Source organism: Pogona vitticeps, chromosome 1 (assembly GCF_051106095.1).
Source record: "Pogona vitticeps strain Pit_001003342236 chromosome 1, PviZW2.1, whole genome shotgun sequence".
In the NCBI taxonomy this organism is placed as follows: Eukaryota; Metazoa; Chordata; class Lepidosauria; order Squamata; family Agamidae; genus Pogona; species Pogona vitticeps.
The window spans coordinates 98,074,284-98,146,372 of NC_135783.1; the positions used below are offsets into that span (position 1 = coordinate 98,074,284).

The window sequence follows — 72,089 nt, forward strand, 5'->3', positions numbered from 1 at the left end:
TTGGGCTGAGAAGAGTTCCTGGCTCAAGGTCACCTGGTGCATTTTGTGGCTCAGTGGGGAATAGAACCCAACAATGGCAAAGTCTCAGTCCAGAACTCTTAGCTGCTATACCAGCTGGTTCGTGTGGAACATTTTCTAGGACTGATGAACATGGAGCAAACCTTCCTTATATGGAGCCCTCATATGTGCTTTGAGGACCACGATTCTGTTATGAATTGCAGTGCTCGTGGCGCAGTGGTTAAAACGCTGTACTGCATCTAAAACTGTGCTCACGACCTGGGGTTCAAATCCCAGGTAGCTGGCTCAAGGTTGACTCAGCCTTCCATCCTTCCGAGGTTGGTAAAATGAGTACCCAGCTTGCTGGGGGGGGGGCAATGTGTAGCCTGTATAATTAAATTGTAAACTGCCCGGAGAGTGCTTGTAGCGCTATGGGGCGGTATATAAGTCCAATAAATAAATAAATAAATAAACTTCCTCTCCAACTTCAGTTGCTTCACACTTACAACCTCCCCAAGGCAAAGGCAAAATCATTGGTAATATGGAAAAATTATCTGACCTAGCAGCCTGGATCTGTGGTGACTCCCAATGGTTGTTGATACAGCAAACATCAGTTGTGACAAAGTTTATGGCCAAAGTCTTGGTCATGTCAATAACATAGCTTTTACCTGTTTCACTGTAAGAAGGTAATCATTTTTGTAGCAACAACTACAACAGCAGAACAAGAGGTATAAACTTTTTTCTTAAAGAGATTCACTTATTTCTATTGATGCAACCACCAATAGCATAATATTTATGAGTTCTGCTTATTAGGGGTCTTTTTAAAAGAAAGGGCTCTGCAGATTATTACTGATCTAATTATACCCCAGACAGATTGTGGAGACAGGTGGAGAGGGGATCCCCTTTGTTGTAATTTACAGATATATAAATCCCAGGAAGCTTTGAAAATCTTGCAAGAGACGGACTCACTTAACATTAAACTGTCTGAGCAAGAGAGGATCAGACATAGCCTGGAAGAGCATGTACTGCAGACAAGGCGATACATAAGCAGTTGGGCTGCTCGGAGTAAAATCTTCCAATCTCTCAGAAGAGTTTCAAGACACTGCTCTTATGTAATTCTCTGTTACTGTAGGAATGGCCCTCTCACACTCTTGGGTAGTATGAGGCAACTGCCTCAGGTGAGAGATGCTAGGGGAAGGTAGCAGCAGTCCCTCAGCCATTCATCCTCAGCTTCCCACAGCCATTTGACTCTGTTGGAGGACATTTGTGTTGGCTACAGGCCTGAATGATCTATGTATGATGAAGCATGGACATGAGCACCTGCTCATTATGGAGAGTAGTGTAATCCCATAATATGTGCCTAAGAAATGTCCATAAACCCTTCCTTGTAAATCCGATAAAAAGCAGAAATCATTCCAGCCCCATGGATTTTGGGACGGACATCTGCTTGGCTGATTGCCTTCTGAGTGCACAGATTCACAAGACGTATGCCAGTTTCCTGTCAGATATAGCAGATGAATTCCACCAATGGTCTTCCATAGTTAAAGAGCAGCATTTAGAAGATGCATGTCTAGTTAGAAAAGTGGCTAGCATTGTAATGTCATCCTATTGTACCTGGCATAGCATAAAGATATGCATGTGGATATTTACAGGGAGGTACATCAAGGTGATCTGCATTGTGACCCTGACTGGGTTGTTGATCTTGAAACCAGTTGTGCAAATTAACATGTGGAACTGCTTGCTGGATATGATTTCTGCCTTGATGTGAATTTCCCAACCACTTGCACAACTTCAAGTTATGCAGGTGTAGCAGTGCAACAGAATTTGGGCTTATTATATTTTTCTCCTTAGATCTTTGGCCCTCCACACATTTCGGCCCACAATTTCCAGTAGCTTCATTCTACTGTACTGGTTCTTAACCTTGGGTTACTCAGGAGTTTTGGACTGCAACTCCCAGAAGCCTTCACCACCAACTGTGCTGGCTGGGGTTTCTGGGAGTTGCAGTTCAAAAACATCTGAGTAACAAAGGTTAAGAACCATTGCTCTACTGTATATGCCCATTATAAAAACTGTGGGAGGTGTTGTGCAAAACAACTGGAATATCAAAGGTTCCCCTCCCATCTGCAGTTTTTCCCCCTTTAATTTTGAAAAATAGGAGAAATATGACTGAATGTTTACTTTTTAACTGTGGCTTAAATAAAATGGCAATGCATTTTGCACTGTTATTCAAAGAACACACAGACATGCCTCAGTCCATAAAATCAAAGGAGGAACAGACTATGTGCATGCTTCAGCATCAACATTTCATGAACATATGGTATGAAATTTGTACTGTATTTTGTTTCCATGTCAGTGTCTCAATATTTAAATTTCTTACCCAGCAGCTGTGAAATCCTTTATCAGATATCAGGAGATTTATAAACTCCATACTGGATTATATCTTTATTGGGCCAACACAATGTATGTAAGTGCCTTCATGTAAGTGGCTGCGGTTGTATCCCCCATGACGCTCAGTCCAGGTTGCACTCAAAGCATTTATCTAAAACTTGAGTGAAACAGAGTTACATTACAGCACTACTAAACCAGGGAATTCCTAAACTAGTCTCCCTCTCTATGTTGGGGGAACAGGTATGGTCCTTGGTTTGCTGCCAGTGAAAGGGGGAATGAATCCCATATCCTCCAGAAAACGGAGAACACCACAGAGGTGGGCCAGGCAAGGCATGACACAGCACAGATGGTGTGTGGCTGCTGTCGGTTGCCCTTGGTCCTTGTGTTCCAAAACCTCTGTTTCACCATACTGGAGGGCCTCTGGTAACGTTGAGGACTGGGTGGTGAATGAAGCGGCTGACTTTTCCAGCTGGAAGTTGACTTGGCAGGGGACTGGCCTCGCTCGGGAGTTTGTGGTAGTCTGAGGAAATGCTTCGACCTGTTTCTGGGATTCACCTCTAGGATCCACTTTGGGCAAGACCCAAAGTGTCCTCCTGGTCCTCCTTTTTCGCATCACCTGCACTTCCAGTGTTGATGCTCCCACTTCCCCTAGTATGTATGTATGTATGTATGTATGTATGTATGTATGTATGTATGTATGTATGTATGTATGTATGTATGTATGTATGTATGTATGTATGCATGTATGCATGCATGCATGCATGTATGCATGTATGCATGTATGCACGTATGCACGTATGCACGTATGCACGTATGCATGTATGTATGTATGTATGTATGTATGTATGTATGTATGTATGTATGTATTTATTTATTTATTTATTTATTTATTTATTTATTTATTTATTTATTTATTTATTTATTTATTTATTTAACTTATATGCCGCCCACACTACCCGAAAGTCTCTGGGCGGCTTACAACATTTAAAATACAATAAAAAGGCAAAATAAAAGGGCAAAATAATTAAAATGCAATTAAAAATATATACTCTAAAAATTGCCATCAGACCCACAGCTGATATTATTTCAGTTAAAAGCCTTCAGGAACCGGAATGTTTTAACCTGGCGCTGAAATGTCATCAGCGTCGGCGGCAGACGAATTTCAGTCGGGAGGGCATTCCATAGTCTGGAATGTAGGAGGGCCATCATCACCATTGGGCCCAGCATACTTGTTCAGCCTCCTCCAGTGGCACAGTCAGCTCCATCCACTCCCCATCCAGGGATCGTATTATCACACCACTTCCCAGCACTCTCGTCTGCTCCTTCTGGTGCCTCTGCCTGGAAGGCCTCCTTGAAACATCCTCCCAGCAGTCTTTCCTCTCCTCCCTCCCTTGATCCCTTTTATCCTCTCTCCCTCCTGCCATCCCCACTCAGGGAAATGAGTGCTCCCTGTTGCAGACTCTGAGAATTCCCAGTCCACGGGAGAGCTGCAGGTGGGAAAGTCCATTGGTGTGGGTGCTGAGGTTGGTGGCCCACTCTAGGTTGGACCAGCCTTGGGAACAGGGTCAGAATTGGTCCCACACTTCACTACCAGCTGTACTTGCTGAGGTTTCTGGGAACTGCAGTTCAAGAACACCTGGGTCTCCCAAGGTTGGGAATCACTGCTCTACACCTGCCCTTGGTGTGGTTGTGTGCTCTGTACCTTAAATCTAATAATGCTGCTTGAATTAGATACCCAGATGCTGTCACAAACGCTGGCCAAAATCCTGTTGCTTAGCATAGTAAGTTGCACTAGAGCAGTCAATGGACTCAGCTGATTCAAAGGGGCCTGCTCTAATTGCATCCAAGGGCTTGTTTGCATTTACAATTCCCTTGCAATGAGCTCCATTCTAAATGGAATTGATTGAGAAATCACATGGTAGTCACATGGTATTTGAGTGGATCCTCTTGCAAAAACTTTTAATCCATTTATAGCTGTGTTATATCTCAGTTGAGGGGACTACACTGGCTTTTAAAAACATTGCATTTGAGACTTGCCTGCCCTGGCCTCACACTGGCCACTTGCCCCAGATGCTGTGTTGAGGTGAGGGAAGGAGGGAGGAAGAGAGAGGGCAAAACTGCTTGTCCCTTTAGAAAGCTTGGCTGCTGCTATTCACTTTAAGCATGCACCAGCTCTTCCCATTTGTACCCACAGAATATACCACATAAATAGAGGGTGCCTGGCTTTCCAATGGTGTAAAAACACTGATCCAAGCATGGATCCACGTGATTTTAACATGGGATCATCCCCAAGCCACTGTTCAGTCTGTGGGCAGAGATGGTGTCTATGACTGAGATTATTTTGGGAATGATCCTCCATAAAAATCATGTGGATCTATGAGGATCTGTGCCTCTGACCCATATTTTGCCCAAAGACAACTCTTCACTTCTCTGACCCTGCAGTGGACTGACCACGTTCCCCATTCCTCTCAAGTTCCTTGAACCTGCCCCTCCCGCCTTCATCCCTCCTCCCTACTGAGGCTCTTGTTACTGCTGCCACCTTTCCCACTGCCCCAAAGATGCAATTTGCAGCAACAGATATATTTGGATATCCAGAAATGATTGAAATAAACCAGGGTTTCATAGGCAATCTAAAATAAATGGCCCTCTGCTGGAACAGTTTCTTACATCTCTTTCCAACCAGAATGCATGCTTCCCTGGCAAAGTAATCCATGTTTCTGTTTATGTCATGGAGACACATTATTTCAAGCCATTTTTTAAAAAGCAGAACATGACACATCCGCTTTTCTTATTGTCAGTAGGTGCTGACAATAAAGTAACTGTGCCACTTTGCTAAGGTAAGTTGCAGTTAGAGTAGTCTCATTTGAATCAGTGGAACTCATGGAGGAGTTGACTCATCAAATCTCCACTGATTCAATGGGCTGACTTTAGTGTGACTTACTATGCTAGGCAACAGGATGTTGGCCACTGTAACTAGAAAATGAGGGAATACAGAAATTATGTAAATAGGCCAAAGTTCAGAATGGGAGGAGAGCAGCTGATCCGAATCTTCATGATCAACTGCAGGTCACGACAATCTACATTTATATTCATGCAAATCCCTTACACTTGTCTCAGGAAAACCCAGTCCTGAGTAAACGTTCCAGCTCTTGTTCACAGGTAGTCATGAGTATTTGTTCCATTCTGAAATCTAACAGATACAGGTATATGCTTTAATATGTAGCTCAACTGGAAACCAAAATCTCCAGAACAGGTATAACTCATCTCATAGCAGTTGTTTCCTTATTTCCAAATGAGTGATTGCAGAAATTTTCACTGCTGTAATTAGGCTGTAGATATTGCATTATAGCATTATTACACATTTGGACCCAGATCTTACTCATCATTAATAAGAGTAGCAGGATTGGACCACTGAGCTTATTTTGAATAGTACTGTAAAAAATTTAGGGTGTGGTGGTGATACTGTGAGGTAAAACCACACCCAAAGGATGCTGCCAAGGGATACGTGACAAGTATGTCTTTAGAACAAGAAGAATACAACAAAGAAGTAGAAGCACTACAATATCTTGAGCTAGTGTATTTTAAGAGTTTTAAAAGTTGGTCATGACAAACAGCCTGAAATTTAGACTAACTCATTGGTTTGAACTTGAAACTCATAAATGTTAATAGTAACAAATGCATGTTTTTAGTATTAATACAATTTTTAATGAGCAAAGGATACAGTGGGATGGGTTCATCTCCAGCCGTATAGATCAGCTAGCTTATTGGCTGCTCCAGTCATCCTCATTGTATCTTCCTACTAAAGTCCCTCCAGTTCACAAAAAATGCTACACCCAGGGTCCCAAGTTTGCTATGGCAGTTGTGCATTTATCCCTAAAGTGGGGCCCTTCTGCCTGCAGAAAACTGATCCTGGATCCAACCTAGTATATATAAATTTCAATGAAAAATAACCAGATGTAACTGGTTGGAAACTGGCAAAACTGTGCCTGTTCAGAAGCTAATCTCACGAGCAGAGGCAGCTCTTTGCCCTTATGAAGGAGAGAATAAGTCAGACTTAATGCCCCAGGAGACTGGATTTGGTTCATAAGCTGTCTTTTACCCATCCATGAGTCCCACAGTGACCATGTTTAAACTGAACTAATCAAACTTAAACTGATTTGTTAATAGACAACAAAAAATTTAAAGAGAACACCCTGAAGAGATCTGTTTTAAAGAAAAAGTAAAACTATTGTCCATATGTTGTCCATAACAAAACTTTTTTTAAAAAAGAGGAAATGGATTTTACCAGCACTTGGAAACATTACTTTTTACAGTAACTTACAGTCAGAATTTTCCAGCCAGCTTGTCCAGTGGCTCCTATGCTGAGGTAGACTTTCTGAGAGCTGTAATTCCAAAAAAAACCCAACCCCCCCCCCCCAAAAAAACTGCATTTCCTAACTATCCTGTTTTTCATGTACATACCTTGAATTCAGTTATATAAAACTGTCTACCATTTTGTACTGAATGAGATGAGAAATCTGGCACTGGACTAGCAAGCAAAGCAAGAGTAGGAAACAGAGTCTAGCGTGTCACACTTTCTCTTTTCCAAGATCTGATCTTAATTGACATTTGCATTGAGTTGCAGTCCGTGCCAAGTCTTACAGTCACTGGGAGCGGACAGGCTAAGCTCCTAAAGAAATCTGTGGGTGGATGGGAGTGGGCTAGAACAGAGCAGTCATCAAGGCATTATAGAATTACTTTTCAGAGATTATCATCAATCAGAACGATTTCTGTAAATTCCTAATGACTATAGTAAACAAACCCAATGTCTTAAGTTTCTTGTAAAGCAGTCTGCCAAGCAATGCACTGTCATCCCAATGATTCAGCTGTCCTGGGAATTCCCGGATGGTGTGGTTTCATCAGCTCTTGATTGCCATGCTTCCCTTTCCCAAGGCCATTGATTCCTTTGAAGGTTTTCTCTTTATTATCTGGTTAAAACCTTTTCCATTGTAACCGTTTTGTGTCCGTGAACATTCATTTCAGTCCCAGAATTTACAAGCTGTGTTCCTAGAATCATTGCACAGATAACTGACTCTTAGATAATGAATCCCCTGATGTATGTATTCACGGGATCCCTTAACATCCCAAAGGCATCAAATTAGGACTCTACTGACCTTCAAGAGAATGGAAGATCATTTCCAGGTTCAGAGGAAAACAAGAGTCTTTGGTTTAGGGCTAAAAGAGGCCATGGACCTTCCAAATAATTTTTAAATAATTAGTTGTGTCACCTGGAAGCTTCTGGGGGCATACCATGAGTAGGTGTGTGGTTCTATATGGCCCTCAAATGATCACACTTGGGACCCTGAGGACCACATAATGACCCACCCCTGCATTAAACCAAGTGAAACTGCATTTCTTAGCATTTAGTTCGCCTCTCTCTCTCTCCCATTTTTTTCCAAGAATTCAAGGATAGTCAATTTTAAAATTTTATTAAACTGTTTAAATCTTACAACTGTTTTAGAATTAACCTTTCAAATATAGTATTACCTTTTAAAATATTTTTTCCAGCTTTTTGGACAATCTTTCAATAGTCAACTGATAAAAGAACAGTTCTTTTTCCATGTAACATGTGAATGGCATAACAAAACCGTCAAACTGAGAGTCAAATTAGACATTCACAAAGAATCCATGCTTCCTGTGAGCAGCCTGTTTTTTCCCCCTCAGAGATAAGTGCCTCAACATCACACACCTGGAAAGCAAGCTCATGTTTACTTTCCTTTGACCAGTCTTAAAACAATGCTATGCGGGATATGGAGATAAAGTAAAGCAGGTGGTCATGGCATACTGCTATCCTGCACCACTAAAGGAAGCATCATGTCTGTGTTTTCAGTGTTGATAGATTATTTTTAGAACTTTGTTTGGGAATTGTCTATTATTTATTTCTTTATTTATTGGACTTCTAGACTGCCCATCTGACCAATGACCACTCTTGGCGGTGTGCAACAATATACAGTATACAGTATAAAAACAGCATTAAAACATAATAGCGCTAAAATTTAGTCAGACAGTGTTAACTTGAGCACAAAGTAGAGCACTAGCAATGGGATAATTTTAAAAACCTGCGTAAACAAAGTTTTTAAAGATAAAATCTCCAGAGAGGGGGCCAGGCAAATCTTGGGTGGCAGCTTGTTCCACAGCAGAGAAGAAACTGCTGAGAAAGCTCTGCTCTTATTTATTATTTATTTAAAATATTTCTATTCCAAGGTCCCAAGGTGGCTTACATAATTAAAAAGACAGCGTTTAATAGCTAAAGTTCCTCATTTCCTCCTTCCAGACCTGAAAGGCGGGGGTCGGATGGGCAGCTAGTCTTAGAGCAGACCTGGGCAAAGTGTGGCCCGAGGGCTGCATACGGCCCACGAGCCATTCCGGTCCGGTGTTCAAGCACTTGTTCAAGCCCGACACAAACTGGATTTCTCTCACTGAACAAGTTGAACATCACTTATAGCTTTTTGTCTAAAGTTGATCAGTTGCTTATCTTTAACATACTGCAAAAAAACCTCTTTAGCATTTGTGAAGATTAACAAGTTTTTTTTTAAAAAAAACAATCATAACATCACTGTCTCATTTTATTTTTAAGTAAAGTTGGTTCGGCCCCCGAACACAGTTCAGATTTTTCATGTGGCCCCCCTACAGAAATTAATTGCTCACCCCTGTCTTAGAGGGAGGTATCCTGCCATGTAGTGAGGTCCCAAACTGTTCAAGGATTTATAGATCAAAACTAGCACCTTGAACCTGATACGGAAATGGATGGGTTACCAGTATAAGGCAGAATAACAATTTGTACTTTTCTCAGCCAGACCACACAAAGCCATTGACAAAAAACGTAAAAGAAGACAGGTTGACACAGACCAAAGACCCACCTAGTCCACATTGATCAACAATGAGCCCACATGCAGTTTCCCACTCATGTCCTCTGGTAATGACATACAAAGTCACTGTCCCATTGGTTCTGGACCAAAACAATTAAACTTTAAGTAAATGACATTGTACATTCATCACATTGAAAATTCATCCTCAGAAGACTACCATTTGAGATCTCATTCTACCGTGATCCCACGACACATAAAGGGCTATGGGAAAATCTGAGACAAAATGACAACAGCTTCCTGTATCAGGAAATGCTGAATAAGCATTACAGATAATTGTGTGCCCATTCTTTGAATATTCATGTCTTAGAATTTTCTGTCTTTATGTCACAAACATCATGCTTTCTATTATCTTGCTGGCATGCTATGTATTTGTATATTGCATCTCTTCTTCATCTGAAATACAATAAAAAATATGGCACTCCAGATGTTGATGGGTTGCAATTCTCACCAGCCCTAGCCTAAATGGCCAGTGTGGAAGAATCATTGGAAGTGCAGTTGAATATCTGGAGGGCCACAAGTTGCTAACTTTGAGTTTGAAAGGGTGCTTCCTGTGACTGCTTTATACCTAGGACCACTTCAGTCATTACAATTTTCCTTCCCCCCAAAAATGCTTCATTGAAGAAAACAGTTTACCACAAGGCTTGCAGAGGTTTTATACAAGAAGCAACCCAGAAACCTAGATTAATGAATACCCTTTGGGTACTTCTTTCTTTTATTTACTTATTTAAAATATTTCTATCCCATCTTTCTCTCCAAAAGGATCCAAGGTGGTTCACATCATTAAAACAGTATTTAAAAGCTAAAAACAGTAAGTATACAAATATTTAAAAAAGAATTAAACAAGTATTATATTAAAATGGTAACTAAGATCAATACTGAAATACATTTAAAACAACAAAGCACAACAGTCCACTTAAAAACCCTCTCAGACCACCAGTCATTAAGGAAAAGGCTGCCTGAAGAAAAAGGTCTTTGCCTGCCTGCAGAAGGACAGCAAAGGTAGGGCCAGCCTAGCTTCCTATGCCTCTGAAACAACATGACAGGAATTCTCAGAAGGAGAACTTTAAACCCTATGGACCCTTGGTCTTGGATGGAGAGACCTCCCTTCCTCCCTCTTACACTGAACTTGCAAAAAATACTTTTTGGGTGGTGGCTCCTAAAATTCCTAGCCATCAGGTTCGCTGGCCACACTGGTTGAGGGGGTGGTGGTTCTGGTTGTTTTCATCCCAAGATGTAGTATTTCCAAACTCTGCCTTACCTGCCATCAAGCCCACAACCAAACAATCACTCTTACCTTGGCAAAAAGGGCAGCAACCAGAGTCCCTTGAACAGAGAATGAGATACAAAGAGGATTAATAAATTAAAACATTTTCAAAGAGTTTTCCCTCTCTCCACAGCCCAGCCTGTGGTCTTGACTACTACTTATTATTTTTCCTAGTTTTTTCATTATCCCTGCATTTCTGTATTAATATCTTCAAGTGCCAGTGTTACGTCTGAAAGAATCATTCACGGGGATAAGAACCCAACTGGTTTCTGCTACGGTCAATGTGCAAGATTCATCTCCTGTTCTCTACGTAGAGCAACTGATCTTGTGTGTTGTTTTGCTGCTGTTTGTTTGGCTTTCACTTTTAAAAGCACGATTTATGTATGTATGTATTTATTTTGCTTTTCTTTTATGCTGCTTTATCAAGCATAGAGTTGTTTTCTTGAAACCCTTTGAAGTTTCTCTGGTGAACAAAGTGTTTGCCTCCCCAGTTTAGACATTGTTTGCATTAAAAGTTCAAAACCCACTCACAGCAACAGCAGATGAAAATTGTTAACATCTGACAGCTGCAGGGAGAAGGTGGGGAGGGGCATCTTTTTCTTTTTTTTTAAAAAAAAGAGAGAGACCAAAAAACGAAGTCACTGTAGGTGGCAAAGATGAAGAGTTGCCTTTGAAATGTACTAGCCTGTTTTTTTTTTTTTAAAGTCAAGGTCTTCTAATACATTTATTGGTCTTCATATAAACTGGACATGGAGGAACTGGATTCAAAATCTCAGTGTGTGAATGGAAGGGCATATGTTTGGTCTTGGACTCTCAGAGAGAAGGGATTATAGTTCATGGGTGAGTTACATGCTTTCTACTCCCTGCTTGAGATTAGACCCTGGACTACATGGATGAGGTGGGTCCGAGAAACTTCATTGCTTGAAGCAGAGAACCAAAAATTGTCCCTCCCCAGTTCAGGTCAGGGTATAGAATAACCAGAGCCAAGCAGGTTATTTCAGCACATGAGAGAGGAAATCCTAAAAAACAAAACAAACCAAAAAACACACACACCTCTTTTCCCCTTCACCACCTGGAAAAATATAATAATAAATATCCTTCTTTGGTGACTTGAATCTGATTAAGGTGATTCCCACACATTGTCCAGTGGGAAAGCCAGCCCTGATATGGATCAGTGTCCATTGCTTTTAAAAAGTAATTGCACAGTTACAGCACTAAGGGCAAAAAGATTAGGTCACAACTTAAAAAGTAATCTTTATATACTAACAATCGCAAGTTATGAAATAAACTAAAACAGCTGCAGTTACACTGCAGAAGGATGTTAGTTATGCCTTAGACATTGAAAAAAGAAATTGACTAAGAGAAACTCATTGTTTGTCACTAGATATTTACAAGCAATGGGTCTGACTCAACATGAAGCAACTTCGTAAGTTTATCTTTCTTACTGAACATGCAATCTTCATGTGATAATGGACTATGTTTTATATGTAGACACTTCATTTGCATCAAATTTTATATGCACAACTCTGAAGATGTGTTGGTTCAAGATTTGCTTATACTTTCTCTTGCATATGCAATCTGCATGCCAGTTTTCCCCCTGTCTCATAAAAGTGTAGCCCTTTTGATGGCACAGCCACACTAAACTATTCATTATTTGCTGCTTGCATATACTGCCTATTCTCCAGTGAGCTCAGGTTGGTGGAGATGGTGCTGCTTCTCATTGCTTTATCCTAACAACAACCCTGAGAAGTAGGTCAGATTGAGAAATTGTGACTGGCTTTTGAACACCCAGTGAGTTTCGTAGCTAAGGAGGAAAAGGTTTGAATCCAAGTCTACCAAGACTTAGTCCACATGCTAACCAGTATACACCATGGTCTCTTTACACAATTTACATAAACATAACGTTATCCATGCCAAACGTTTTGGAAAAAAATATTGTCTCAGGCTTTGATCCTCACACATGCAGGGCTATCTATCTAGATAGAAAAGCTGTGTATTAGCTGTACCACTTTGAGTTCCAGGAAAAACAAATAGGTATCCAAGAATAAAACAAAACAAAATACTTCTCTTTTGTTGTTGTTCATTTTCAATGGGAATAGGAATTGGGTTGGGGGTACAGGAGGTGGGGTGGGAATAGTTAAGGGGTAAAATTCCAGAGAGCAAAAGAGTATTCTTACATCCACTTACACAATTATGCTACAAAGGAAGATCACAAAAAGAAACAATTTAGCCATTTTTACCAGGGTATCTACAGTTACTAATCTCCTTTCCCTTTGATCTTCACATTCTTCTTTTTTCTAAACTTTCCAATCCAAATTTTGAATCCAGTTATAAAATCGTTCCTAGTTTTTGAGTCCTTTTTGAGATGACCTTTCATTTAATGCTTCTGTTAGTACATCCACCTCCGCCACTTCCAGTATCTTTTCTATTAATTCCTCAAGAGATGGTACTTATTCTTTCTTCCAATGTCTCCCATATAGTTAGTATCCTTGCTGCAGTAATTACAGTGGTGCCTCAACTTATGAATGTCCCTACTTATGACCATTTTGACTTACAAACAGCTCTGGTCGCAAAATTTTTCTTCGACTTGGGACTGGAGCTTCAACTTTTGACCGGAAAAAAAAACGTGGGGAAGGTGGGGAAAGTGGGAAATTTGAATTTTCAGTTGACTGTTGGTCAGCAAAGAGGCTGCTTGTCTGTACCTTGTTCACCCCAGTGGTTAGAGAGTGTGGATACAGAGAGAGACCTCAGACTGCCTGTTACTGCCTGGTACTGTACTGTACGTACTGGGGTTTTGTGTGTGTGTGTGTGTGTGTGTGTGTGTTTGCTTTTTTTTTCTTTTTGGATTTTTGACTTTCTTTTTTAAAACAGAGAGACTCCCTGTTCTGGGTGAGTACACTGTATTTACCATACAGGGTTTTTGCAGCTTGGGTTTGGGCTAGGTGGGGGGGGGGTTATGTTCCTGTGCCCTGATGGGTCTTGCAGTGTGGATTTAAAATGTGAAAAGTAGACTGTAATATTAAATTAAAATTAAATGTGAAAATTAGACCGTAATTTTAAAATGTAAAATTTATTTATTTATTTTTGCATTCTGTGGCTTCTAGGATTTGTGTACTGTGACCTCTCTTTTATTTTAAAATGTGTGGGTTTAAAATGTGACTCCAAAGTCTTTGTTTTAAAATCAGAACATTTTCTGCAAAGGTCTGTGGTGGCTGACATGCTGTAAAATGTTTAGACTCCAAAGACTTTTTGTTTTAAAATCAGAAATTTTTCTGTGAGGGGCTGCTGTGGTGGCTGGCATGGTGTAAAATGGGGTTTAGACTCAAGTCTCCCCCCCCCCCATTGTCTTCTGTCTTCTCTCTTTTTGTGCTTAACAGCACAAGCCTTTGTCTGAGGGTTCTGTGTGCCCCAGTGATGACCTCCTTTCTTTCTTCTTTTCCCCATTGTTTCCTCCCTCCCTATTTTCCTGCCCTTTTTTTAACCTAAGTCATCTTAGGTTAAAAGAAGAAAAATTCTCCCCCTAGTGGTAGAGGATGGATTAACCGCTTTTGCATTAGTTCCTATGGGAATGAATGCTTCGACTTGCAACCGTCAGCTCTAGATACAACCAAAAAAACACAGCCAAAATGGATTAATTGGGTTTCAATGCATTTCAATGGGAAATGCTGATTTGACTTACAACCATTTTGACTTATGACCATCTTCTGGAATGGATTATGGTCGTAAGTCAAGGTACATGTATTATTAAATATCTCATTTCTTTATAATTTCAGGCATAATATTCAATAAAATCATTTCCGGTTTAAATTGTATCACACAAGATACACAAGATACAATTTTAAAAAAACATTTCATGTACTGGTCTTCAACAATTTTTTGCTTCCCTCCCTGTCCACCAGATATGAGAAAAAGTACCCTCCTGTATTTTACATTTCCAACATTTGCTGGAGATATTTTCATAAATTTTAGACAGTTTACCTGGAGTCATATGCCATCTATAAAACATCTTATATATATTTTTCTATAAAATTTAATGATTTTGTAAGTTTAATTTTATTATAAATTTGTGCCCACTCTTCTAAACCAATATTATGACCAATGTTTTGTACCCATTTTATCATACAAAACAAAATATTCCTCCATTGCATGAGGGGTTCTAAGCCAAGCCCTCTTCTTGTTGTGCTAGTTCTGTGTGCAAGTATTCTTGTTTTGTTTGACTTAGACAAGTCATAGCCATTCTAGGTTTGGGCAGGAAAGTGACTCTCAGCTAGAGGAAATCAACAGGATCATCTTGGGCTTTGCAATCTGAATCATGCTTGCCCAGTCCCCCACCTCTAGTCTTGTATATTATTTTGCTGTAGGAGAAGGTTGGCTAAGCCTTCAATGAAACTGTCTTCTATGATTCCAAAGACTCATGTTGCCTTTTCCTTTTCCTCTAATTTAAACAAGGAAAATGCTTCTTAAGTGTCTGCCTTGCCTCAGGAAATGTATGGATAGAAAGCATCAAGTAGATTTAGGAAACGATGGCTTTAGTGTTTTATTTGCAGCGTTGTCTGGTAAGACATCTCATGGGCAGATGTTCACATCCATGCTGGCAGCAGAACTGAACCAATTAATTCTCACCACTTGAGCAAATGGCAAAGCCAATTAAGTTCTCATCTGATCTGTAAAGACCAAGCCGCAATTCCTTGAAAGGGTAGAGTTTGGATTTTAACAAAATGTTTTTATCAGAGCTCATGGACCCTAAATATTTTGTTCGCCTTATTTTTCTATTATCTGGTTTTGATGAAGCACAACTTTATAATTTCTGTTATTGTTCTGTTCTGTTTTCAATATGAAGACAGCTGAGGTAGATGTTATGAACCAGCAGTATATGAATAATGTTAATAAATATACTTTTTATATAGCTTGCTTGAGCACATGTCGAATATTTTATTTTATTTCTGACAAGATTTTCCTGCACCATGGACTGTGTGTGTATTTTGCTCTTGGCCAGCTGTCCTTCTACAGACAGGCTGGCAGCAAGTAGTAACTAATAGAATTACTCAAATCAAATGGTGAAATGTGTTATTTTGACATTTGAGTATCGTGTAAATATCTCGGTATTTTTATATGCAAATTTTGTCATGAACATTGCTGCTAAATCCATTACTTAGCATCACTTCCTGCCACCTAAATTTTACACTTAAGCTTATGTTACAACACTATTGACGTATTTATCCTCCATATCCAGGAAATACTAGTGTATTTCCAAATTTTAACTATCTTGCATTTGAGAAATCATTTTGAGTTTAGCATGCTGCAACTTTCAACAGTAACTGGGAGTCACAGAGACACACTATACAGTATGGTTTTGTATCAGTGTTCATTTAATCTATCTAGTACAATAACCCATGTTCCAAAAGAGACCATTTTAAATTCTTTGGGTCATTCTAGACATACAGAACGTGTGTGCCCCCTCTATATAACCTGTATTACCTCTCCACAGAGGAATTTCCTCAGTGGCACATGCCTCAGCGGCCAGACTTGCTGTGCTTGGCTTCCAGTGAACAATCACAAAATGAAGTACACTGAATGCAAGATACTGTACATAGGCCAGTGCACAAAGTAGCACAAAGTAGAAAAAGCAATCACACAAGGACTCCACTTGCTCCTGCGGGCTCCTCTTTGCATGCCCATTCTCACACTGGTCACAAGATTGATCGTTAAACTGGTTGTGCTATGGGAAACCTGTCTTAGTCAGTAGTGAATGCCTGCTTGCTCCCTCCCACCCTATTTCAAGGCAATAGAACAGTTGAGGAAAAGCTTGTATTATGACAAACATGTTTTTTAATCACATGAAGGAGCACTTATTCAAAAATGTGCTAAACATATCACCTCGTTTGACCCACTGAGAGCCATGAAACAGGAAAAAAAATTAAAAGGGCTATTCCCCTTGTTGCTAAAAACCCACACTTAAAACCTTTAAAAGGGTACAGATTTATTAGATTGTTTGCCATGTTTTGGCCCAGACAGATACCCAAAGTGCCATTGTTTTCCACTGGCAAGTATGTGTACCATTGCTATCTTAGAAACTTAAAACATTATACATAATACAATTTAAGAACAGGAGAAAACAACTATTGAAACATTATTTATCAGGCAGGTTGCAGTGTGCCCAACCCAGCACACACAGTAGCAACGAACATGACTGAAGACTGCTGTAACAGGAAGATTCAAGGGGCTACTGGTGGGAAGCCTCCTGACATCTGTCTATTATCCATTGCAGCTCTTGCTTGTGAGAAGCAATTGTATCAAGGAACACCCCCCCAAAAAACACACACACACGATTGAATGACACAGGAAGGAAGGAAGGAAGGAAGGAAGGAAGGAAGGAAGGAAGGAAGGAAGGAAGGAAGGAAGGAAGGAAGGATGCTGAAATAACCCCATGGTATTGAGGAAATATCTTAAAGATCCTTGGAAGGCAGCTGAATGAGACATTAACTTGGTCTTTGATCATGCAAACATTCAGTTCACCTTTTAGAAATACTTACAACAGACAACCTGTTCTTAGAATATTCTGGTAGTCATGGATACCCAGACTTGACATTAGCAATGTCCTAGACTATGAAATAAATAATTTAATGGAGAAACACACACACACCCATATCTTTCAGAGAATTATGGGATAATGAAGTTTGAAGGGGCCTATAAGGCCATCAGGTTCAACCCCTTGCTCAATGCAGGAACACAATCAAAGGATATCTGCCAGGTGGTTGTCCAAATTTCTTTTGAATGCCTCCAGTGTTGGAGCACTCACTACCTCTTGAAGAAATTCATTCCACTGCTGTGCTGCTGTAACAGGAAGTTTCCCCTGATATTCAGCCAAAATATGGCTTCCTGTAACTTGAGCCCATTGTTTTAGTTGTTTGAAGCATGGCATCATGTGGTTAAGAAATATTTGAGACCATCCTACTGTCAAAGTTCAGAAGGGCTGAAGATGAACACACAAGGAGAAAGAGGAGGAAGATTTTCAAGAGACTCTGCTCCTGGTGAACATACTTCATTAGTAAGTGTGTTGAGAGACCAGTGTGTACAGCTGTCTTCATTTCCAGATGATCAGGAATCATGTACTTGCAGGTTCCCCAGTAGATTGAAGCCCTGGAGATACAAGTGATCATGTATTCAAATGGCTATGTGCAGGCTGGGGAAACAGGAAATGCCACTCCAATGGCGCTACCCACACATTGCTTTTAACCCTGATGAGCTTCAGAAAATAGCTACAGTCTATGGCAAGAAACCAATAGTCTACTTCCACCAGTTCCCACTGCTTCTTTCATAATTGAGAACTCCTTCACTCCTAAAAATGTTCTCAGAAAGCTGGAAGCATCATCTGCAATAGAATGTGGGGGTGGGAAAGAGGGGCTGCAGCAAAGGAAGGCCTAAAGCACCAATAATACGGTCTTGGATCTCAGAGTATGCCACCAAATCTTTGTCAATACTCAATATAATATTATTGCTTTTCCATATAGTTCAATATGGTATTAGGACAATATATTTCTCTGTCACAGATGTAAAAGATAAAGTGCTCAAACATCCCTAATGTTATTAATTAATGTTATTAATTCCAAGGGCCATGCTCTGCAGCAGGAGGGTTCTCCTTTTGCACAATTGTGAAGCATCTTTTTTCCCCCTTTTTCTTTGTTGTTTTGAGTCATGATTGAAGTCTTTGTTGACTGTGGGAATCTACAGTACTGTGTTTGAATGTAAATACAAGAGATCTGGATTCTGAGGATGATTCTGCTGTTAATATTCTGTGTGACCTTTACAGTTAATTGATTCTCTCTGCACGATATTGTGGCATCATTAGCAAAAGTCTGTGTTCTTATGACAATATGTTTGCAGGGTTCCTTTGTGTAAAAGCAAGGACAAAATGTCTTGTTACAACAAATCTGCTGCAAAAGCCTCAACAGTGATGTTTCTGTTAACAAAGTTACATGGCATCTGAAGCCTGCTTTTTACCTTAAACTTAAATTCAGTGCCTGTTGAAGGCAGGGGAGGCGTGATGTGCCATTTGGCATGCTCCTCTCATATGAATGGCAAACAATCATATGAGAGGAGTAGCCCAATCTGCTGTCAATTAAGCTCTTCCCCTGGTTGAGTACAATCTGGGGAAGTGAAATCATTTTTTTACGTCTGCTAGATGATTGCTGATGCAATGAATCACTTTGTTTAAATTAATTTTCTGTCTCTGACTGTTTGTGTATTGCTGATCAAGAAACTACCCACAGTCTTAATTTCAATGGGTAATACATAGACAAGACAAAACCAAAAACAATTATATCTGCATTTACAAGCAGCGTTCCCTTAGGTCAGTTTGCCCTTGCGCAAGTTTCTCTACCTCCATATTTGGCAAACTAGCTTGGTCATTGGGAAGTAAACACAGGCTTAATTTGCAAGTGTGCGCATTCGATTCTGTTTTTTGTTGCCATGTCATACTGTTGGCTCATGTTTAGCTTGTGGCCTGCTAAGATGTGTGTACACTTTTGACAAGTACTAATGTTATTTTCCTTTAATAAATATCTTCTTTAAGTTGTATATGATGCCTTTGGTCCTGGGTGGTACAGAGATTGCTCTTATGGTTGTGCAAATGTGCTGTTCCATGAGTGCTGTTCCAGAAAATTGTCTGGAAACTGTTGGGTGGATAACAGACTACACCTAGAACTAATGTGTTTAAATTTGTCAAAATCAATGCAAGATTTTCATGTTGGGTGTATGTGTGTGTCTATACATACACACACAGCTGATTACAATTGTACTCACCAGAAGAGGAACCAATAAAATGCAGTTTTCCCTCCCTCATTCTCATGGTATCTTATAAGGAAGTTGTTTTTACCCACACAGAGATGAAAGTACAGAATGGGGTCTGGCTTAGAACATAAACACTCTTATCATGCTAACTTCAGAAAGAAGACATTCACGTGGTCATTAGAGGGGTTTTATTCCACTTAGTTTTTATGCTATTCAACGGACTACTAAGGAATTAAAACATCATTAGTGTAGCAAAACAATAGTTCTCATCTTTTAATTATGGCTTTGGATTATTTTTTAACAGAGTGTTTTAATTACATCTCTTTCTCTCTCTCCATCTTGCTCACGCTTTTCTTCTGTTCTGTTTTTATTGATTTGGTGCCAGTTCAGTTGTGTCACCAAGACCTCCCAGTACTCAATGGATTACCTCAGGGGATGCTGTCTCTTTCCCTGTTTTAAAGTAAACCAGATCTCCAACTACCTACAAAACAAAATGCAAAAAGGAAGGGATGAAAAGAAAATGAAATGTGTGTTTGTTTGGTGGTTTGTGAACGTACTCTTTGTAAAAGTATTCCATGAAGGCCAATGGCTTCTTTTTTTCTTTCCTACATGGAGATAGTATTTGTATCATCTCATGCAATCCAGCTACCCAGATGATGTTCACATGGCAAAGGAAACCTTGAGAGGTACATCACACTTACTGGCAGAAATGGAAGTAGGCAGCAAGATGTGGAAATACTGTAGTGGGAAAGCAACAGGATTTAAAAGGGGGAGGGATTCCTCTACCATTTGTCAGGCAGAGAGCTGGATAACCATTATGGGAGCTGTGTTACTAGGGCGAGACCCTTGCCATCCTGCATTTGGCCATTTTCCTATATGAATGTTATCTCTGGGTAGGAAAATAATGTAATATAACTGGCCCTTTATTGTTTAAAGCTTGGCTGTAGGGCATATTTATAACGACAACAGACTCGTTTCCATGCACTACCTTCCTCTCCAGAAGTGCTTTTGGATTGATTCCTATGGTGGTGGGAGACAGGCAGGTTTTTGAAGCAACGATTTGTGGACTGGATACTTTATTCCTGCCAGTTCTTATTAGACTTTTCCAGGAAAAAAGAAGAGTCATTTTTAGTTCTGGCATTGTACTTTCCACAGGCATGAGAAAAATTCCAAAAGCACTTTCCATGGAGGAAAAATTAGATCCAAGTTCAAAGTGGCCTTCTCACTAGATGGAGCTGGTGAAAGGCACTCCAAACCACTTGCAAAGAAATAGCTGAACTTCCTAATTTATTCCAGGTAAATTGCATTCAGCAGCATTTTGTTGCAAAGATGTGTTCTGATCCAAAGATTTGATAAATGTCACAGCTAGTAGCTACACTTCATATCTCAGGGATGTTGCTGATGCCTGACTCGAGCCAGGATATTGTAGCTCTGCACAGCATAGCCTAAACTACACACTTGAAGGAATGTCTTCTTTTGGCAAAGCTCCATGGAGGATCAGGAAATAAGGTCTTTTTTAGGGTGCACCAATAGCTTACGTGGGATCAGTCACCATTCGTAACAGGACATTGTTTGTGGTAGCCTATCAACTGTGACGTTTATTCCTGTGACATATCTCCAGCTGCATACCAACAAATGTATACATTACAGACTGTTGGAATTATGCTGTTTCAGATGTTTGCTCTAAGCCCATGGTAATTTTCTGCTGATTCTGTTTTTGTTATTTTAAGTTTTTATTGTCATACACGTTGCTTTTTTTTAACGGTGTAAGCTGCTAAATACTTATTCACATATACTCAGCTTCTGATTGTCCAAGATTTTGATAATCTCTTAAATTCAGTAAGGGATATGTTTACCCAGTGTGTGAGGACATTTTGAGACCATGTAGGTTACCCCTGCCACTACTGCTGGCACATAGAATCATAGAATTGTAGCAATATGTCCCTTGATCCCAAGAGACATAGATTCCAACAATAGCACCAGCATAGACATGTATCTTTCTAGCCACATGCTTTGAGTTTTTATGAATGCACTTGTCTATTGATAATTATCAGTCCAGCATCCCTCCCTGTGTGCTGGAGTCTTACATGCAAAACTGCCAAAAGTACATCAGAGTATGGGACTTCTAAGTGGGTGATGTGTTAATCTTCAGACCTGCATCTGAACAAGTGGATTATAGTCTAGGGAAGCTCACAATGAAATGCATTTGGCCAGTCTTAAAATTGCCACAATACTTTCTTTTTTTCTTTCCTTTTCCTTACACATATGGGGCAGAATCCAGGTGATGATTTAGATGGCATGAGTTGTGGTAGCAAGTTCATGCTATGTAACGAGGAGCTAATTGCATTCCTGGGTGGACACCCAGTTGTTTGAATGGTTTTAAGCCCTTTGGAATGTATGGGTTTGTGGTGTCCATTCTCCAGCTGAAATACCAATACAAACCAAGTTTCCTAACCTTTTTGCAAGTAAGGTGGAACAAAAAAAAAAACACCCACAACTTATTTTTCAGTTTCTTGTTTAAGACCTGGAGTCCTTGTTGCATTCATCTCTTAAGTTCTTCATTCCTTATTTACATCTGCTAGTTGCAAGAAAGTGCATGATTAAGTACACAAGCACTGTACTTTGAGAAAAACCATACAACCAAAGCTATTTGTTGAAATGCATTCTGTGGGCCCAGTGACCATGATTTCACCATGCATGTTTTCCCCTCTTTTTTCTCCCTCTAAGCTTGCAAAACCCAGACACGGATTAAAGGATTTAGCTCTAAATTCCTAAGAAGAAAACAACATGAACCACCCAAATTAGCAAGTAACTTGTCTTGGGCTAAAAAAACAAAACAAAAACAAAAACAAAAAAAATGCCTTGGAAAACATTAATCACATGAGGCTTTATTCAGGTGGAAGGTGGCAGCTTGAAGCAAAAAATCATTGGCTATATGATGAAAGCATCACAGTTTGGGTTATTCAGCTGAGATGAGCAGAAAGATGAAGCCATTGGGTGGACCATCAATAGACCTTCCTGATTCACTGCCAATCAGCATTAGGTTTTCCTTTTGCATTGTACCAGGTGGTCAGAGCTGAAAAAGATGATAATCCTCAAGAAAATGAAAAGTGGTATCATGATGGAGTTACGACTGGTATCAGAACTCTGTATCACTGGACATGTGTGGAGATGCCAATCATATTTTGCATCATCCACTGTTAAGACCCAAAGATTGCTATTCATTCTGCTATGTCTCCTGTCTGCCTTCTCCATGTATGTGGACAATGAAAAAGAGGATCAGACTCTATTTACTGTGTTTTCTCCTTGGGGAACAGGCCACTATCATCCCATTCATTGAGATTTCAGGGCCAAAACTAAGGCAGGGAGGGTGTGGATCTTTGTGATGTCATAGGGAAGATCCTTGTAATATTGCCAAGTTTGGAGGAAGCACAAAAGTTGGGGTGGGGTGGGGTGGGAAAGCAATGGTTGAAGGAGCTTTTCTGTTGGACTCAACCTAAGTGGACCAACCTAAGTAGAAGGGACTGGGAAACTATCTGCTAGGTGCATACACTTGGGCCCAGATATGAATACTTTCACACTGAGCCAGTGAGCCTTGCTAGGAATGGGCAGATATAGCTACTCATTCCTAGCAAAATCCACACACAAAAATCAGTCTCCTGCTCCAGTGCTGCTTGCCCTGATATGTGCTTTCCCAGCTTGAGACCCAGAGAAGCACAGTAATTCGCTTCAGCTGGTGCCCTGAGACCTGGCAGTTGGTGAGTGAGTGGGCAGTAGCAGCAGCGGTGAGGAGGAATGACGAAGGCTCCCACTGCACCCCCCCCCAAACCCGAAAGGGACACTGCTTGGTGTACACACATTGTTTTTGACTGACTTTCTTGAACAAGTAAGTTTTGATAAAACCTGCAAGACACATTTATCAGGTGGGATAATTAGAAGTGTGTATCATGTTTGATAATCTCATTGGCAGAAGCAGACTGCCAAGTATTTTAGTCAAAATGCCATATTTATTTACAACTATTTGCACAATGTTTCAGTTTCAAATTAGCTTTTGGATTTTGCCCAGAAACTTGCCCAAATCCCTGGAACGGACTGCTTTGTTCAGATAAGGGAGGTACCCTGACAAGTACGGCTATACTGTACATTTCAACAGAAACCAATCATCCTTAAAGAATGCACATGACGCAGGCTGTGATATCTTTTGTGCCACTCCTCCTGCTAAAAGGGGGGGAAATACCTTTAATTTCAGACAGCTTTATCAGGACAGGTAAAAGAAATATGTTGATATTTTCCTGCGTGCATTTATATAATTATGAATAAATATAAATATGGCGTAGATGGCCTAAATTTTAAGCTGTTGGAAACTAGTCTCCCTGCCTGTTTGTTTCTTTTCTTACCTTTGTACCCCACCTTTCTCAAAGAAAAGGGCCCAGGGTGGATTACATAATTAAAAATACAATATTACAAGCTAAAAACAGTAAATTATTCAAATATTAAAGAAGAATTAATAACATTATATTTAAAATGTTCAGTAAAAGTGTTGCAAAAAAATAGATTTAGAAGCAACAAAATATAAACCATCCCGTTTATTGTCTCTTACACAGTCAGTCACTAAGGAAGAGCCTGCCTTAAGAGAAGCGTCTTCACCTGCTGTTGTCACAACAGAAACAAAACATTGTGAAAACTTTTTTTAACCATATGGTCAACAGAATCTCCACCCCTTGTAATCATCTCTATCCTTTTGTTTATTACAGGGCAGTCTTCCTATTTGGTTCAGTGAGGTTTGACAGTGAAGACAGAGAGATAACCTGATACACCAACCACTTGACGCACTTGGACTGAAAGAGGTTTGTCACTTGAAATGCAACACTACCACAAAATAAGCTGAAACACTGGCATAGAATTCAGTTGCTCAGATTGAAAGCATCCCAAGGGAGGAAGAAAGCTGGTAATTGATTGGCCTCCTGACTGATGCCAAATGCTTTTGTGGGATGTTGAGATAGATAGATAGATAGATAGATAGATAGATAGATAGATAGATAGATAGATAGATAGATAGATAGAGAGAGAGAGAGAGAGAGAGAGAGAGAGAGAGAGAGAGAGAGACAGAGACAGAGACAGAGAGACAGAGAGAGAGAGAGAGAGAAAGAGAGAAAGAGAGAGAGAGAGAGAGAGAGAGAGAGAGAGAGAGAGAGAGAGAGAGAGATTCAACAAAAGAGAAATTCTTGGTTGTGCCTTATCTTGGGTTGACACAGCTACTTCCCACCTATGTTTACCACATTTGCTGCTTTGTGAACTTCAAAGACCTAATCTCAAAAGCTGTACAGCTACAGCTTGCAGGTAACCTTGCCTTCAGCAACATGTAGTAGAGCAAAGCAATTGAGGCAAAATGTAGTTGGAGGATTTGTGTTAAAACAAATTCTCAATTTTAAATACAATGTACTGCAAGTTGAAACTGACTGGACTGAGATATACTATTGGGACAGTCTATAGGCTTCCGCAACCAGTGTAGTCTGCTCTGACCAACGGTGAGTCTTCAGATTGTCAATAACCGGTCATTTCCATCACACCATTCGTTTTATATTTCACCTGAAAAAAACCCCTGGGAACTAAGTTGAAAAGTTACTGTATGCAAACTCTATATGCTGAACATGATGTATATGTTGTATATGTACATGTCACTAAGCATGGAGCTATTCTAATTTATCAAGATGGGTCTGGATATAGCCCAGCTCAGAACATATCAATTGAAAACAGTGGGACAAATAAGTCATAGCTAACATCATTCCTTGCTACAAAATCATTTCATTTCGTTTAGTCGTTTAGTCATGTCCGACTCTTCGTGACCCCATGGACCAGAGCACGCCAGGCCCGCCTATCCTATAGTTCTGTAAAAACAAGAGCTATGTGGCTCACATCTACATTTTGCTATACTTGAAATAGTTTGGCAATATATTCTTATGATGATTATGATGACGGTGGCATCATAATGGTAGGGAAATTCCATGCAGGCGCAATCACTGCATCCACTGGTGTGATGGCTTGCTGTGGCCAAGGTGGGAGGAGGGGGCACCTTAACCCCTTTGATTTCTTACCCTTAGGCCCAGCAGTCACAGTGTCAGCAACACATAGTTTCACAATCTGTTGGGACAATGAGATCTTAAGATCTTCCTATACATCAATTGCCTCACCCAACACAACTTCACGATACCTTGTTTCAGCCCCCATAAATGGCAACCCCCATAAATGGCAACCCCCATAAATGGCAACCCCCATAAATGGCAGGGAAAACCATCGAATGAGACCAGGGAGTATGGTGTTGGCTTTGCAGTCAGAAACACCCTTCTGAGATGCATTGTTCCACCCACTGTGGGGAGTGAAAGAATCCTATCTCTGCAGCTCCACTCATCAGCAGGACCAGTAACCCTCATTAGTGCATATGCACCAACACTGTCATCCACTACAGAAGTGAAAGACAAATTCTACGACGATCTGGCAGCTACTATCAAAAAAGTCCCTGAAAGAGAGTCACTGTTCATTCTTGGAGACTTTAATGCTAGAGTTGGTGCTGATCACAATTCTTGGCCCACTTGTCTAGGCCGTTTTGGCATTGGAAAGATGAACGAAAATGGCCAACGCTTACTGGAGTTTTGCTGTTATTATGGTCTCTGTGTCAGCAACACATTCTTTAATACGAAGCTGCAACACAGAGTTTCCTGGAGACATCCAAGATCCAAGCATTGGCATCAGCTTGATTTGATCCTCACTAGACATTCTAGCCTTCCTAGTGTTACGATCACACACAGCTACCAGAGTGCTGATTGCGATACTGATCACTCCCTGGTGTGTAGTAGAGTAAAACTGCGAACAAAGAAATTGTATCACACGAAAAAGGAAGGAAGACCACGTATTGACATCAACAAGACTCACGATCAAAGAAAAGTGAAGGAATTTGCCCAAGCACTCGAGGAAACCCTTCCAGGTCCAGCTAATGTAAATGCACCTGAACGATGGGAACACTTCAAGAACACTGTCTACAACACCACCTTGTCCACCTTTGGCAAGAAGACCAGAAAGATGGCTGACTGGTTCGAAGCCCATTCGGAGGAGTTAATGCCAGCCATTGAGGATAAGAGAAGAGCTCTAACAGCATACAAAACCTGTCCTAGCGAGTACAACCTGCAAGGTCTTCGAGCCGCTCGTAGCCAAGTCCAACAGGCTGCCAGGAGATGCTCCAATGACTATTGGCTTCAGCTCTGCTCTCAGATACAGATAGCAGCGGACACAGGTAACATCAAAGGAATGTATGATGGTATCAAGCAGGCCTTAGGTCCATTACAGAAGAAATCTGCTCCCTTGAAGTCTGCCACAGGTGTGATCATCCAGGACCGAGCACAGCAGATGGAACGCTGGGTGCAGCACTACTCCGAGCTATATTCCAGAGAGAATGTAGTAACCGAAGAAGCATTAAATAACACTGAGTGCCTGCCTGTCTTGGAAGAGCTGGACAGCGAACCAACCCTAGCAGAAATAAATGCGGCCTTGGATTCCCTCACCTCCGGCAAGGCACCTGGAAGGGACAACATCCCTGTTGAAGTGCTGAAATGCGGTAAGGAGATCATCATCACCGAACTGTATGAAATCTTTTGTCTCTGCTGGAGGGAAGGTGGAGTACCACAGGACATGAAGGATGCAAACATTGTCACATTGTACAAGAACAAAGGTGACAGGGGTGACTGCAATAACTACCGTGGTATCTCTCTTCTTAGCGTTGTAGGGAAGCTGCTTGCCCGTGTTGTGCTGAAGAGGCTCCAGGTGCTTGCAGACAGAGTCTATCCAGAATCACAGTGTGGATTTCGAGCTAATAGATCCACCACTGACATGGTATTCTCCCTCCGACAGTTGCAGGAGAAATGCAGGGAACAACAACAGCCACTCTTAGTGGCCTTTATAGACCTTACAAAAGCATTTGACTTGGTTAGCAGGGATGGCCTTTTCAAAATACTTCCCAAGATTGGATGTCCACCTCGTCTCCTTAACATCATCAGGTCCTTCCACGATGGAATGAAAGGCACTGTAGTTTTTGACGGCTCAACATCAGATCCCTTTGACATCCGAAGCGGAGTGAAACAGGGCTGTGTCCTCGCACCAACACTTTTTGGGATCTTTTTTGCTGTCATGCTGAAGCATGCCTTTGGAACTGCAACAGAAGGTGTCTATCTCCGGACTAGATCAGATGGAAAGCTCTTTAATCTCTCTAGATTGAGAGCGAAGACCAAAGTCCAACTGAAATGCATGCGGGACTTCCTCTTTGCAGACGATGCAGCCATTGTTGCCCACTCTGCTGAAGACCTCCAACAACTCATGAATCGTTTCAGCAAGGCCTGCCAAGACTTTGGACTAACAATCAGCCTGAAGAAAACACAAGTCATGGGCCAGGGTGTGGACTCACCTCCCTCTATTACCATCTCCACACAAGAATTGGAGGTTGTTCATGACTTTGTGTACCTTGGCTCAACCATCTCTGACACCCTCTCTCTAGATGTCGAGCTGGATAAACGCATTGGGAAAGCAGCTACCATGTTCTCTAGACTCACAAAGAGAGTATGGCTCAATAAGAAACTGACAACACATACCAAGATCCAGGTCTATAGAGCCTGTGTCCTGAGCACACTCCTGTACTGCAGTGAGTCCTGGACACTTTGTGCCCGGCAGGAGAGGAAGCTGAACACCTTCCATATGCGTTGCCTCCGACGGATTTTTGGTATCACCTGGCAGGACAGAGTTCCAAATAGAGTAGTCCTAGAACGAGCTGGAATTTTCAGCATGCATACATTACTGAAACAGCGACGTCTACGCTGGCTTGGGCACGTTGTGAGAATGGCTGATGGTCGGATTCCAAAGGATCTCCTATATGGAGAATTAGTGCAGGGAAATCGCCCCAGAGGGAGACCACAGCTGCGATACAAGGATATCTGCAAGCGGGATCTGAAGGCCTTAGGAATAGACCTCAACAGATGGGAAACTCTGACATCTGATCGTTCAGCCTGGAGGCAGGCAGTGCATCACGGCCTCTCCCAATTTGAAGAGACCTTTGTCCAGCAGGCCGAGCCAAAGAGGAAGTCACAAAGGAAGCAAAACCAGGGAGCTGGACAGGGGACAGATTGGATTTGTCTTCAGTGTGGAAGAGATTGTAACTCTCGAATTGGCCTCCTCAGCCACATCAGACGAGGAGAAATAAAGGTTATTAAAATTTCCTGTGCTTAAGAAAGAAAATTATAGTTTCACCCCTCACCCTTTTTTTTTTTACAGTGATACATTCCAGAAAATAAAGACCGCCTGTTCCATCAACAGATGTATGGCTTTGTTCTGTAACCAGCTGTAGCTAATTGCATCAGTGCCGCCTTTAGTGCTGTACATGAAAAGGAAACCTGTAATTTATTGCAATAGACCACACCATTTCTGTTGTACATCTTGCCTCTTCTGTCATTTCAGTGTGTGCATTTTCCATGGCATAGGGGCAGCCTGGCAAGGGGAAAACAACATCACTCGAATGAAACTCCCCCATATGTTGCAGCCAGATATCATATAAAAGAACAAATAAAAAAACATGTTGTTTATTTGTAAGGCTGGGTTTTTTTGCATCAGCCAGAAAGAATGTGGAGCCAAATCCATGCTTTGTGTAAATGTGCCTTGCCTGTTAACTTCATCTTTGGCTTAGTACCAACATGCTGTGAAGCCAAAGAATATTGAGGAGATGCTGAGACAGCATACTGTTAAATGGTTAAAAAAAGGGGGTTTGTGGTCATGGTGGGGGACATATTTCCATTGAAGTACACCAGCAAGCAGTCTTGCTCATGATTTGTTAAAATGCATTAATAAAGACATTATGGTATATGTTTCCTTCATTTGCATCTGTTGCTTTTATAATTAAGAAAGAAGTGCATGAGATTTTGATCTACTTTCATTTGTTCATTGTTTCATTCATGCTTCTTTGTTGTATCAGCTTTCTACAAAAGTTATAATTTATTAAACATGAATAAAATAGCCACAAAACATGACAAGATAGGCTTGGAGGAAAGCGGGGTTCCAAAGAGTTTGGAAAGTTACTTATTAGAAAGAATCAATTCCTTTTACTTGTTTCGGTGTTTGAAAAGCAGCACACTGTCATTATTCACTATAGTGTTGAACAAGTAACATGTTACCTGTGCTTTACTGTAGTTACTCTGCTTGCTACCGCTTTGTTCCTGCCTGCTACTTTCATTTTGGATTGGGAACTTGAAACCGGTAACAAAATTATATAAACCTGAACAATTCCAATTAAAATGCATTTTTGAATTAACTAAAAACCACTACTTATTGTACCCAATAATGTAACATCATTCATTATATCACTTTTGACATTTTAATTTGTCACAGCCTTATTATGTACAGAATGAACTACTTGCCAGTAGCACTGGTGTTGGATTAAATCAAATTACCAGCCAAATTAGCTTGATTCTGACCGATATGTGTTTGGATCAAAGCAAAATGGCTCAAATCTGTTTTGGAGTGAAGCAAACCAAATTTATCAATCTGTCTTAATGTGGGATACAAATTAAATCATATGGGCACAGGTCACATAAGCTTTTTTTAAAAAAGTGCACTTTAATTTGCCAGTACACAAACGTCTGGAGCTAGCAGTCTGAAATTCAGCAGATTCACTCTCCTCTGTAGAGACTATCATGCCATCAAACTGCATGCACATCTTTACAAATGCAAAAAAAGTTACACTCATTGTCTTTTTTTCCAGTGCAAATCAATGGGAGGCTGTGATCTGCATTTAGCAAGCAATTCAGATCTAGAGCACAAATGAAATGGAATGAGGCACAAATTACTTTGAACCAAATTGAGACTCATTCTGAAGCCCAGAATTGACCACTAAACTGACTTAGGGGACCCCAGTACAGTTCTAATTGCAGGTGAGTATGTTACTTGTTGGGACTACCCTGATGTTGGGAAAATGTGAGGGCAAGAGGAGAAGGAGACGACAGAGGACGACATGGTTAGAAAGTGTCATTGAAGCTACCAATATGAATTTGACCAAACTCCGGGAGGCAGTGGAAGACTGGAGGGCCTGGCATGCTCTAGTCCAGTGGTTCTTAACCTTTTTGAAAGAAACGCCCCCTTGAGCCATTGAGGAAGTTATCATCGCCCCCCTCCCCGCGGCGATATCTTATTTATTTATTTATTTATTTATTTATTTATTTATTTATTTATTTATTTATTTATTTATTTATTTAAGACACTTAAATCCAATGACCCCTGAAAACAAAATTAAATTCCAAGAAAATGAATGCCCCCCAAAAAGTAACATTTAATGATTTAGTTGCAAGCGAATTTTAAGACGCAAAAAGAAATATAAAAAGGGCATAAAAACAAATGCAGGAACTAAAAATTTCAAGACAAAAAGTCTGAAACTAAATTAAAATTGGAGGAAAATATATATTCATGCACACTGTAAAAAGGCTGCAGTCATCTTCACAGGTTTGGCTTGCTCCAGCGCCCCCCTACCGCCCCCTTCTACTCCAGCGCCCCCACACTGCCCCTTTTTGTTCTACCGCCCCCCTGAAAAATGAAATCGCCCCCTGGGGGGCATTATCGCCCACGTTAAGAACCACTGCTCTAGTCCATGGGGTCACGAAGAGTTGGACAGAACTTAACGACTAAACAACAACAACAACAAATGTTATTCGTAATGTGTTATGCCCAAGCTCTTCTCTTACCCATCCCATTAAAATTCTCAGCTCTTTTTCTCCATCATTCCATCCAAGAATGGGCAGGTCCCAGCCTGATAGTATATTTAAATATTATACAGGAGACAGAGATGAGACAGGTAATAGCTAAATAGGTAAATGTCCCCAGAATCCTATTGGGAATTTATGCGTGACTGTAACCATATAAATTGTGCTAATTAACAAGTTGCTGTCAATTGCTGCTAATTAATGAGTTACTGCTTGCGTTTCTGACTGCTCAACAAGTCATGTGACTGACACACCATCAGGAATGTGAGAGGCAACTAATTGCCACAATTTATGTAATTACAGTCAACATGGGCATAAATTCTCAGTTAGGTTAGGTATGTTGCCAAAATAACTATGAGGAGAGAATGGTAGATGTGTGTGTGTCTCTCTGTGAAACATCTCTCTCTTTGTGTGCAATGAAAACAGGGCAGAAGAAAGCTGGGCTGGAAAAGAAGTAGAAAGAAATTCGCATTAATTGGTGAATGAATTAATGTAGGCAGAAAGACATTGTGAGAATGATATTGGGTGTCTTAGGCAGAATCAGCACAAGACATCTGTGCTTGGAGACAAGATGGCACCCCACTCCCATTCCATATGCAGAACTGCTCAGAGTAACAGTTGATTCTTGTATCAACAGTGACAACAGGACAACATCTTCCACTGAACTTGGAGGCAGATGAGAAGAAACACCCAAGGCCAACTGCACAAAAAGCTCTTTTGTCCAGCATCCTGCTGCCATTTTTTTTGCTGTACGAAATCCTGCTGTGTGAGTCTACCACCTTACTCTGCCTCATGACAGGGTCAGTCTTGAGCATAGGATCAAGATCTTGGATCATCCAAGTGCCAACCCCAACTAGAACAGACTCATCAAGCCAATGGGATTTACAAAAGTGTTGACTTACACTCAATAGATCTGGTCAAGGTAGGACTGGCAAGTGGATTTAAACCCATGTGTATACCTGTGAGGGAAATAGAGTGTAATTTTCTAGATAATTGCTCTTTGAATTAGAAGTGGATGATATCAGGGGCTCAAGACTAAATTTTTGCCTCCAAACCACCAAAAAGGCTGGAAATGATTGTCTTTTGCTTTCAAAAAGATGTAACTCAGAAGTGCCCAGAATGAGCATTTCTGGTTCTGTTATTATTTTTTAATTTTTGGTGGGTGGGGTTGTTCTGGACCCCAGGGCTCCTAAGTAAAAACTACAACTCCTGAAGGCTTCCAGGAGCAGAAATAAACTTTTTGGGGTGGGGGGTGGGGAGAGAAGATAATTTGAAATGTACTATAAACTTCATTTTTAAACTTGGGAAAGCATGAGGCGGCTTTGGGTGCTTCAAAAAAGCTCTGGTGACTTCCTTATCTGTAGTTCCAATTTCAGTCTTCAGATTTCTCTGAGGTTGTGGAATGGGGAACGAAACATCTGTGAGTTTTTCCCTCACAACTCAGAGCATCTTTATTTTATTTGAGGGATGGCACTAGGTCTTGGATGTGTGAATAGATCACCACAAGATGCATAAATATTTTCCAGAAAACAGGACTGTATGAGCCTGTGCACAATTTCTTAGCTGTTTTCTTGACTTTGTGACAATAAAGAATAGATCTCTTCATGCCACATCGACTCACTATACATTCTGAGGAAGAAGTAAAGGTGCCGCCATGGCTTCTTCTCACTTCCTTCTCTACAGAAAACAAAGGGAGAGCATATCACACAGTATTTGTGTGTGTAGGTCCTTTGGCATATGGACCACAGAGCAACAGTGAAGCCATGTGTGAACATTTAAAGGGGGGGGACTGCTACCACCACCATCCCATTTTGACACGGCATGGAATGTTGTTTCCCTCTGCATTTGTTTTCCTTCTGCACACATTGCTTACAGTTTGCTTGTAGAGGACTTCAATGTTCTCTTGGAGAAAAACCTGCAAGCTTTTGAGTTTACGTTTGGTTCACCAGTGCTGTCATAAAAAAAGACTGTATAGTTCAGCCTTTCTCTGGCCTTTCAGAAAGGTACAGAAGGCAGGAATGAGTCACCAAAACCTAGGCAAAACAGCACAAAAATAGAAGTGGGCAGGAACCTAGAGAAAGCAAAACACAAAGAGACAAAATACAGAATAAATCTTTAGAGCACTAACCTCTCCTCTCCTTTCCAAAAACATAAACTATTGTGAAGAGAAATAAAAACAACTTTAGTAAAAACAAACCATAAATGTATGTGAACAAGTGTATGTGCAATTGTCAGTGATAAGAGCAATTTGCCTGAGCAAACAATAATAATGAATAAAAGTACTTGCATGAGAAAGGACTATATGCATTTCACTTCAAGTTCTTCCTCAGTAGTGTGGTAAGATGTAACAGAAACCAAATCCACAGGACATGCAAGAGCAAGGTTATCCAAACTCTAAGGAAGCTACACAGTTTGGCAACAAAGACCCATAGATATTCTTTTAACTGTGGTGGAACTGGATAATGCACAGAGCAAGGCAGGAGTATAGGGGCAGGGGAGAAAGTGGAGAAAAGCATATGAACTGCAGAAATGACATGTGGTGGAACAGCCCTTGTGCTGGCTAGTCAGTGGATAGGTGGCCATACAATATTATGCAAAAAGAAAGATAACAAAAGCCAGCCAAGAATAATCAGCTATTTGGAAGCCAAGGACTGGAATACTTACTAAAGGTGGAATGATAGGAAAAGAATTACATCAAAAAAACAAAAACAAAAAACAGTGCTGTCAGGAACCCCACCTTCTTCAGAGTTTACAGTGTTTGCACGATCAACATACAAAGGGACTCTGGTGTTTCCTTCAAATGATACATCTCTGAAGAAAAGAAAGCTAATTTGCAACTTTCAAAGCATCAGAAAACATTGGAGGATAACCATATGCCCTGAATCAGCTCTGTATCTCAAACTGCAGCATTGGCCATCTTCTCTATTTCTACCCTTAAGCCAACTTACTGGTCATCACTCCATTTTGCAGGAGTGAATGCTGTCATTTAACTTCTTGTTGGTCCTTTGGAAAAGAAGAATGTGTTCATTAATGAATACAGTACACGAATGTTTGCTTGAATCAAACTAATGGCCCATCTGGTTTGAACAAGATGGGCAGCAGTTTTTCACATTGCAGGCAGACACCCTGCTAAAAGATGATTGTAGGACTTCTGTTTGCCAAGTGAGTTCCCTGCCTATAACCTACAGCCCTTGCATGTCAGAAGTCAATCACAAAGGACAACAGGGATGGAATAAGATCAAATCTGGATCCTATTTGTTAAATTCACCATCATCCCTGCACTCCAGCCAGGCTTCTTTAAAAAAAAAACCCACTGGTGTCAGTGTAAGGTTTTAAAAGCCTTGTTGCCCTATTGGAAGGGAAGCACTTTTGGGGAGTGAAGTGTGCAAGACTTGATACATTGCCCAGAGCCAAGATGAGACTTAAGGTAAAAAGTAGAATTGGGGGGAGGGAAACACTTGAGGGGAAAATAGCTTCCACAATCCCCCAGCCAGGATGGCCACCATTTTACATTCCAAAAAGTAACTTCTCCAAGTTCTCCCCCAGAAAGGTTTATCCACTCCTGCATGGCAAGCATTTGAAATTCTTAATTAAAACCCCAACAACAACAACAACAACAACCATAAACATATTCAGTTCAGTAAATAATTCTTCCTCACACTTTGAAACCATACAGTAGGAGGTGAGAAGACTAAATCCCAAAGCAGCTGGGGCCACTTCTAGAGAAGATCAAATCTAGAACTTATATAGCTAAGGGAAAAGATAGTGGAGCCCAACCAGTACCATTCATTCATATATGTACAGTATTTCATTTTAAAATTCCAATACAAGATCGCATTTCTTTTAAGCGAGGAGCAACAATTTTACTGTTGTGTAAAATCAAAAGGAACGTGATTAAAGAGGAATAATTAACTTTAAAGATCAAGTAAGTCTCTTTATTATGCATTACTTGTTTTATTAGGTGCAGAGTTGCTTGTGAGTAGCGACATTTTCTCTTTCATTTGCTGCCACCAGTGGATATCCCTTATCCACACTTGCCCAATATTTGACACTTGCTGCCATCATATCTTTTTTATTTAGACTGAATTTGAATCACGGATGTTCTTTTTAATCATTGTATAGAATCACTTATTAAAAATTCTTATCTTTGGTTACATGTTCAATTCTTCATTAGTTTTATTGATGTATTCACTTTAACCAACTTATTAATAATATCAGTTCTCTCTAGTTCTCTGACTATCTTTCTATCTTGACTATTCAATTTCTCTCCTCCACACTCTCCTTCTCTCTTTCACCTTCTCTCCTCTTAACTCCAACTCTAACTGCCTCCAACTGCCTCCCTGACTCCGCCCCTCCTGTCCTCTCATAGGCTCCTGCACTTGAACTTCAGCTATGAGTGACAGGAGTGATGTGGGCACATTCCGTCACAACGTTTTTACTCAATTTGTCAAGGGGAAAGAGAAATTCTTCAACAGTTTCTTAGAAATGGGGCTCACCATTAATAGTAATTACAGCACAGACTTGTTTCTTGTTCTCCAAAAGATTTATTTATTTGTTTGTTTGTTTGTTTGTTTGTTTGTTGCACTGCCCTTGCAAGTGGGAACAATAACAACAATGTTGGCAGCCTGGCCATAATTTTGATTTCTGCAAGATCTAATGTGGAGGGGGGGGACGTTGTTGAGGAAGCAGTCACTCACCTCCCTCCTCAAAAGAAAGCAATGAGGAAATAATTATGCCAACTGGCCTCTTTCCATCAATGTACAAAAATCTCAGAATGTTTCTCAGAAAAAAAAAACTTTCTCAGAAATCTTTGTTCAATATTTGCTTGCATCATTCAGAGCTGAATACCCTTCCCAGATCATAGTGGGTACATTCTCTTTCTCCTTCAAATGGCTTATAAAACAACTACTTCCTTGTAAGCCCTGCAGTCATTGTAATGGAGGACAGTGTTGTGCCCAGTTCCAGGAAAAGGGTGAGGTTACTGGTATGTCATAGTTTGTCCTCCAATTTCCCCTAAGTCCCCCCCCCCATGAAAAAGGTTTTCATTTTTCCGTTTCATTCTGAGTTCTTTGGAATTCCTTTTGGTCTTTTGCTGATCTGAAAAAGGCCTGTAGAATAAATTACCGTGTGACATGGCAAGGGCTACTATTACGCTTTGTAGTTTTGTACATTGAAACCTGCTACCATCCATTACCTTTGGCCTCCAGATAACACTGGCATTGCTAGTGCTCAGAATTAGGTGTGGCTTCAATCTAGTACCTTGAGTCTCCACAGCTCTCCTGGTGGAGCAGAGCTAAGGGCTACCAAAAACCATTAGCTTTTCTAGAGACTGGGTCAGTTAGTCATACCGGTACTTAGTGCAGCTGACTAAATGGTGGCATTACTTACTAAAGCTGAGGGAGAAACCAACTCCTCTTGTTCTAGACTTGAATCAAATGGGCTGAGCAGCATACACTGCAGCTTACAACACAAAGTTTCACTTTACCGGAAACAAGATAAACACTCTTAATCTGCCTCCATGTTCACAATTTCCATACAAACTAATAATAGCTTTATACCACTTTTAACTGCCACATCTGCTTCTAATTGTGTGAGTCACTAATGTCATTAATATAGTGATAGTGGCTATTATTGCTTACATGCCATATCTGAACTACAATCCCCATATTCTGATGACATTTCGGCGCCAGGTCAAAACCTTCCTCTTCCAGAAGGCTTTTAACTGAAATAATATTAGCTGTGGGTCTGATGGCAATTTTGTATATATTTCAATTGTATTTTAATTGTACATATCTTTATTGTATTTTAAATGCTGTAAGCTGCCCAGAGACCTTTGGGTAGTGTGGGCGGCATATAAATTAAATAAATAAATAAATAAATAAAATATTCATTGCGGAGAGGAAGTGATGATGAAATGGTTTTGAAATATCAAATATCTTTTGTGTAGATTTTTTTTCATGTGTTAGCATCCCACATGCTCCACTCCACACTACAGATCAAGTCCAGATCACAAATGGCTATTGAATGCATCATTGACGTCAGTGACAAATTTATCATCAATTTCAATGGTAGTCCAGAGTAAGCAAGATGACATAAGGATTATAGTTGGTCTGTGCTGCTGGAAATGACTAAATTGCTGGAAGTTGAACTATTCATTACCTCATTCAGAATCCATGTAATATACAATTTGAATAAGGCATTTATTAGAAATAGTAACTAACAATATTTCATCAACACACCTTAACAAAGCAGATGAAGGACAGACATTGCCCTGAAGAGAGTAGCAACACAATAATTTATATTTGTAGGGAATCTATAGGTGAATGTGGGATGAATAACTGACTTCATTATGTGAGCTATGACTAGGCAGTCTCAAAGTAGTGTTAGGATTATTTTTCTCCTTTCCCCTCCCACACTGCTCTTTTCTATGCTCTTTACCTGCCGATGGACTTTATGTGCAGAATCTTTTTGTTTATTGCTGTGGGTGTCTGTGTATGTTACAAAATGCATGCTCCAAACATGCAGTGCTTTGATGGTCATCATAATTCAGAAGCAACTTGACAGCACACATCATCAACAAACTCTTGGTGTGCTGAATGTGCGTGCCTGATCATACTAAATGCCACAGCATAGAGCTTTCTCTTGAATGTCAGTGCCTCCAAATGAACAAACAAATGTTTTTCTTCTCTTGGAATTAGGTTGAAAATTTGAACTCTGAAAGACCAATGGGAAATCCTTGGGCAGCCATCCAGCCAGGCCACCCAACAAAGCAGGGGGAACAACATGCTAAGATTTGCATCACAACATTGAACGAAGACAAGCAAGCAAAGCAAAGAAACCACTGGCCAATTATATGACAAGCATTGTGGGAAACCAGATCCATTTATCCTAACCACTGTGCATATGTTTTTCTAACAAAAAAAGAGAAGCAAACATTAAAAAAAAGAAGACATCTTGTAGTGTTGTACTATCAGTTGAAAGCCAAGGCTGTAGTTCTAATAAGAATAAAAACAATACCTAGCACCCACTAGTTATGTGCTAAAACCAGTGGGGTTGACAAATGCGTAAGTGCTTTCAGAAGTACAGCTCAAAAACAGTTCTTGTGCATGTGGCGAGAACCTTTTGAGAATCAAAGCTAATGTTTTAATTTCTCTATTCATTTCATTTGGCCCCTTCCTTCCCATAGCCTCAGATGTTCCTTCAGCTTGCTTAAGGAGAATCAGCAAATGCTTGCAACACAGATCCTCAGAAGAAGGGCTAGTCCCCAGTCACGCAGAGGGAAATAGGCTGTTCAACGGGATCTCGCCTTACAAAAGGCCATTATGTATGTATGGGGCAAGTGCATATGTCATAATCCTGTTGTAGAACACGGACTGTTATTTTTTCAGAAGGAACGTGTTGCATTACTGATGATTATTATTTCTCCATTCTTAAAAGCACTTCGCAGTATTATGTGTCATTAACACATTGTGTTATCCTTACCAGGCCAGAGAAACACAGGACAAAAATATCCCTCTAAACAAAGGTGGAGGTAGCCATGTTGCCTCCAAGACAAATCCAAAATACACGTTTAGTTGATACCTTTATTAGGACAACTAATAAGGCTCTAAACTAAAATATATATACAAAAGCACAAAGAATTCTGTAGAGTTTCGAGAGAACAACTCTCTTCATCTTATACAACTTATTCTTCAGTTGTAAAGAATAAGTTGTATAATAGACCATTCCCAGAATCAATCTTTTAATACTAACTCCAGAATGGGCCATGTAAAAACTGCCTTGCGACTCTTTGTTTTTGCATTAACCAATGAGTTTGTGTGCATCTAGATAAAATGGATGCAGCTTTAAATTAACTGTGCAGACTTGTAATCTGAAGAGATACATTGTAGGAAAAAATGTTTTCTTGAAAGTTTGCACAGTCATTTATGCTTTTGCACACTTTTTCTGTCTTTTGGTGGGTATAATAGGGGAATTACTTTAGTAGGTATCTTGTTCTATCCTCTAGTAGCCAATTCTAATATTGTGCCTTGATAACTCTTGAGACTCTTGAGGGTCCCCTGGACTGCAAAGAGAACAAACCTATCCATTTTGAAAGAAATCAACCCTGAGTGCTCACTGGAAGGGCAGATCCTGAAGCTGAGGCTCCAATACTTTGGCCATCTCGTGAGAAGAGAGGACTCCCTGGAAAAAACCTTGATGTTGGGAAAGAGTGAAGGCAAGAGGAGAAAGGGACGACAGAGGACGAGATGGCTGGACAGTGTCACCGAAGCTACCAACATGAATTTGACCAAACTGGGAGGCAGCAGAAGTCAGGAGGGCCTGGCGTGCTCTGGTCCATGGGGTCATGAAGAGTCGGACACGACTTAACAACTAAAGAACAACAACCTTTATAACATTGTACCCAATGAGGCGTACTGGATAGAGTGAGGGCCTAGGGCTCAGGAGGCTTGAGTTTCAATACTTGCTCAGCCATGGAAACCAACTGGCTGATGTGGTAATAGTAAAACTACTCTTAAATATCTCACTTACCTTGAAAACCATATTAGGCACATAACAACTTTGATAATGAGTCAATAGCTCAGTGAGTTGGGACACATGGGTTGGGGCTTCAATTCCTTTTTGTGCCTCAAAGAGAAGGAGAAGCCTTTGGAAATGGCATTAAAATGAAAACTCATGTCAAAATGCTTCAAAAATACATTAAAATGCCATTTGAAAATAACTTTTGAAAGTAACTAGAAAATTTATGCATTATACCAAAAAATCTTCGTCACTTCTTGTTATATTACTTTTGTAAAGCATCTTATTTATATCTCTGCTACTCAAAAGTCTTTGGTAATGGCATTACTTGTAACTAATTATTCACAGCCTCTGCTCACATATAAAGTAAATGCTATAAAAAAAGAAGAAAAGAAAAGGAATACGTGGAAGAAAGGAGTGAAATAATTACCTTGCTGTGTTGCATTGCTTAAAAAAATTATTTTCCTAAGCTTCAGTCTGATAGCAGAACATGCCAAGCGGGGAGAAAACTGTTTAAAACTATGCAGTGCAGTGAAATGAGGAGAGTGGGGGACAGATTTAATTCCATCCTCCAACATGTTCACTCTCGTATAGGAAGTAGGCTTTTTTCCCTGGTTTATCTGTGGAATGTTAAACACATGCTTCCAATACAACCATCTCATCTATCTAGCTAGACCCTAATTGTAATATTCCAGACTAGTCAAATATTGGAAGGGTGAGATCTTGGTTCAACGCATTTTACTGACATATGTCATTTCCATAAGGACATTGCATGTTAAAATAAGCTCTTTTGATCCCTAGTTAAATCACAGTGCATTCATATTACCCAAACCAGAGGAACAAAAACATGTAGGTTACTTAAAGCAGTGATGATGGTAGGCACAAATGTGGTTGCACCATAATAACCTGGTACACCTGCCACAACTGTTTTTCTTTGCCATAAATGGGTTTTTATTCTCGTGTGTGTGTGTGTGTGTGTGTGTGTGTGTGTGTGTGTGTGTGTGTGTGTGCGCGCGCGTGCGCATTAGCTTCCAGTAGAATTTGACAGGACATTCTGTAGCAAGGCAGAAAGTGAAATATTGCCAGGGCAATTAATAGTGATCCTTGAAAGAGACAGTAGTGCTTTCAGTCTGGTGAGTCTACATATAATTTAATCCAAATCCCAGATAGGTTTACAACTAGACTCCTTCCTAGGACATCTGAATAAATAACTCCAAATATCACAAAAATATAGGAGAAAAGAGCAGCCTGAAAAGATATAATGCAGTAAGACCAGACAGAAGGAAATAAATAAGGGCTAGGTAAATCAATCTTCTTCAGTTGGTAGTCCAAAGACAAACGGGCCTGCACCAGTCAAGTTTTGCCTGGAGACAGATTTCCAGGCCTAGAGAGTCAGCTGTTTATTATCTAATTTATCTGGAAAGGCAGGTGGACATAGAGCCTGCTGAGGTAAAAGTATTTTCTCAGAGAAATTTTCTCAGAGATGAGAAAATCTACCTCCTCCATCTACAATTCCCAGGTTCAACAGCCAGCTAGTGGTTATACGAACTACAGGAGTCTCAGAGTTTTGACCCGAAAATGTATTTTTCCCCACATGATTGGGAAGTAAACAATAGGTCTCTGGTACAGAATAATAGGTCTCTGGTACAGAATAAGCAAATGTATAGAAAAAAAAGAGGTTAAATCTCTTATCCTGAGATACAGCATTTATGCAGCACTTCATTTTACAAAGTGCATGTGATATGTTAAGAATGCTTTCCATGGGTGGTGAGAGAGTGAGAGACAGAGAGAGAGAGAGAGAGAGAGAGAGAGAGACTGTGTTTAACCTTCCACCCAACTGAAAGTGGTACAGCTATGGACTAGACTGTAATTATGTTCCCTCACATATAGATATAATTTATTATTTGCAAGACTTGTTTTTTAAATACAGAGCATGTCATTCAAAAATGTTTTCCAAGACTGGAACTACATGTTTGCAAGAATCCACAGCAAAAATACCGTGGTTTAGCCGCTAACAGACACAAACCTGCTTGCAACACACATCCTGTTTCAATGTGATGCCTCACATTAAAGAAGGACATTGCCACTCAGCCAGTGCTGGGAAGCTTCCTAGCTACTGCCACTACCAAGCTCAGAGCAGCAACTAAGAGTCTTCACTGCTGGAAGATTTCCTGGGCACCTCAGCATCCTCTTGCCATGGCAGAGAGCTATGGAACCCCTACTGCGTTTATTAACAATGCAGACTGGATGCCATTTAAAAACTGCAGTCGGGCTTGCGTCATACACAGTGACAGGAATCACTGTAAATTCCACCCAGTTTTTCCAGAATGTGTTTCGGCTCCAGAAACTCAGCTACTTCTTCATCACTCCACCACACAATTAAGCTGTGCATCTGTGCAAGGAATGCAAAACATCCCTCACGAGGTTTGAAAAAGACTTTCGGGGACTCGTAAGGTTTGTTTCGGAAGAGAGGCAAATTCTAAGCTCCCTTCTTCTTTAACTCAGGTTTCAATTTGTTTGGTTGAGTAACTATTGGCTTCTCTACTTGCCAAAAGCTTTGTACAACTCTTGCTGGCCAAAACTCATGGAGTTTTGGTAGCTGGAACCAACCTGCTATTCGGAAGCCTGAAACAAGCCTTACCTGTTGGAACAGCATTAGGTGATTCTATTCTTTCGTATGGAATGGGGCTCCCCAGGACTTCCTGCCATTCTTTCAGGAACTAGCAGGTAATTCCTGTGTGTGTTCCAGAATAAAAGGAGTTTGCTCCAACATTTGCACAAAGGATTGGCATTTCTAAAGATGCAGAGCCTGCTGTGCCTAGCCTGCATAGCAGAATTTGGGGGGGATTAACTATGCTGAGAATTGATGGCAAAGACAGAAGAATGAATTATCATCAAACATTATATGAATTCCCAATCATCAAAATAACCTGTCAATCATTATTAATCATTATTATAATCATTATTATCTCCTTGCAATGTCCTCAGTACTTTGAGAAACGGCTGTAATAATTAATTAAAATATTATCAGCAGCAGAAGAATACTTACTGTGCTAAACTGGATCATTGTGCTAAATTATAGAGGCTGTTTGCCTCTTGTTTAAGCTATATTTTCCTACTGTTTACGCTGTGGTTCTCAGACAAACATTTGGCTAATCAAAGGGGGGTGGTACATATTTCCACCCCCGCCATCTTATGTTTCCATGAGAGAAAGGTTTCAGAAGAACTCTCAGTCATGGCTTATGACTGGGCAGCCACAGAATTTCTTTCCTCAGAAACAAAGACACTTCCTTGATCAACAGGAACAAATAAACAAAGTGAGTCAGCTATAATTGGGAACAAGGGTTGTGGTCCTCAATTAAAGTTGATTATCATTCGTGAACTCTGATTCAGTTTTCTTGAGTTTGCATTCTAAAAATGTTTTGCAAGGCCTTCTATCTGGTTTATTATCATTATTATTTTACAAAACAAAGTCATCAAGAAGGCTAAAATATCTATTCACTTTACAGTGGTAAAAGCAAGTACTTTTAGTAGGATTAGAGAACATGGAAAAAGCTATGCAAGGACAACCATATATTAAGTATTCTAGTCTACATCTTCCATTATCCTTAACCATTGGCCCCATAGACTTGCACTTATGGGAAGTGTAGCACAAAATATTGGAGTGGAGGGAGCATGAGGTTTTCTCCACCTTCTTTCTTGGACTCGATACAAGGATTCCATATGAAAAAGGAGGATCAAGATTTCTTGCAAGAATGACCAATGTGATAATACATCATAGCCTTCCACACCGTGGAGCCCTCCAGATGTTTTGGACATCCTATCTCATTAGTTCCAGCAAGAACAGCTGGTGAGGACACACACACACACACACACACACACACACACACACCACCCATCCAACCAAAGGACACTCTAGTTGGCCTACAACATAAAACAAAATAGGCAAAACATCTAACCATACCCACTAATAAAAACGTCAATGTTAATGTAAAAACAAATGCAACATAATAAAACATAATAAAATATAACATTTAAACATTTAAGCATTTAAAATGGTGGTACAGTGGTGCCCCGCATAGCGAGGTTAATCCGTTCCGGATTAAACTTCGCTATGCAAAAACATCGCTGTACAGGGCAGGAAAAGCCTATTGGAACGCATTAAACTTAGTTTAATGCGTTCCAATAGGCACCAAAACTTACCCCTCCAGCGATGTTTTCGCGGTCCGGCGGCCATTTTGGAGCCGCCGATCAGCTGTTCGGCGGCTCCAAAATGGCCGCCGGATGACCCGAAATGGCCCCGTCAGTGTTTTCGCACCCTCCCCTTGCTTACCGAGGTCGCGAAAACGCTGCGGGGGGGGGCATTCCGGGTCGTCCGCAGCCATTTTAATGGCCACGGATGACCCGAAATGCCCCCCCGCAGCGTTTTCGCGACCTTGGTAAGCAAGGGGAGGCCACGAAAACACTGACAGGGGGCCATTTCGGGTCATCCGGCGGCCATTTTGGAGCCACCGATCAGCTGTTCGGCGGCTCCAAAATGGCCGCCGGACGCCCCAATCGTCGCAAAGCGAGTGCGGCGATTGGGGCAGCTCTGTATAGCGATCCCCAAAAAGGGATCGCTATACAGATTCTTCATTATACGGTGCGCTCGTTAAGCGAGGCACCACTGTATTATGATCTAACTGGCTAATAGTTTCACAGGGTTCCATTGGTGAATCAGAACAAAATGCCTGTTGAAACAGCCAAGTTTTTAACAGCTTTTTAAAAACTGGCAGCGTATCCAGAGGAAGCTGATTCCAATGTTATGGAGTGTCTGCCCAGAAGGCCTGGTTTCTTATTTTCTTCGTCCAAGCCTCTTTCGGGCTCAGCATCCTCAGACGTCCAGCCCGGGACAAGTGATTATGATGGGCAGCTCTCACCAGAAGAAGGCATTCTGCCAGATACCAAGGTTCCAAACTGTTTAAACACCTGCTTAAAATTGTGGGGAGGCAAATTATATCCAAGGATGACCATTTGGATGAATTGTTTCCAACTCCTTACTTTCATCCCACTTGCTTAAGAAGGACTTTCCTCATCTCCTGACACAACCAGGAAAGCTTCTTGATGGTAACAGGAGATGTGGACCTTGCCTGTATGGTAGAAGTGTGTTCTGGTAGTTATCTAACTGTGGATTTACTTTGCTCAACAGAAGGCTTCTTCTCACTGCTTTCAGGCTGGGAATCAGGTAAATTGGTAGTCTGTGTCTGAAAAGAACGGACCATTTATGAGGTTGACTGAAGTACGAGCCACAGAGCTTCATTTAAGAAGAGTCTGGAGAAAGCTAAGAGTTTTTATTATTATTAATTAATAACACAAACAGACATACAAAACAAACACAAAACACATAATCAGGGAGAATATTTTCCATATATCCATACAATACTGACTTCATGTACCATATTCCCCTATTTAACATCTTTAGGCCAAATCCATTTGATATATAATTCTGACTACATAAACCCCAATGATTAACATACGTAAATTGTCAATATATAAACTTAAACCTGTATTGATCTTATATTCAAGCCACTCTTAGTTGCATAGACCAACTATAGTTCATGAATTACTTAGTATCTTCATGTTTCTGCCTTGTCATCAGTACCTTCTAAACAATTGTGGTCAGAATATGTGATCTAGTTTAGGCATTACCTGTACTTATCACCCATTTAAGACATTCAGCAAGTGCCTTTCCCATTTTTGTTATATTTCTTTGCTCCACGTATGAACCAGGGATATAAAATCTCTATAGATTCTTTCACCTGCATACCCTTCTATCCAATACTTATCATCAACAATTCTAATCTCATCATAAAGTAGCTTAACCACACACACCTCCCCACACAGAAGCTCTAGGCCCGTTTATTACATTTCTGAGGGATCCCCACTTTTACAGGTAAGAAGAACATTGTACATCTAAACTTGCCTATATAATCAATATAGTAATTCACTCATATTTAAGCTCTACACATATATCATAAACACCAAAGCGTCTATTATTATTATTATTCACTAACCTTTATAAAATTTATAGCTGCATATGGAGAAAGCTAAGAGTGTTTTTGATTGTTAATTTACTCCTAGGAGATTTTGTTCATGATCAGTGGACTTGGGGGCACTTGTGCATGCTAGAGCTACACATTGACCTATGCTTAACCCATGTCTTTGTAAATAAACACAAAGATGACAAAAACACGCTAAGGTGCCCTTAGTCTCCTTTCAAAGGCAACCAAACCTGGCTAAGTGCTACATTCCTGAAACTTTTCACTGCCCAGAGGACTGAGTGCTTGTAACAATATGATGTTGCACAGTGCATATATTTCCTTCCATGTACAGTGAATTGTTAGAAAAATGTAGATTCTAAACTGTGGAAAATGTAATGAGCAGATCAGTTCCTCCCACTTTTACACACAGTGACACTTCAAAAAACAGCAAATATATAAATATTCCTATTTATCACACTACAGTGGTGCCTCGCAAGACGATTGCCTTCCGAGACGATTAATCCGCAAGATGATTAGTTTTTGCTATTGCTGTTGCACTTTGCAAGACGATGGTTTCCTATGGACAATTTTCGCAAGACGACGATTTTTCCCCATTGGAACGCATTAAATAGATTTCAATGCATTTCAATGGGGAACCGCATTCCGCAAGACAATGTTTTCTATGGACGATTTTCGTAAGACAGCAATTTTTCCAATGGAATGCATTAAATAGATTTAATGCATTCCAATGGGGAACCGTGTTTTGCAAGACGGTGTTTTCGCAAGACAGCATTTTTCATGGAACAAATTAGCATCATCTTGCGAGGCACCACTGTAGTCTTGTTATCAATGTGCAAGGTAGGCAGCACATGTGAGATTCCATGGATTTCATTTTATATCCCTGTGCATAACATGAAGTGTTAGAAATGTTGACTAGCATGCTGGAACAAAGTAAACCAGAACAAAAAACAATGAGTGACATACAGTATATCACAGAAGTGAGTACACCCCCTCACATTTCATAAATATTTTAGTATATCTTTTCATGTGACAACACTAAAGAAATGACACTTGGCTACAATGTAAAGCAGTGAGTATACAGCTTGTATAACAGTGTAAATGTACTGTCCCCTCAAAATAACGCAACATACAGCCATTAAGGTCTAAACCACTGGCAACAAAAGTGAACACACCCCTAAGTGACAATCTCCAAATTGGGCCAAGTAGCTGTTTCTCCGCCCTGGTGTTATGAGAACAGTTTGTGTTACAAATCTCAGGTGTGAAAAGGAAGCAGGTGTTATCGCTCTCACTATCTCAGACTGGTCACTGGAAGTTCCACATGGCACCTCATGGTAATGAACTATCTGAGGATCTGAAAAAATGAATTGTAGCTGGCCTATAATAAGATTGCCAAAACCCTGAAACTGAGCTGCAGCACAGTGGCCAAGACCATACAGCGGTTTAACAGGACAGGCTCCACTCAGAACAGGCCTCGCCATGGTTGACCAAAGAAATTGAGTGCCCGTGCTCTGCGTCACATCCAGAGGTTGGCTTTGGGAAATAGACGTATGAGCGCTTCCAGCATTGCTGCAGAGGTTGAAGGAGTGTGAGGTCACCCTGTCAGTGCTCAGACCATACGCCGCACACTGCATCAAATTGGTCTCCAGGGCTGTCATCCCAGAAGGAAGCCCCTTCTAAAGATGACGCACAAGAAAGCCCGCATACAGTTTGTTTGCTGCAGATAAGCGGACTAAGGACATGGATTTCTGGAACCATGTCCTGTGGTCTGATGATAAACTTACTTGGTGTCAAGCATGTGTGGCGGCAACCAGGTGAGCAGTACAAAGACAAGTGTGTCGTGCCTACAGTCAAGCATGGTGGTGGGAGTGTCATGGTCTAGGGCTGCGTGAGTGCTGCTGGCACTGGGGAGCTACAGTTCATTGAGGGAACCATGAATGCTAACATGTCCTGTGACATACTGAAGCAGACCATGCTCCCCTCCCTTCAGAGACTGGGCCACAGGGCAGTATTCCAACATGATAACGACCCCAAACACACCTCCTAAATGACCACTGCCTTGCCAAAGAAGCTGTGATGGACTGGCCAAGCATGTCTCCAGACCTAAACCCTATTGAGCATATGTGGGGCATCCTGAAACAGAAGATGGAGGTGCACAAGGTCTCCAACATCCGCCAGCTCTGTGATGTCATCATGGAGGAGTGGAAGAAGACTCCAGTGGCAGCCTGTGAAGCTCTGGTGAACTCTATGTCCAAGAGGGTTAAGGCAGTGCTGGAAAATAATGTTGGCTAAAGAAAAGATTAACACTTTGTGCCCTGTTTGGACATTGTCACTTAGGGGTGTACTCACTTTTGTTGCCAGCGGTTTAGACATGAATGGCTATGTGTTGCATTATTTTGAGGGGACAGCACATTTACACTGTTGTATCAGCTGTATACTCACTGCTTTGCATTGTAGCCAAGTGTCATTTTTTTCAGTATTGTTAAGTGAAAAGATATACTAAAATATTTATGAAATGTGAGGGGGTGTACTCACATCTATGATATACTGTAGCAAAGCATTCAGTCTTGGAAATGCCAAGATTCTGATGCATCAAATTCTAAAACAAGACACTAGTAAATTGTTGAATATCCTGTCATCCACTCCTACTTTTTGAGGGAGGCGATAGAATGGAATATGTCCTTTACATCTACAGTATATACTACTGTTTTTTATTGATACATTTCATTAATGGGATGGCATAGTATGATTACCAAATCAAGTAGAATATCAAGAATTTTCATTTTGGTAGCATTTTGTGAAGACATGAACTGCATTGTGAAGTAAAACATTTATACTGAATTTGGAGCAACCACCAACCTTTCACATAATTTAGTTTCTTGGAAATATGAGTTTGACAATCATTTTTTGCCAGATGGGCATGATCTTGAGGTGGTGAAATAGATAATTTTTATATATATGACGGTTGCTGAAGCCATTGGGAATGATTTAATAGCACAATATACAATGAAAAGCCATCTTGTGATAATCTCACTCATAACCTTTGTCTCAAAAGAATTTAAAAGTCATCCAAGCATGACAGTGAATTAGCCAACTCACATTACTAGCCAGGTATTGCTAATCACATGTTTCTAGACTACAAGTGCCATCGGCCCTCGTCAGCCCAGCCAATTATGAAGGATCCTGGGAGCTACAGTCCAATTAAATTCATTGAGTCACACATTCTTTATCTCTGTGATACATTATAGTTGATTCAACCTCATTTGGTCTGAGTGCCTATATGCTGACATGACTGGTCACCTCAGCTTTACCCTTGGGCTTGGTCAAATTCATTATCATATACAGTACCTGATTAGAAGCAGAAAGTGTTGAGGGACTGATTCTATTGAGATTCCATTGTTGTTGTTGTTGTCGTTGTTGTTGTTAAACTAGGATGGTGGAAAACTTTCTCAGGTGCTCAACTTGATTTTGTTTTTACCTGTTCCACAGAAGCAACTAAGCTGCATTTTAAAAAGACAAAGAGCTGCTTTCAAGCATCACAGGAACATTTGATTAATGTGTTTTGGGCAGTAGCAGGCTTGGCCTGTCCTACATGCTGCTATTAACATGTATACAGGAAACCTCTAAATACACAACCATGAGTATATTTATCACATTTTTCACTCCAATTGTATCCCCATAAGAGCAGTTTATAAATATACACATTTAAAAAATATTTGCCTATAGGGTTATATATTGTATGACGTGGCAGAAAAGGAAAAGGGAAATAAAAGAAGAAGGAAAAAAAATAAAGAAGTGAAGAGAAGAAACCCAGGCACTAGGTTTTTTGTTACCAAGTTCAATGGGTAGGTACAGTTCCAATTAGCAGACCCACAGAGCAGTGGCAATTGAAAGCTGGCAAAACAGAGACCGTAGGGGTGATGGAAGGATGCCTGGCTGCTGTTTTATCTCCCTCAGACAGACAGATTTAGAGAAGAGTGTCTCAAGTAGTGGCTTGAGTGTTGATCAGAAGACTGGGTTTCCCCTCTCCTCTGAGCCACGAAGTTTACTGGGCTTCCTTTTGCTCTACTCTGTTGGCATGTACAGAGGGTTGTTGTGAGGATCTTCACAACAACCCTCTGTACATGCTAACAGAGTAGAGCCAAAGGAAGCCCAATAAATTACATACACACACAAACACACACACACACAGAGAGAGAGAGAGAGAGAGAGAGAGAGAGGTACTTCAATTTACAAATTTAATGCGTTTTTCAGGATGTTTCATAATGCGAAAAATTCACAAACTGAAACGTGGTTTCCCATAGGAATGAATGCATGGGTGGCACTATAAATCTCCCAGGCACAATGCAAACTTGCTTCATATAGCGGGGGGGGGGGATTCGTAAACCAAGGCATTATTTTCAATGGATTTTTATTCGTAAACCATAAATTACATTAACTGAGGTGTTCATAAACCAAGGTACCACTGTATATCCAACTGCTGGATGCTGACAGAGGTAGATGAGGGTTCTGGGCATTTTTAAATGAAAAAAATTATTTAAAGATGACTTTGCAGGAGTCCGCAGCAGCAAAGGCAGGGAGCTCACTCTGCTTTAAGGGGCTAACAAGTGCTAACTTGCAAATTCCACATCTTTACCATTTTTAAATTGTTCTTTTAAGCGCCCTAGCAAAACTCTGTTTCAGTGCTGAATTGAAACCTTCAAAAGGAAGAGGAGGAGGAGGAGCAGTGGTGGTGGTGGTTTGGAGAAAGGGGGCAGTCGGTTGAGGTGAACTGACACTCTCACAAGAGCCCCTTTGCATTGGATCACGTTAACACACTGGTAAAAAAAACAAAACAGATACAAGTTATGCCCAGTTGAACAAATTCAAATCATCCGTGCTTACTGAACAAACAAACAAATAGAAAGAAAGAAAGAAAGAAAGAACGAAAGAACGAAAGAACGAAAGAACGAAAGAACGAAAGAAAGAAAGAAAGAAAGAAAGAAAGAAAGAAAGAAGGTAAGATAAGGCAACACAAAGCAAGACAAGACATTTCCCCGCCCAGAAAAGATGATTCCACAAAGGGTTTCCCCACATTGAGCTGCAGTATACATTTTGTGGGGCAAAGATATTAAAAATGTGAGTACAAAAACATTTGCAATTGTTGATAAAATAACTGAGCTGTGGTGAGGTGATGCAGAGATGACTTCCCCTTTAGGAATGCATCCTGCGCCCATGGCATGAATGCATTTCCTTTGAAAATAAAAGTTAAGGGAAAGGAAGAATGTCAAATATCCCTTGTTTGCTTCAGATGTAATAAAAGCATGGTTGGATTCATCTAATATAAACATGAAACCATCCAAATAGGCAAAGGAAATATCAGCAAATTGGAACAGGTTTAGAACAGGCCAATGAAGATTGTCACTGACATAGCAAACCAAAGTTGGTGGCAGTGGGTATAGTTAGGCTGGAGGAAGACTGGGGTAAAGTATGACAGCATTGCTGAAGTACTGAATGGCAGTCAGACAGTAGAAGGCAGAAACCCTACTGAGTAAGAGGGAAAGATAGATCCGGTTGCCTTAAGTTGCAGGTAGGGAGGCTTCAGCTAAACATTTAGGAGCAATTTATTAACAATAAAAGCAGTTTGACAATGGCATGAATTACCAAGGGAAGGCCTCCCAAGCCTTAGAGGAAGAAGTTTTTTTGAGTATCTTGTCATGGATGAAAACTGTGATTCAGTGCAACAGCATATTTTACGTCTCAAGAAACATCCCAGATTAAGACATTAATTATCTAACAATCCTTCCACTTGATGGAGGAGTACTTCTCTCTTCCACCTCACATAAAGGAACATCTGAGATGCCACACCACCTAATAAATATTGTTACCTCATGTGATAGCAAAATGGTGTCCTCCCTCCCATTGTATGTACCAAATATGACCAGATTGCACAGAGAGTTCCTGCACACAAGGCAGGACTATGCTCTGTACACATAGAGAGTTCCTCACAGAATGGTGGGTTGCAGCTGTGGGCAGCATGAGCTAGCTCTGTCCCTGTCCACAGGCTATCTTACATTTTCCAGGAACCCGTGGAGTTGCATACAGTGAGCTCCCCAGTAGACCTGGAGAGACATTGCTGGCCAGAGTGACAGAAAGACGTGGACCCCAGGAGGAGAGGACCCACACAGAAACCCAGGAATGGGTGGGTCAGGCAGAGAGCCTGGGACTGAGGAGTGACCCCTAGAGAGAGAAAGAGACCCCTGGGACCTAAGTGTTACAAAAGAGGGACTGGAGACAGAAGTGGGAGTGTAGAGAGGAGGACAACAGGAAGGCCCACCAGGTGACACAGACCAGAGACTAATTCTTCCATTGTGGTAGTGGAGAAACACAAGTGGAAGGAAGAGGGTTCTTGGGAAGGCACCATCAAGACCACTTCAACACATGCAATGCCTAGTACTGTATCAGTGAATCAGTCCATGAAAGCTTGTAACAAATATACAGTAGAATCCCCTCATCCATGGGTTTAATATCCACTGATTCACTTACCCATGGTCTGAAAATATTAAAAATATTAAAAAGAAAACAATTCAGAAAAAATATTTTCACATGTATTACCAACATCGGCCATTAGAGGGGGCCAGAGACTGTAATATAGATCAGTGGTTCTTAACCTTTTTGAAAGAAACGCTCCCTTGAGCCATTGAGGAAGTTATCATCGCACCCCCTCCCCACGGTGATGATATCTTATTTATTTATTTATTTATTTATTTATTTATTTATTTATTTATTTATTTATTTATTTATTTATTTATTTATTTATTTATTTATTTATTTATTCATTCATTCATTCATTCATTCATTCATTTATTTATTTATTTATTTATTTATTTATTTATTTATTTATTTAAGACGCTTAAATCCAATGACCCCTGAAAACAAAATTCAATTCCAAGAAAATGAAATGCCCCCCAAAAGTAACATTTAATGATTTAGTTGCAAGTGAATTTTAAGACGCAAAAAGAAATATAAAAAGGGCATTAAAACAAACCGCAATGCAGGAACTAAAAATTTCAAGACGAAAACTGAAACTAAATTAAGATTGGAGGAAAAAATATATTCATGCACATTGTAAAAAGGCTGCAGCCATCTTCACAGGTTTGGCTTGCTCCAGCGTCCCCCTACCGCCCCCCTTCTGCTCCAGCGCCCCCACACCGCCCCTTTTCGTTCTACCGCCCCCCTGAAAAATGAAATCGCCCCCTGGGGGGCATTATCGCCCACGTTAAGAACCACTGATATAGATACTTGTTAGTATCTGACCATACAGTACATAGCATGGTCTTTATATGAAAATAATTTTTCTGTGTTTTTTTTTCCCTTTTACTATGCTCTCTATAGAGCGTTTCCTGTTATCTATGATTTTAAGTATCTACTGGGGCTTGGAACCAATCCCCAGCAGGTATTGGGGGGGGGTTTCCTACCGTAACCCCCTCTTTAAGGCTGCACAAAATTCTGTGTTGTATATTTATATTTAATCATGCAAGTACACATCCTGAATGGAAACATCAGTGTAACATGCACACAGTGTATCCTCTGTCTGAATGTTTACTTGAGAACTGTCCCATGATCCAGTACCTTCCCCCAAACGAAAAGACATTTCCCATTCAATGCAATAGTAACTGGGAAGTGTTCATTTTCCTGCTACAACGGGGTTAGGGAGTCAGATATTTTGAAGCACAATATCCAATAATTCCTCACCAGTGGCTAGGGTTTGTAAGAACTGAAGTCCAAAATGTCTGGAAAGCCAAATGTTCCCCACTCATGCTCTAGGTAAGGGGAGGTGTCTTTCTCCCCAAGTTCTTCTTTTGAGTCAGGGCTTTGGAGTATATGGGAAGTGAAGGTAAAGGCAGGCAGGCAGGCACAGGAGGGCCAGAAAGAGATCTACTGAGATAAGAATAAGCCCATTTAACCAGACCTTGGATGTGCTAATTAAAGGAAAATTCATTCAGCTTGTAGGACTTTAGATAAATGTTTTCTCTTTGTCTTTCTTCTTGATGTTTTAACTAAGAGACTCTCAGAGCCAGGAAGCCAGGCAGACTTTCAAAGTATGCAGTGACGCTGAGGCCCCATAAACCGGAAACAGCCATGTACTGTGTACTTTCCCAATCCAATTGGCTTCAGAGATCTGGCAGAGGCTTTGGGGTTTTGAGTGAAGGCCAAGATGCCTAACCTGGAAAACTGGTCATACTTAGCTCAGACAGATTCCAAAGAGAGGTAGCTACATTAGTCGGTTGTACACAAACAACAAAGGCACCGACAGCACCTAAAAGACAGAGCGTGATGCACACTTCTGCGGATTTGATTTCATCCAATAGCTGGAGTATGATCCAAATAAGACGGCAGACAGACGTACAACAGCAAGAACAGACAGAGAGGGGTGGGAGGAATGACAAGTTAAGCCTAAACACAAGGAAGTGCTGACCTACTGCTACGCTTTGCATTTCATGTCTAGGGTGGAAGGATCTTAACAGGGACTTACTTCCCTTCTCTCTTTGGAGAATAAGGATGAATACATGCACAGGCAGAACAACAGACCACAGAATGAAAGGGCAGATCCATCTATATCTTTGCTATTCCACCAAGGTCTCCCTTTATGTTTAGGTAAGAAATGTTTGTTGCAGGTAACTTGTCATAATAAAAGGGAGCTCCTTAACTCCTGAAAGTGTTGATTTCCACTTCAGGTACTTCCTTGCCTTATGTAATTTGCAATGTGATTAATGCTTAAAAGTCACACACAGGCTTTACTTGCAAGTCTGATTTCAGAAATTTGGAAGTGCGCCTCAAATGTGTTACTGGAACACTAAGGCAATTTCACTGATCATGACAGATTATCTGTAACATACAGGTTGTTTCTTAGTAAAGCTCTGAAGCTGGCATTCATTGGGTGCATGGGAAGCATATGCAACCTTCCCATTCTTAGACTGTTGTGATCTAGTGATGTGCCTTCACATAACCACCAATGAAAAGCAATGTTGAATGGGGTTCGTATGTGTGAGAAGGAGGGCAAGAGGATAAGATCCCCTACCCAACTGCTGTCCCCTTTGCTATAGAAAGCGCGAAGGTGCCTTGCAAGACCAGCAGAAGAAAAAGACAGGAGCAGAAGAAAACACAAAACTTCCTGTTGGAGGAGAAGGGAGGGGGAAGAAAGAGAAGGACAGATGATTAGAGAGGAGGAAGGGAAGAAAAAGGAAGACATAAAAAGGGAACATATGCAGCAAGCAGGGAGAAGAAGTGAGACAGAAGGAGAGATAGAAGCTGGAACTCTAGAAATGAAGGAGAGAAAAGTGCTGCCAGAGGGTTGGGGAATGGTTCTGGCTTGAGAATCCAGGGACCCATAAATGGGAAGGATTTATGGTGCCACGGGAAGAAGCAGAAAGGCTTTGCAATAGTTAACTCCCTCGAAAACCCTTATAGCAGAGAGAAAAGGGGATCAGATCAAGGAGAGCCAGGAATGGTTGGAAAATATGGGATGAGCCTCTATCATGTGAGAATGGAGAGAGAGAGAGAGAGAGAGAGAGAGAGAGGAGGGGAAGGGAAGAAGCAGCCTCCTATCGAGACAACTTACCCACGAGGTGTGGGGAATCACCCCAACAAGACAGACTGTTGGAGCCAGGGACAGATGAATAATTGCCCTGGTTGTACATGCTGGAGTCAGGAGACTCATGGGAAGAAATGAAAGGGGTAACTGAAAGCAATTTGAACCCTAAAAGATTCAATGACCCTGTGAACTGTTCCTGGAACTCTTTCACCCCACCCCACCCCACCCCCCCGTTGGAGGAAGAAGAGTATGTTGAAGCTTTACTGCCTATAAATATGTTAACCACTAAATTAGAAATAAACATTACTCTTTTAATCTGGCCTATCTGTTGAGGGAAGTAAAAAAAGGGGGGGTGGCTAGAGTTGAACTCTCACACTATGGCTCATTTATCTTTAAACTGATTGGCAGAAATAGAAAATGGGTGGAACCTTGAAAACAATGCAGTAATAACTAGAAGCCAATGAGGATTTGTCATGAACAAATTCTGTCAGACTAATCTCAGATTTTTTATCAAGTGACCTCCCTGGTAGATGGTGGGAATGATGTAGTTGTAATAGATCTTGACTCCAGCAAAGCTTTTGACAGCGTGCCCTATGATATTCTGATTAGCAAGATAACCAGTTGTGGACTGGATAGAACAACTGTCAGGTGGATACACAGCTGGTTACAGAATTGTACTCAGAGACTGTTTATCAATGGCTCCTTCTTAAACTGGGAGGAGGTAACAAGAGTGGTACTCAAAGACTGAGTTTCAGGCCTGGTGCTCTTCAACATTTTTATTAAGACTTGGATGAAGGAGTACGAGGAATACTTATCAAATCTGTGGATGACACAAAGTTGGGTAGATTAGCTAATACTCTACATAGGGCTGGGGAGAGCACCCTTGACTTGACTGTTGGACTCCACACCTTGGCAAGATGGGCAGCAGCCTTTCCCACATGCAACTCCTCAGTGGATTGGGGTGGGGATGATGAGACAGAGGGAGACATGATGGAAGCATCAGGTGCAGCCATGGTGGGACTCCTACTTAAGGAAGGACCAGATGACATAGAGGGAACCTTCAGGGTGGCATGGTGGACTGGGAGGTATGTGAGGCCAAAGAGGTGAAGCTGAGGGAAGCGCCCTCCAGAGAAGACTGCAACCCTGAGTAGAAATGATGGTGCTCCCAGAGGAAGCCTCCCACATCCACCATGACCAAGCCTCGCTGGCTAGAGAAGCAGTGCTGGCTCAGTGCTGCAATCAGAGGAACCAAGAATGTCCACCTGGGGCTGAATCATCCCCCAACCCAAGGGAGGTGAGTGTCAAAGCTCCATTGCTTCCTGCCCATTGTCTGTCCTCTTGAAAGTAGCAGCTAGGTTCCTTTGGACTTTGGCTGTGCCTCGGCCAAGTACTATCAGGCCTATGGATTGGGAAAACCACCACTGGGCCATACTCACTGGCTGCAGGGATAGCTCTCAGTGTGCAACCAGTACCCCTGCTGTGGGATCCCCTGCCTGGCCCACCTGCATTGCATGTTAGGCCTTGTAGAGGAGAAAGGACTCAAATCCACTCTCATGATGAGGCCTAACCAGTGACAGAGAACTAATACCTCATGGAATTTGGAGACCATGCTTCTGTTAATGAAGACTAAAATACATTTTGCTTTTTTGCGCTCACATTACACTGCTGGCTCATATTCAGCTTGTGATCTAAAACAATTCTAAGATGCTTCTCACATGTAGTAATACTGAGCTAAATATCCTCCATCTTGTAACTGTGTGTGTGTGTTTGTGTGTTTGTTTGTTTATTTATGTAGGTGTAGAACTTTGCATTTATGTCTGTTAAATTTCATTCTGTTGCTTCAAGCCCAGTATACAAGCTTATCAATATCTTTTTGAATTTTATTTCTGTCCTTCCAGGTGTGAGAAGCCACCACACCTGGTCCCCCTCCATGACAACACAATAAGTTGCTGCAGAACCAGAACCTTTCTTTAACAAAACAAGGGAACTTAAGGGGCCAATGGCCTGACTTAACTAAGCACTAAGACGACGTCTGAGAGTTCAGTTCACTCTCAGTCCAAGAAACTGGGAAACCTGTTAACTGTTAGAGCAATTAACAACAATGGAACCAATTACCTCAGGAGATAATGAGCTCTCCAGCATTGGAGGCATTCAAGAAGAAATTAGACAAATATCTGTCAGATATCCTTTGATTTGTATTCCTGCACTGAGCAGGGAGTTGGACTCAATTGGCCTTATAGGCCCCTTCCAACTTCACTAATCTATGATTCTGTGATTCGTTACCTCATCTACCATTGGTTTGGAGTTGTTCAACTTTGTTTCCAGTAGCGAAGAGCTTCTTGGCTTATTTCCTGGAAGTCACCATTTTCTTTTACCAGTATATCATGGATAATTGTGGAGCTGTCCATTGTTCTGGATATTTTGGGGAGGAATGATGTGGGGGAAGGAGTGTCAATTTTTTTTGTCCCATCTCTAACCCCCCTCCCTTAAATGTCATGTAACACCCAAGCATTCCAGAAGAAAGTCAGGTACCAAAAGGATCATTTTCTAAAGAGGTAGCTGTAGTCTGTTTCATTGTCAATAATGATATAACAAGTATATCAGTTTATAATTGTGATAAATGTGTAATAATTTACACAAGAATATCTCTTCTGCTGCCATCACCATTGACATAAAGAAGCCAATAAAAAAAAACAAAGAAAGAAACATGGGAGAAAGAAGCCCATGTCACCACAAATGAATAAGGAAGATTATTTTAAGGAATGAAGGTCTAAAAAAAGAAGATCTAAAAACCCTTAAGCAGCCACCTGCTGATATACTGCCTGCCCACACGCTGTAGCAAGGTATAGGGTTAGTTTAATTTAGTAAGGATCCTTCCTCATCATAAGACTGTTTCACTGACATGTGAAGCTATTGTTCCATTAGGATTTTAACTGATCTTTAAATTATTATTATTATTATTATTTATTTTATTTATATCCCGCCTATCTAGCCAACTCAGGACCACTCTAGGCGGCTAACATCAGGTACAGTGATACAATTTTTACCATTTTCTGCTTGTTAATATTTTCAGTGATGTTTTATAGAATTTGCTCCGTCCATTCATGTTTGTTTTTAGGCTTTATGTATATTTCTAACTTTTAATATTCCCAAATATTAAGCATAAATTCGCATAACAAGTGGCATGTTGGCCAAATTCTGCTACCTACATGTATTACCGTCTTCAGCCACTAGGTGTGTTCAACCTACCTTATGTACACCGTGGAAAGAGGATTCCTGCATTCCGTTCTCCGCTGTGCTTCCTGCGAGTAGAGCCAGCCTGTGTGGCCTTGGGCAAGCTTCACAATCCCCGTGGGCCCCCAGAAGAAGGGAATAGTAAGCCACTTCTGGTTTTTTTCTATCTAGAAAACCGTCAAAGGATTGCCATAACTCAGAATTGACAGCACACAATAAAAATAATGATTAGATGTTGTTGAAATACAGCTCTCAGAGTTCCAGACTATGGGTGTGGAAAAGGATTGAGAAACAACTGAAAAGACACAAGCTCCCCATCCAATGTACATCTTTCTGGGCCCCTTTAAGGAAAGGTGAAAATAAATAAATAAAAGTGTGGGTCCTCTTCTTACCTAAACCATTAGCCATGTGGAGCTGCTATGATTAATTTTCAGGGCTCTTTTTATCCTGTGGAGTGACCCCTTTTTATACAAAAATGTATAGAATTTTATTACCATGGTATCTGATAGACTTCAAGAAGATGGTGAAGCTGATATCTCCTGAAATGCTATGAACCCCTTGAGGGGAAAGGAGACATATGGGGTAGTGCTTCAATTTGTAGAAGCAGCATAGAGAAGCCATTACATGGTAGCCATGTCACCCTTCCTCCAAGTGACAGAGGTACTGTACAGACCTTGCATTAAGCTTTGGGAGGCAGAGAAGGAGGCTGTTAGATTTGCAGCATTAACCAATATCTCCCTTTTATGCTCTGTCGGTATAACCATTTGAATACTAAAGGACAGTCTTGGCTTCTCTGTGCTTGTGGGATTTTTAAAGTAAACCATAATAAAATGCTTCCTATCATCCTGGTTTATTGGAACAAGGAGATTTCCCACAGAAAGCATGCAGATCCAAGGGGAACAATAAATCCACTGGATGACATTTTAACATCCCAAAGTACACTGAGTGAATAAGCAGTAAAATGTGTTTTACCGTGTCTTAAGTTAAGAGGGTATTCTGTGTTTGTCTGACGTTTTAATACTGATTTAAGGCTTTTATATTCTCCTTCAGACTTTATTCCCAAGAAGAAATAGAGGTTAAAGCAAGACACTTGGTGGAAATTTATTAAAGGTTTGGCCAAAGACAACTGCAGATGCACATATGTGTATCTTACATGCATGGGATGGCCCATTTCATTTTGAGATGGGTTAGCTTATATATGCAAAGGAAGGTGTGTGCCAACTGAGTCCTTCTATTAACATGAATGAAGAGTGTGGAACATTTATTGCATGCCTTACTTTCATATGAAAAGGGGGGGGACTGCATCCAGTTGCTAGAAATATATCTTTCTAGAGAGTGAGAGATGTATCCTGCACATTTATCTCCTGAGTTTCCCAAGGAAATGAAGAGGTCTCCACACATTCCATTCATTTCAATGGCATTTTGGCTGGTGTCTTGTTATAGTGACTCTAGGGCCAAAATCCAGCTACAAGTCCTGACCAGAATAGACCCACTGAATCGATCAGATGCGACACTGTGTTTGTATATTCATTAAATTATAACCCTATGATTAGCAGGACGCGAGATGTTGTAAAGCTGACATCAGTATTTCAGAGAATTTTAGCCCAATCGCAGGAGGCATTGGGAGCGTTTGGAGGGCACCTTCTACCAGACCTTCCGCGGTGCCTGGTGAGGGCAAGAGGGGCCACCGAGATGGGCGTGACAGTGCAAAGGAGACTGAGTTGGTGTGAAATGTCAGGATTTGAAGCGTTATTTAAATACATAAATGTTTGATCTCAATGGGATTTGCTTCCTGTGATGGACTCTGTTTATTCCCAACCAATCATTCTGCCAACTCCTGCGACATTGCTGGAACCAGTTGTATTGGCTCTTGCCTTTCCATTGGACCATTTCAGCAATGTGGAGAGGGGGGATCTGCTGCTTGGGTAACAGCCTATCCTCCATATTACCTTACCCGGGCTTCATGCTCTGGAGAGGACACTCCTCGATTCAGAGCATGTTACCATAGTCTCTCGAGACTGAAGGATGCCTATGCTACAGAAGTGCTGACTAACCATTCAACAATTGATTCAATGGGTCTTCTCTAACTGGGATTGACAATTGCTTTAATTTTATAATGATACATCTGAGCTGCATGTTCTTGGTGGTATGTTCCACTGAACTGATTGTGAACTCATGGGAATATACATATTATTAGATGTTGGTTTTTTCCAGCATGCCTTAAGAAAGATTACGCTGAAAAGTATGATCCTCTCACAAAATTATAACAGCTCAACCATTTTAAAAGCAGACTCAACAATAAGTTCAAGACCTTGAAAACTTGTGTTTTCATCAGTGATGTCCAACATAATATTTATATTACCCACTATATTCAGAATTTCCAGTGGTTTCTGCTAGGGATGGAAAGAATGCTAAATTCATTGTTTTTGTCAGTTTGGAATCTTGATATGGTGAGATAACCTCAAAAAGGAATTTTAAAAGCCTGTGGGATCCCTTGCCTCCAGTTAAGAAAGAGAAAAAAGAGCTCACCCAATTACCTTGTTGTTATGTGTCATCAAGTCTCTTCTGGCGTATGGCGATCCTATGAATGAGTGATCTCCAGAATGCCCTGTCTTTGACTTCCCTGCTCAGCTCTTGTAAACTCAAGCCTGTGGCTTCCTTTATGGAGTCAATCCATTTTGTATTTCTTTTAGTTGGTCTTCCTCCCTTCCTGCTGCCTTCCATCTTTCCCGGCATTACATTGTCTTCTCCACCTTAGGTCAATTTAAGTCACACAAAATACCCTGGTGTATTTTCCCGCTGAAAAGCAAAGGATGTAGATACAGCAAGTACTGCAGAAGCAAAGAACCCATCCAGTCATTCAAATTCATAACCAAACCCGCAACCAACCTAGTTCTTGACCATTTGTGCAGTTTTGCAAACCTCTACCGAGAGTGCCAGGCAATCTTTGTCATCCTAGATGTGGAAAGAAGAATGTTGCAATTTCCACCTTTTCTTCAACAAAGGTGAAACTAGCTATGATTTACATTCCTAGGTTCTGCAGCAAAATGCAGCAATGAAAAAATAAATTAGAAGAAATTTACCTCAACATTATTATTACAGGGCAGTATCTTCTAACAAATCTATCATTAGTAGACAACATACACTGCCATTTTCCATTTTGTGGTTTCTCTTCCTCCCTCCTTCTCCAGTTTCTAATCTCATTCTGCAACCAAGCATCATTTCCCCAGATAATGAGACTTCAACTGGTTTGCATTGATTTGAAATGGATGTTGGCTGTGGATGACAAACTGGTCTTACAAATCCTCCCACAAAATTCTATGAATGTGACAACAATGCTTTGTTTCTGCTTTAGTGATAGATTTTCAAACTACAAGTCTAATCTGAGATGTTTAAAGACTAGTCCTAAAAGACTTTGGTTACTTTTCCTACTCCGGCACAAAGCTGGAGCAAAGTGTTACAATGAGCCATTGTAAAAGTTACTTTTTTGTAGGACAAGTCTCTGAGCCTTTGGTCAGCATAGCCTGGGGCATGTTGACTAGAACGTTTTGATGGTCATCATCCAAAAATGACGCTTTCCAATGCTGTATGAGAAATATGCTGTTGCTGAAAAAAAGGAGCGAGGTTTCTAGTCCCTTCTTTTTCTCCATATCACTGCTCGCCTTTGGAGTAGGAAAATTAATGTTTTCACGACAGCAACATACAAATACATTATACTAGAAACTGTATGAGGCTGGAAAGACCTAGTCATGGTTTGGCAGTGATATACACATCATATGTTGAGCATTTTAGCAAATAGTCAGTTTATAGTTTCCCTTTGCGGTAGGAAACATCTGCATCAGGCTTTTTAGATTTCAGATACGGTCTTATGTGTTGTGTTTCGGTGTTAATGCCTACATATTCATTTCCTAGTTTTCATTTTGAATGGCCTTGAAATTTTGGTTTCTTCAAAACAGCCCAGAAGGTTTGTCTCCTTACTGGTAGAGTTGGTATTAGCTGCTTCTTCACTTTGCTTTCACTTCCCACCCGGGCGCCTTAGAGCTGCACCAAGCCAATTATACAAATGCATCATATCACATCCATCAAGACGGCAGCTCTGCAGGCCCAATTAGACTAATCCTGAAATCCCCCTGGTAGCTTAAGTATGTTTAAATCAAAGCACGTTTATACTGATCTATGCTGTTATATTTATAGATAGCCTGATTAGCTCAGTGTTCCCACTTTAGAAAGCGTAATACACATGTGAAGAAAGGAGACAAGTGTGGTAAATACAAGAGCAAATAGAATGTGCCACTTCTTACTTGCTTTTTGGGTGCGTTCAGACCAAATCCTTGAAGTAAACCTATAAATGTGAATATACTTAAGACATACCGTGTGCCAAGTGTCTTTAAATGATGGATTGGTAACCATAGAAAATCTCCTTTTTTACCTTTAGTACTATCTTAGGTGGATCAATTTGCTAAACTATAGTACTACTTCCATTAAACTATAATAGTACTACGAGTGCTCAGCATTTCTTGTGTCACAAGGGGGCCAACAGAGTTCTGACAGGTCTTATATAGCATCACACTCTGATCTTTTGAACAGTTTGTTACTTGACTGAACAATACAGGCTGCTGCCTTATACTGAATCAGACTGTTAATCCAGCTCACCCAGAATTGCCAGCTCTGACTGGCAGGGTTTCTCCAGGGTGTCAGTCAGGCTACTTTCCTAATCTTACCTAGAGATCTTTAGTATTCCTCAGGAGAATCCCAAGCAAGTACTAACCAGAGCTGACTTTGCTTAGCTTGCAAAATTAGACATGTGTGTCTTGGGGGTCCAGACCATCCCTGCATTTTTAGTCAGTATTTCCTGTGCCTCTAAGTTATCAGCCCTGATTAGAACCTTGTACTTTGTCTTTGTGTTGGAAAACCTCCAGAAGAAATTATGCCTTATTACTGAACCGAAAAATCTGTGTGGTACTAAATCACTTGAAATGCACCATAAGGGTCACCATGACGATCTAGGATTCCTACACAATCATTTTCTTAAGAAATTTTATATGGCAGTTAAGTTGAGTATAACATGTACGTGGGTTGTTCTTTTTAAAACAAGAGTGGATTTGTAAACATTTGGGAAACCATGACTGTGTCTAAACCTACTTAGCAAACCTAATTAAAAAGTGCAGTTTTAAAAAAAAATGTTTTGGCACCATGATTTCCAATTATCTCTTGTCATAGCACTTCTGATCAATAGAAATACTGGTATATATCTTTTTCTGACTAGTACTAAATCATATAACTCCCAAGTCCAAACTCAATCAATAGTGAGTTTCTCCTTAAGTTGTTTCACACTCATTGTCTCACAAGCTTGTTTATGACCTACAAAGAAATACAGAGTTTCCTTTTCTGCTTCCTTAGTTATCCAGTAATATTCTTGTTGCTGCCTCTAAAATTCCATCTTTTTTAAAAAAATGCTATCTTTTAAAAGAAGGAACCACCTGTGACCCAAGAGGGTCTCCTCGACTATGGGCTCCATGAATTCAAGACTCGTTTTACCACTCAAACCGGTCTTTATCAAGGTGGGGAAATGGGGCACAAGTATTGGTAGGGCACCTGGTGTACCCCATCTTGACAGTCCGCAAGGAGGCTGAGTTAACTCCATCATCCCCCTGCTGCTTCCCATTCTCAACTATGCCTGCGTTCCCATCACTAGGCTGGTATAGTCCCGAGTCTGTGACTGATATTCCACACTGACTCCAGCCAGTTGACACCCTCTAAAGAGGGCTGGTAATGCTGGGTTGTTACGGGTTTTCATGTCCCTTAAGTCTGTTGTGCTTTTGGTAGCTCTGCCAAAGGTGCTTCTTTTGGTGCTTCCATAGCTAGTGCCTCCTCTGGATCGGGGTCAGGCTGGGGTGCCCAACTGATCATCTGGGTCTCCAGGGGGTTGGAGTTGGTGGTGAGCTGAAGAGTGGCAGGCCTCTCCTGTATCTTTGCTTTTTAGCAATCTGGAACTAGGCCGATTTCCTAGTCGAGGCATTCCAGATCATCAGCAGGCAGTCCTCCCCAAAGGTGCAGAAGATGGGGACCTGCTCCATCACCAACTCCACTTGCTCCTGTCCCTCTGAGTCTATCAAGAGTGATGAGTGCCCCTCCTCTTCCTTTCCCTCCCCTTTAAGGCCAAGTCCTATGAGCTTGACCAGCCTCTGCCCCCTCATCCAGATGTGATTCATCCACCTTTGCTTCCTATGCCTCATTCTCATTCTCTGTACCCCCAGGCCACCCTATCTCCAGGGTCTCCATGAAGTCCACCAGTGGGCATGGAGACAGTGCAGATGGCGAGGCACAGTCAGAGCATCTCCTTCACACCCTCCATAAGAAATTGGTTTAAACAACAAATAAACAAAGCCACGTGGCCCATATGCAAAGTAATATACTAAATTTATATATAGTGAATGCCTGAGTCCTGCAGGACTTTTCATCAGCCTGGGTTAGGCATGTGCATTGTTTGCCCACTAAACTGGTGACGTAACAGCAAATTTCCCATCCTATACAGATGTCTGGTTAAGGATTCTGACACCTGAAGGAGAAGTGGGAAGGAGGGCAAGGGGGCAGGCTGTGGGGGTGGAGGAGCTCAGGGCTCAGCCACAGGCTGTTTAAAAAAAAATCAATGAATCGGTGAACAGATTTGCGGTTCATCCTTTCACTGTGGAGAAATTCGTGGTTCATGGTTCATTGAGCTTGATGAACCATGAACCAAGACAAACTTGGTGGTTTGTCCCCATCTCTAGGGGCAACTCACCATAGAACACTTGGGGCTATAATGCCCTGTTATGTTTAAAGGTGTTGTTTTTATGGTAATAGTACCTGAATTGTTTTGAAATGCATTGGTTTGGTAAGTATGTCATGGCAAAGAGGGAGTGGGAAACATGGAAATGTTGGTTTCTGATCGGCTTAGAGAAACCTGAGGGGTTGATCAGGTTTTTGGAGGAGAATTTTTAATAAAGAACTTACATCGAATCATAGAATCATAGAAAAGTGAAGCTGGAAGGGGCCTACAAGGCCATCAAATCCAACCCCCTGCTCAATGCAGGAATACAATCAAAGCATATCTGCCAGGTGGTTGTCTAAGTTTTTCTTGAATGCCTCCAGTATTGGAGCACCTACCAACTTCCAAAGTAACTGGTTCCATTGTTGTACTGCTCTAACAGTTAGGAGGTTTTTCCTGATATTCAACCGAAATCTGGCTTCCTTTAACTTGAGCCCATTGTTGCATGTCTGGGATGATCGAGAACAGATCCTGCCCCTCTTCTAAATCAGTGGTTCGTAACCTTTGTTACTCGGATGTTTTTGAACTGCAACTCCCAGAAACCCCAGCCAGCACAGTTGGTGGTGAAGGCTTCTGGGAGTTGCAGTCCAAAACTCCTGAGTAACCCAAGGTTAAGAACCAGTGCTCTAAATGGCAGCCTTCCAAATATTTGGAAAGTGCTATCATATCACCCCAAACCTTCTTTTCTCAAGGTTTAACATGCCCAATTCTTTCAGCCTTTCCTCATAAGGCTTGGTTTCCAGCCCCCTGATCATCCTTGTTGCCCTCCTCTGAACTTGTTCCAATATGTTAGCATCCTTCTCCAAGTGTGGTGTCCAGAACTGGACACAATACTCAAGGTGAGGCCTAACCAGTGCTGAATAGAGGGGGACGAGCACCTTGTGGGATTTGGAAACTCTACTTCTATTAATGCAGCCTAAAAAAGCTCAACATCAAAAAAATTAAGATCATGGCCACTGGTCCCATCACCTCCTGGGAAATAGAAGGGGAAGATATGGAGGCAGTGACAGATTTTACTTTCTTGGGCTCCACAATCACTGCAGATGGAGAAAGCAGCCCCGAAATTAAAAGACGCCTGCTTCTTGGAAGGAAAGCAATGAGAAACCTAGACAGCGTCTTAAAAAGCAGAGACATCACCTTGCCAACAAAAGTCCACATAGTCAAAGCTATGGTTTTTCCTGTAGTGATGTATGGAAGTGAGAGCTGGACTATAAAGAAAGATGACTGCCAAAGAATTGATGCCTTTGAATTGTGGTGCTGGATGAGGCTTTTGAGAGTCCCCTGGACTGCAAGAAGAACAAACCTATCAATTCTAAAGGAAATCAAGCCTGAGTGCTCACTGGAAGGACAGATCCTGAAGCTGAGGCTCCAATACTTTGGCCATCTCATGAGAAGAGAAGAATCCTTGGAAAAGACCCTGATGTTGGGAAAGTGTGAAGGCAAGAGGAGAAGGGGACGACAGAGGATGAGATGGTTGGACAGTGCCATCGAAGCAGCCAATATGAATTTGACACAACTCCCGGAGGCAATGGAAGATAGGAGGGCCCGGCGTGTTCTGGTCCATGGGGTCACGAAGATTCGGACACGACTGAACAACTAAACGACGACGAAAAGAGCATTTGCCCTTTTTGCAGCCACATTACACTGTTGGCTTATATTTAGCTTGTGATCTATGACAAATCCAAGATCCTTCTCACTCGTAGTTTTGCTAAGCCAGATATCCCCCATCTTGTAACTATGTAATTGGTTTATTTTCCCAATGTGCAGTATTTTGCACTTATCCCTCTTGAATTTCGGCCCAGTGCTCCAGACTATCCAAATCATTTTGAAACTTGTTTCTGTCTTCTAGGATATTAGCTATTCTGCCCAACTTTGTATCATTTGTGAATTTGACAAGCATTCCCTGCACTCCTCATCCAAATAATTAATAAAAATATTGAAGAGCACCAGATCCAGGACTCAACCTTGGGGTACCCCACTTTATTGATTGACTGATTGATTGATTGATTGATTGATTGATTGATTGATTTGATTTGATTTGATTTGATTTGATTTGATTTGTATCCTCCCCATCTGGTCTATCCGATCACTCAGAGCCGCTTCCAATATAATATAAACAATTGATAAAAACACATAGTTACATAAATTTTCAAATGAAAATGTGAAAACCAAGAAAATAGAATAAAGGTAAATAAAGGTGAAATGAGAAGAGAGAATCAAGTATTGACTGGAGGGAAGGCCTGAATAAACATCCATGTTTTTAATTGGCTTTTAAAGATACCCAGCATAGGGGCCGTGTGAATCTCCGGAGGGAGTTTGTTCCAGAGGTGAGGAGCCACCGCCGAGAAGGCCTGAGTACGTGTTTTTTCGTTCCGGGCCTCTCTTGGCATCAGGCTCCTCAACCTCACCTCCTGACTTGCACAGGTGAACCGGGTAGAACTTGGTGGTAGTAGGTGGTCCGCCAAATATCAAAGGCAACCCCACATAGAGCACATTACAGTGGTCTAATCTTGAGATTACGAGGCATGCACCAAGGTAGTGAGCGCCCCCGTATCGAGGTAGGGCCGCAGCCGGGCAATCCATCAGAGATGGTAAAAGGCGGTACGGACTACCGATGCCACCTGTTACCTCCTCCGAGTTAGAGAAGGACCCATTAATCATCACCCTCTGAGTATGATTCTATAGCCAGTTGTGTACCCACCTGACACTTGATCTATCCAGCCCACATCTAGTTAGTTTGCTAATCAGGATATCATGGGGCACTTTGTCAAAAGCTTTGCTGAAGTCAAGTCAATTCCCTCTGTCTATGAGGGAGGTGACCAGATCAAAAAATGAAATTAAATTAGTTTGGCAGGATTTGTTCTTGACAAACCCGTGTTGGCTTCTCGTTATTACTGTATTGTTTTCTAGATGCTTGCACAGTGACTGCTTTACGAGCTGTTCCAGAATTTTGCCTGGAATTATCAGGCTGACCAGTGTGTGGTTCCGGGGTTCCTCTTTTTCATCCTTTTTGATAGGGACAACATTAGCCCTCCTCCAATCCTCTGGCGCCTCACCTGTTTCCCACGATTTCAAGAAAATAATGGACAGTGGTTCTGCAAGTTCTTCAGCCAGTTCCTTCACTACTCTTGGATGCAGTTCATCCGGCCCTGGAGATTTGAACTCGTTCAAGGTGGTAACATATTCCTTGACTATTTGTTTACAAATCTCTAGTTGCAATCCTGTCCCCTCCACTTGCACTTCCAATTTGTTTGGAAGTTCATAGTCTGTCTTGTGGGAAAATATTGAACTAAAATAGGAATTTAGCATCTCTGCCTTTTTGTTGTCCTCTGTTATCATTTTTCCATTGCGGAGCTGTGTCACTATGTCTTTTGTTTTTCTTTTGCTACTCACATACCTGAAGAATGCTTTTTAATTGCTTTTAGTGTCTCTGTGTGTTTAGTCGTTTAGTCGTGTCCGACTCTTCGTGACCCCATGGACCAGAGCACGCCAGGCCCTCCTGTCTTCTACTGCCTCCCGGAGTTGTGTCAGGTTCATGTTGGTTGCTTCGCAGACACTGTCCAGCCATCTCATCCTCGGTCGTCCCCTTCTCCTCTTGCCATCACACCTTCCTAACATCAAGGTTTTTTCCAAGGACTCTTTTCTTCTCATGAGATGGCCAAAGTACTGGAGCCTCAGCTTCAGGATCTGTCCTTCCAGTGAGCACTCAGGCTTGATTTCCTTTGCATTCTTTGGCACTGCCTTTCTTTGGGATTGGGATGTAGACTGATCTTTTCCAATCCTCTGGCCACTGTTGAGTTTTCCAAACTTGCTGGCATATTGCATGTAGCACCTTAACAGCATCATCTTTCAAGATTTTAAATAGTTCAACTGGAATGCCATCACCTCCACTGGCCTTGTTGTTAGCCAGGCTTTCTAAGGCCCACTTGACTTCGCTCTCCAGGATGTCTGGCTCAAGGTCAGCAACTACATTGTCTGGGTTGTCCGGGATATCCAAATCTTTCTGATATAATTCCTCTGTGTATTCTTGCCACCTCGTCTTGACGTCTTCTGCTTCTGTTAGGTCCTTCCCATTTTTGTCTTTTATCATGTTCATCTTTGCGCAAAATGTTCCTCTAATATGTCCAATTTTCCTGAACAGATCTCTGGTCTTTCCTTTTCTGTTATCTTCCTCTATTTCTTTGCATTGTTCATTTAAGAAGGCCCTCTTGTCTCTCCTTGCTATTCTTTGGAAGTCTGCATTCAGGTTTCTGTAACTTTCCCTATCTCCCTTGCATTTTGCTTCCCTTCTCCTCTCTGCTATTTCTAAGGCCTCGTTGGACAGCCACTTTGCTTTCTTGCATTTCCTTTTCTTTGGGATGGTTTTCGTTGCTGCCTCCTGGACAATGTTACGAGCCTCTATCCAAAGTTCTTCAGGCACTCTGTCCACCAAATCTAGTTCCTTAAATCTGTTCTTTACTTCCACTGTGTATTCATAAGGGATTTGGTTTAGATTATATCTGAGTGGCCCAGTGGTTTTTCCTAATCTCTTCAGTCTAAGCTTGAATTTTGCTATGAGAAGCTGATGATCAGAACCGCAGTCAGCTCCAGGTCTTGTTTTTGCTGACTGTATAGAGCTTCTCCATCTTTGGCTGCAGAGAATATAATCAATCTGATTTCGATATTGCCCATCTGGTGATTTCCATGTATAGAGTCGCCTCTTGTGTTGTTGGAAAAGAGTGTTTGTGATGACCAGCTTATTCTCTTGACAAAACTCTATTAGCCTTTGTCCTGCTTCGTTCTGAACTCCAAGGCCAAACTTCCCTGTTGTTCCTTTTATCTCTTGGCTCCCTACTTTAGCATTCCAGTCCCCTAGAATGAGAAGAACATCTTTCTTTGGTGTCAGTTCTAGAAGGTGTTGTAAATCTTCATAGAATTGTTCAATTTCAGTCTCCTCAGCAATGCTGGTTGGTGCATAAACTTGGATTATTGTGATGTTGAATGGTCTGCCTTGGATTCGTATTGACATCATTCTATCATTTTTGAGATTGTATCCCATTACAGCTTTTCCCACTCTTTTGTTGACTATGAGGGCTACTCCATTCCTTCTACGGGATTCTTGCCCACAATAGTAGATATGATAATCATCTGAGCTGAATTCGCCCATTCCTGTCCATTTTAGTTCACTGATGCCCAGGATGTCGATGTTTATTCTTGCCATCTCCTGTTTGACCACCTCCAGCTTCCCAACGTTCATAGATCTTACATTCCAGGTTCCTATGCAGTATTCTTCTTTGCAGCATTGGATTTTCCTTTCACTTCCAGGCACGTCCACAGCTGAGTGTCCTTTCGGCTTTGGCCCAACCACTTCATTAGCTCTGGAGCTACTTGTACTTGTCCTCCACTCTTCCTCAGTAGCATGTTGGACGCCTTCCGACCTGAGGGGCCCATCTTCCAGCGTCATATCTTTTAGCCTTTTGTTTCTGATCATGGGGCGTTCTTGGAAAAGATACTGGAGTGGCTTGCCATTTCCTACTCCAGGTGGATTGCGTTTAGTCGGAACTCTCCACTATGTCCTGTCCGTCTTGGGTGTCCCTGCACGGCATAGCCCATAGCTTCTCTGAGTTACTCAAGCCCCTTCGCCACGACAAGGCAGCAATCCATGAAGAGCACGCCAGGCCCTCCTAGCTAACCTCAGCTCATACTCAGCTTTTGCCCTCCTAATGCCATCCCTGTATTTCCTTGCTACTTGTCTGTACACATTCTTGGTGACCTGACCTTCTTCCCCACTTCCTGTACATGTCTTTTTTTGGTTTTTAGGTCCTCTCTGAGCTTTTTGTGAAGCCACACTGGCTTTTTTTGCTGCCTCCCCCCTCTTTTTCTTGGAATTGTTTGTAGTTGTGCCTTTAGAATTTCTTTCTTTTTCTTTTTCTTTTTAAGAAGCTCCCACCCTTCTTGGACTCCTTTTCTTGATAGAATATCTTATTTAACCTTGTTCTGGGATTATTAAAATTGGCTTTTTAAAAATCCAGCAGAGGTTTGTGGCTACACTCCACTTTCATTTCCTTTGAAATCATGAATTCTAGAAGGACATGGTCATTCTTGCCTAGAGTTCCCCTTATTGCCACTTCCCCCACCAAGTCATCTCTGTTGGTCATAATCAAGTCAAGGATAGCAAATCCTCTAGTTTCTCTCTCTCTCTCTTTTCTTTCTTTCTTTCTTTCTTTCTTTTTTTTGAGAAAATTATCAGCCACACAAGCCAGGAATTTCTTCAAAGGGCCATACTTGACAGAATTTGCCTCGCAGCATATATCTGGATAACTGAAATATCCCATCCCTACTACATTGTGTCTCTTTGAAACCCCTGTAATTTGTTTTTCAAAAGTTTTGTCCACTTCCTCTCTTTGATTGGGCGGTCGGTAGTAGACTCCAACTACCAAGTTCCTTTTGTTTTTTGACCCAGCTAGATTGATCCAGATGCTCTCGATGGGACAGCCAGTCTCCTCCTCCTGTATTTCTGTGCAGGAATGTATATTCTTGACATATACTGCCACTCCACCTCCCTTTTTATTCTCTCTGTTCTCTTTGATAAGTTTATATCCCTCATTTGCTGTATTCCAGTCATGGGGATTCATCCCACCAAGTTTCAGTTATTCCTATCAAGTCATACTTAACCTCCTGAATTAAAATTTCCAATTCTTCTTGTTTGTTTCCCATGCTTCTGGGATTTGTATAAAGACACCAGAGGTTGTGTGATTTGTGGCCTGTTCATCTTTGTACATTTTTATCAATATTATTATGATTATTAA

At 41.1% G+C, this 72,089-nt stretch overlaps 1 long non-coding RNA gene across 1 annotated transcript; it reads left to right on the forward strand.

Moving 5' to 3' along the window:
- The first annotated feature begins 10,210 nt into the window (after positions 1–10,210).
- On the forward strand, positions 10,211–38,078 carry LOC140707380 (uncharacterized). The gene is made up of 5 exons (XR_012087407.2): positions 10,211–10,292; positions 24,102–24,194; positions 30,140–30,308; positions 31,768–32,052; positions 37,829–38,078. It is a non-coding gene; the product is annotated as an uncharacterized LOC140707380 (long non-coding RNA).
- The last annotated feature ends 34,011 nt before the right edge of the window (positions 38,079–72,089 follow it).